The following is a 72,089-nucleotide window of genomic DNA, read 5'->3' on the forward strand; positions in this document are numbered from 1 at the left end:
CCTGATACCTTCTGTGTACCGACCCGGCAGTGTTACCAACTATTCTCTGGATCCTGCTACGCACCCATTGCCTCCGTGCATCTACCGGTTACTGTTCCAGACCTACTACGCCTGGAATTAACGGTTAGTGCCTGTACTTGCACCGCATTGTCTATTTTCTTGTCTGCCTGCCATCACTTAGAACTTTCTCCCTTACGTCAGTAGGCTAATCTGGGGGCCGCGACCTGCGGTTCTTCGGCAGCTAAGCCCACACTACCTTGCGGTGGTTCTTGGTGAAGACCGGAAGGCCGTTAGACTCCGCGCCCTAGGTAAGCCTGTGCTAATACTGACTAAGGCATCAAAATCGTAACAGTTTGCTCTGACACCTTATCTAACTGATGGAAGCGACAGGGAATCCCACTGCGAGAGTACTACTGGATAACTTAGTGGCTCAGGTTGAGGAACAGGGGAAAAATCAAGAACAGTTATTACAGATTCTGCAGACTCTGTCTAACAGGTTGGATACGCTCCAAGCAGCTCAGGTGGCAGCTCCTAATCCTCCACCTGCTCCGGCCCCACAGCCTGCCCCCGCTCCAAGCGGTTCAGCTGTATCTGCTCCCACCACCTCTCAACTCCGCATACCTAACCCACCCAAGTTCAATGGGGATCCTAAGGAATGCCGAGGCTTCTTGAACCAGTGTGCTATTCAATTCGAACTTTTGCCCGGAAACTTTCCCACACAGAAAACTAAAGTCGCTTATATTATTTCCTTATTGTCTAGTCAAGCGCTTGCCTGGGCGTCTCCTCTCTGGGAACATGATGACCCCATTCTCCATAATTGTGCCACTTTCTTGGAAACCTTCAGACGCATCTTTGATGAACCCGGACGAGTCTCCAGTGCAGCTTCTGGACTCCTCCGTCTGCGCCAGGGTACCCTTACTCTGGGCCAGTATGCCCTTCAATTTCGCACTATGGCGGCCGAACTTCGTTGGAACAATGAAGCTTTAGTGGCCACATTTTGGCAAGGCTTGTCCGATCGTATTAAGGACGAGCTAGCAGCCCGAGAGTTACCCACTACCCTGGATGCTTTGATCTCTCTCTGTAACCAGATTGATATACGTTTCCGTGAACGCACTCAGGAGAGAGAGAGTTCCCGTCGATCTACTTTCCGTTTGGCTCCTCGCTTCCAAAGTCCTATTACACCGGAGGAAGAGCCTATGCAGTTGGGAAGAGCACGTTTATCCCAGGAGGAAAGAGAGAGGCGGTTCAAGAATCGTTTATGCCTTTATTGCGGGGAACCCGGTCATGTCCTGAGTCAATGTGGGAAGCGCCCGGGAAACGATCGGACCTAACTGATGACGGAGAGACTAAGTTAGGTATGAACATTCTCTCTCCTATGGATTCTAGTTTTTCTATCCAAGTTATTCTGCAATATACTGATAAACAATTGTCTCTTCCAGCGCTTATTGACTCCGGTGCAGCGGGGAACTTTTTACGAGCTGACATTGTAGAGCGGTTATCATTGCCTAGGCAACCCTTAGATCCACCTATTGCCATTACAGCTATAGATGGCAGTCGTATCATTGGAGGATCCATTAAGAACAGAACTGTCAACATGTCTCTACGCATTGGAGCCTTGCACACTGAGGAAATCTCCTTCTTAGTCATTCCAAAGGCTATCAACCCGTTGATCTTAGGCCTACCTTGGCTCAGACTTCACTCCCCCACTTTAGATTGGCAGAAACCGGAAGTTCTTGCATGGGGTTCAGAGTGTCATTCCCGATGTCTTCCCAGGATTCATAGACCCGCTATGGGCTGTCTTCCAACACCCTCCGGTATTCCTCCTCAATATCATTCGTTTTCTGATGTCTTTTGTGAAAAGGAGGCTTCCAAGTTACCCCCTCATAGACCTTGGGATTGCTCCATTGAATTGTTGCCGGATAAGATACCACCTAGAGGACGGGTATTTCCATTATCTCTACCCGAATCAGAGGCCATGTCCCTATATATTAAGGAGAATTTAAACAGGGGTTTTATCCGGAAATCCTCGTCACCAGCAGGAGCAGGTTTCTTTTTCGTAAAAAAGAAGGACGGCGGATTGCGTCCTTGCATAGACTACCGTGGCCTCAACGCCATAACGAAAAAGAATAGGTACCCCTTACCATTAATCTCTGAACTCTTTGATAGGATCAAGGGAGCTTCAATTTTTTCTAAACTGGATTTGAAAGGGGCCTACAACCTTATCCGTATTAAACAAGGGGATGAATGGAAGACGGCGTTCAATACGCACGATGGGCATTTTGAGTATCTTGTCATGCCATTTGGACTTTGTAACGCTCCTGCGGTTTTTCAAAATTTCATTAACGAAGTTTTTCAGGATTTCCTGTATCAATTTGTTGTCATCTACCTAGACGATATTCTTATTTTTTCACCTGATATTATTACTCATCGCCATCATGTCTCCTTGATTCTTCAACGCCTTCGGTCGCATCATCTGTACTGTAATGTGGACAAGTGTGTCTTTGAAAAAACGCATCTTCCTTTTCTTGGTCAAGTGGTTTCTGGCTCCGGATTACGTATGGACCCTGAGAAATTAAAGGCGATTTCTGATTGGCCCCAACCGGTTGGACTTAAGGCCATCCAGCGTTTTATTGGGTTCTCTAATTGTTACCGCCACTTTATCAAAGGGTTTTCGTCTGTTATTGCACCCATCACTTCCCTGACCAAGAAATCTGCCAACGCTAAGACCTGGCCACCAGAGGCGGTAGAGGCCTTCAAGTATCTTAAAGAAGCCTTCATATCGGCACCTATTCTTCAACAGCCAGATTCTTCCTTCCCCTTTTTTCTCGAAGTTGACGCATCCTCCACTGGAGTAGGAGCTATTTTGTCTCAGAAGAATTCTACTGGAAAGTTTTCTCCCTGTGGCTTCTTTTCTCGTAAATTCTCATGCACCGAAAAAAACTACGGCATTGGAGACAGAGAACTACTTGCTATCAAATTGGCCTTGGAGGCCTGGAGACATCATTTGGAGGGAGCCAGATTTCCTGTTACTATTTTTACGGATCACAAGAACCTGCTTTATCTACAAACTGCATCCTGCCTCAATCCCCGTCAGGCCAGATGGTCTTTATTTTTTTCACGATTCAATATGATCATTACCTTCAGACCAGGGTCCAAGAACAAGAAGGCTGATGCTCTCTCTCGTTCCTTTGATTCTATGGATACCGAAGAAGAGAGTGTTAGGTCTATTCTAGATCCAGAATGTATTTTGGCTACTACTCCTACTCGGGTGATCATTCCTCACGGGAAGACTTTGGTTCCTCCACATCTCCAAACTAAACTCCTTAAATGGGCTCATGCCTCCCATTTTTCTGGTCATGCCGGTATAAAGAAGACCTTGGAATTTATCTCCCGTAGTTATTGGTGGCCGGCTATCCGTTCGGACGTTCGACAGTTTGTGACGGCGTGTTCCACTTGCGCTCAGAATAAAGTTCCTCGTCAAGCTCCATACGGTCTGCTGCAGCCTCTGCCAATTCCGGATCGACCTTGGAGTCATCTCTCCATGGATTTTATCACAGATTTACCCTCCTCCAGAGGGTTCTCAGTAGTGTGGGTGGTCACCGATCGCCTTTCCCGAGCCGCTCATTTTGTGGCATTAAAAGGTCTCCCTTCTGCTCCTATTCTGGCTCAACTCTTCATTAAAGAAATTTTCCGCCTACATGGCTGTCCAGATATTATCGTTTCTGATCGAGGAACTCAGTTCGTGGCAAGATTTTGGAGGGCCTTTTCTCGTCTTTGTGGAATTAAGTTAAATTTCTCTTCTGCATATCATCCGCAAAGTAATGGTCTCACGGAAAGGACGAATCAAGAATTGGAGAAATTCCTCAGATGTTTCATTTCAGCTAAACATGATGATTGGGTTGATTTATTACCTTGGGCAGAATTCGCCCACAATAATAATTCACACGACTCTCCCTCCATTTCTCCCTTTTTTGCTCTTCAGGGATTTCATCCTAAAGTTCCACCCTTCAAAGAGTTAACCGCTTCTGGGGTTCCTGCAGTGGATTCCCTTCTATCGGACTTCTCGTCTAGGTGGGATCTTATCAAACGCAAATTACTTCACACCTCTGCCATCAGTAAAAAAGCATTTGACAAAAGAAGAAGACCGTCTCCACTACTTACTCCTGGGGACAAAGTGTGGTTGTCTACAAAGAATCTTCGCTTGTTGGTTCCTTCTAGGAAATTCGCTCCCCGATTTATCGGTCCCTTCAAGATCATTGAGGTCATTAATCCGGTGGCCTTTAGATTAAAATTACCCCCTACCTTGAGGATTCCCAATGTCTTCCACATTTCCCTTCTCAAACCACTTGTTGTTAACAAATTCTTCTCTTCAAGAAGACCTCCTGCTGCTATTTCTGCACCAGATCAGGAATTTGAGGTGAAGGAGATTCTAGATTCTCGGATTTCCAGAGGTTCCTTGCAGTTCCTGGTTGACTGGAAAGGTTACGGTCCTGAAGAGCGTTCTTGGATTCCTGCACGAGACCTTCATGCTCCGAGTTTGTTGAAGAAATTCCATACCAAGTTCCCTCTAAAGCCTTATAGGTTGTCCGGAGGCCACCCCTGGGGGGGGGGGGGGTACTGTTAGGAACTTACCTTGTTCCCGTTCCGCTGCGCTGTCAGCGGGAGCTGACAGCGGTGTCCATCTCTTCAGCGCTTCTTCTGTTAGCGCTGCCGCACTTCCGGGTTCTCTCTGCTGCTGATCATGTGACTCCTGGGCGGGGAATTCAAACTCCTATATCTTCCCTGCTCTGACACGCTGCCTGTGTCAGAGCAATGTGTTTCCTGTTCCTGGCTACAGTTCCTGTGTCCTGACTCCTGTGAACCTGCTCCCTGTTAACCCCTCTATTCCTCCTACTCCTGTGTACCTACCTGGCTGTGACCTGACTATTATTTGGCTTATCCCTGGCACTACGCAACTGGATACCTTCTGTGTACCGACTCGGCTGTGTTACCAACTATTCTCTGGATCTCCCTCTGGCACCGTATACCTGATACCTTCTGTGTACCGACCCGGCAGTGTTACCAACTATTCTCTGGATCCTGCTACGCACCCATTGCCTCCGTGCATCTACCGGTTACTGTTCCAGACCTACTACGCCTGGAATTAACGGTTAGTGCCTGTACTTGCACTGCATTGTCTATTTTCTTGTCTGCCTGCCATCACTTAGAACTTTCTCCCTTACGTCAGTAGGCTAATCTGGGGGCCGCGACCTGCGGTTCTTCGGCAGCTAAGCCCACACTACCTTGCGGTGGTTCTTGGTGAAGACCGGAAGGCCGTTAGACTCCGCGCCCTAGGTAAGCCTGTGCTAATACTGACTAAGGCATCAAAATCGTAACACTCTGCTTACCCCTCTTGCGGGATTTTCTAGGCAACATAATTGAGTCCTTCTGCAATGGAGTGCAGACAAAGCCCAATTCTTCGAAAGCACAGAAAGAATTGTCAAGTACGTCCACTAACTCTCTAGTATCCTCTAAAAATTCGCTTTCAGAGTCTGAGTCCCAGCCTAGAGTCGGAACAGGACTGTTAATTTTATGAGAAGATGGTGAAATGCCCATGAAGCCGGTAACCAAGGTTTGTTGTTTGTGATTGTTCTTTTTATTTTTCGAAGATATAGGCTGACCAATGGAAGCAACGGACATCGATGATTTGTGAATAAGCAGAGGAGCTGAAACACAGGCCGGAATGGAAACACAAGGACTATGACCAGGAAAATCAACTGTTGATGGAGAGTACTTCTTGCACACAGCGTTAACAAAGTCCATGGTGTTATGGATAATGGGGTTATCGGAATTTAGAAGGGAGAAGGCCCAGGTCTGTGGCTCCCCTCTAAAACTCATGATTATGGAACCCACTTGGTTAAATTGGTTGGTAATCTGGAGAGTCTTGAAACTGTTTCATGGAAATCTGAAGAACTGAAATAAACTGATGTCTCCATCAAAGAAAACTGGAGGAGGATCTGATGACTTGGAAGAGGCATCTGGGCATTCTGGCTCACTAGGAAACTCTGAGGAGTCCTCAACTTGAGCAGCAATCTCTGGAGAATCCCTCACTGGGACAGCAGAGCAGGAGTCCCCGACTGGGACGGCAGAGCAGGAGTCCCCGACTGGGACGGTGAGCTGGGCACATCTAACGGATAGCCCAGACTGAGCACACCACTCGGACTGTACAGCACTGTGAGGAGCCGCAGAGCAGACAGCACTGTGAGGAGCCGCAGAGCAGACAGCACCAAGTGGTTACTCGGGCTGAACCGCATAGAGTGGCAACTCGGGCTGAACCGCATAGAGTGGCAACTCGGGCTGAACCGCATGGACTGGCAACTCGGGCTGAACCGCATGGACTGGCAACTCGGGCTGAACCGCATGGACTGGCAACTCGGGCTGAACCGCATGGACTGGCAACGCGGGCTAAACCGCATGGTACAGGGCCCTCTCTGGAGCAGACTGGAGGGACAGGGCCCTCTCTGGAGCAGACTGGAGGGACAGGGCCCTCTCTGGAGCAGACTGAAGGGACAGGGCCCTCTCTGGAGCAGACTGGAAGGGCAGCCCCCACTCTGGAGCAGACTGGAAGGGCAGCGCCCCCTCTGGAGCAGACTGGAAGGGCAGCGCCCCCTCTGGAGCAGACTGGAAGGGCAGCGCCCCCTCTGGAGCAGACTGTAGCTCAGGAACAACGACAGCAGCTTGTGACTCGGAACTGGAGGCAGCGGCTGAAGACTCGGAACTGGAGGCAGCGGCTGAAGACTCGGAACTGGAGGCAGCGGCTGAAGACTCGGAACTGGAGGCAGCGGCTGAAGACTCGGAACTGGAGGCAGCGGCTGAAGACTCGGAACTGGAGGCAGCGGCTGAAGACTCGGAACTGGAGGCAGCGGCTGAAGACTCGGAACTGGAGGCAGCGGCTGAAGACTCGGAACTGGAGGCAGCGGCTGAAGACTCGGAACTGGAGGCAGCGGCTGAAGACTCGGAACTGGAGGCAGCGGCTGAAGACTCGGAACTGGAGGCAGCGGCTGAAGACTCGGAACTGGAGGCAGCGGCTGAAGACTCAGGTGCAACGGCTGCAGCAGGAGACTCGGGACCGAACACAGAGGCAGCAGGCTCCAAGCTGGAGGCAGATGATGTGACCTCAGAGCTGGAGGCAGATGATGTGACCTCAGAGCTGGAGGCAGATGATGCGACCTCAGAGCTGGAGGCAGATGATGCGACCTCAGAGCTGGAGGCAGATGATGCGACCTCAGAGCTGGATGCAGATGATGCGACCTCAGAGCTGGAGGCAAAAGATGCAACCTCAGAGCTGGAGGCAGATGATGCAACCTCAGAGCTGGAGGCAGATGATGCGACCTCAGAGCTGGAGGCAGATGATGCGACCTCAGAGCTGGAGGCAGATGATGCGACCTCAGAGCTGGAGGCAGATGATGCGACCTCAGAGCTGGAGACAGAGGCTGGCACCGCGGGACAGGAGACAGAGGCTGGCACCTCGGGACAGGAGACAGAGGCTGGCACCTCGGGACAGGAGACAGAGGCTGGCACCTCGGGACAGGAGACAGAGGCTGGCACCTCGGGACAGGAGACAGAGGCTGGCACTGGAGTCTCGGGACAGGAGACAGAGGCTGGCACCTCGGGACAGGAGACAGAGGCTGGCACTGGAGTCTCGGGACAGGAGACAGAGGCTGGCGCTGGCGCCTCAGGACAAGCGACTGGAGCTGGCGCCTCAGGACAGGCGGCTGGAGCTAGCGCCTCAGGACAGGCGGCTGGAGCTGGCGCCTCAGAGCTGGTAACTGGGGTTGGCAGATTGGGTCTCATTCCAGGGAGCAGAATAGGTGAAGTGTAAACAAATCCAGAATGCGGAGAAGTAACAACAGAAGATGGTTTGGTAAGCTGTCGTGGTCTGCGGAGAGGACAGGCTTGTAAGAAGTGTATATTACTTGCACAGTAGAGACACAGTTTGTTGGTTATTCTGCACCGTCGCTCCGCTTCGGTCAGGTGGGGGCGTGGACCACCTGTGAACCGGGCATTTGTTACACTGTAGTTGTTAGTTAAATGCAAATTTGTCATGGTATTTTTAAGAGGTGCTGGCAGCACAGATTCAGCAGCAGACTTGGACAGAGTTGGCTGAAGCAAATCAACAGAATTGGATTTCAGAGAAACAGATTCTGATAGTCTCCTGAGTGGGTCCAAAAGTATAGCAGAAAATTGAGCCAGCTGAGATGGTAACAGAATTATGTCAGTTTGTAGACACTGAAGCAGAGGCTGTTCAGCCATTTGTAGAGCAGACATGTTTGCAGGGAGAAAACAAATGAAATCAATTGCAGTGAGAGTTCCAGGTGAAATCTGAAGCAGGGTTTTTCCACATGACTCCAAGGCTTTCTTTTTGGCTGGTCATTCTGTTAGGGTTCTGTTCACAACCACTTCCTTAATTACAGCCATGGAGCCAGACATGTGATATAAACGTTTTAAACTGTTTATTGCAGAAAAGTATAGTCCAGGTAAGGCAAAAATAAACAGTAACAGTTCAGGCTGAATGGAACAATGGATTTCCAGATCTTGGCAAACAAGCAGTAAATAATAAAGAAATGCAGCAGATGACTTAACTGAAACCAGTTTGCAGCAGTAGTCAGAAACATGCAGGTAAATCAGGAACAGAGAAACACATGAGCAGGCTAGGAACATCAATGACCAGCAAAGGCTTCTGGAACAAGCAGGCATAAATAGGCCACAGACAGGTGTGGCTGATAACTAGCAGTGGTAGTTAACCCCTGATAGTAGGAAAAGGCCGACCAGCAGCACCTCTGGAGGATCACAGGTACTGCAGGGTAATATACACACAGGGAAACAAGGCAAATAATAACACAGGGTAAAATGCACACAAAGATATAAGGCAGATCATAACATGTAGGACTTGATTCAGACGTTGCTGTGTTCGCTCGAGTTTGGCACACCCCTGCTGAAACATGGCTACTGCCCCTTCCCCGCCCAGGTCGCTCCTCGAACTTGGACGCTGTAGTAAGTGTCCTTTGCATGCGCTGGCGCACGGAACAGGGTTGCATTCATGGCGATTTTGCGAACAATAAGTGCAAAATCAGCAGAACGTATGTGCCTTGATGAATCAGGCCCAAAGTCTTAAAAAAGTTATTATTATTTTTTTTTTAATGCCTAGTATTATTATTATGATTATTATTATTATTATTATTTATTTATATAACGTGAAGTGGCAACACTTCATAATTGGGAAAAAACACACGAAAAATTCTTGGTACTAACAAATGGTAGGTGAGCTCTACTTGTAAACTTACAGGGTCTGATTCATTAAGGAACGTAAATGCCGATATTTGTCATATTTTGTGTAAAATTTCACTGCACATCCCCAGAAAAGGACTATATACCAGTGAACGCAAGTACATCCAATTCATCTTTGAAGGCAACAGCCTACGATTTCGTGTGTAGAAAAGGGGAGGGCAGTACTGATGTATAGAACCCGGACTCACCAGATGGCCCTGTCAATGATCTGGAAGCAGGGAGCTTCCCTTCAGCATGATTAAGGGGGGCACGGAGGCACATGCCCTGTACCCTCCTCTCCCAATTCGTTCCCTCTGTCCTGAAGCGCTGCGCATGGCATCATAACATCGTGATGAACAGCAGAGGAGCCGACCGGAACTGACAAGATAAGAAGAATTCAAAGAGAAGCAGGGGGAAGAACCAGTAAGGTGAGGAGCCTGTAAGTAAAGTACTGAGGGAGAAAGAAAGCACGGTGCAAAATCTATAATTGGAAAAAAAATAATGGGGGGTTGACACTGTCAAAGATTTTTTTTTTCGATGAAGACAATTTATTAATATGAAAATATTTACATTGTTTTATCTTACTTTAGTATATCATTAATATTTGATGTGGTATTATTATGTCAAATGGATCCTTGCGTGTGAGCTGATGAGAGGGATATGAACAGGAATGAAGGAGTTAATTCAAAGAACAGATGTTTCTAATCAGAGATGATGAACAAAGACTTGCACGAATTTCTCCAAAGTCTCCATTGCATCCAGGGAACCCAAAAGGATCAAGATACGCCTATATACCTTCTCAGCCAATTGTAATATGACATTTGTAAACTGTAGTACAACCTACTTTTGCTGGTACTAAAAGTAATTGTCTGGTGTGGAAGACCAGAGTTTTCAGAGACTAAAAATGAGAGTGATATTATCACAGCGCAAGCTTTTCTTTTGTAAATAAACAATGATATAATTTTATTCTTAAAATTTATTTTGCTGAAAAAATTTAATTATTACTTTAACAAAATTGGAGGCACGGCTGCGATTTCTCAAACATGATTCAATTTGACAAAGGGACATTTGGATTTCTAGTTTTGAAATGCATGGTCAACGATTTTCTCTTTTATAAAGGAAGGTAAGTTATTGCCAATCCTTTTGAAATAGAAAAAATGTACACCATAGACTGCAAACTGGTTATCTTGTGTTTTTTTTAATGAAATTTGTGTTGCAGAAATGAGAACTTTTAGCTAATTATTTTTGTTTATAGTAACTGTTTTAGAATTAAAAAGTCGGAGTGTTAAAGTTTTCTGTCTGCTACTTTGCTAAACAGTACATCATATGTATTTCTGTTATTGGAATGTAGGCAATATAAAATATTTGCCTGAGTTCAGGGGTAGCTGCTTTGTGAACTGCTTATCTGAGTATGAGTGTGTGTTAATGAGTCTTGAGAAGTTAAGAGAAAAAATTAAGAGTTAATAAATCTACGTAGTCACTGAATACAGTGTTGAGATTAAGGCTATCTCTCAGACGTGTGGCCTAATGGACTTTATGGATAGTGGAACTGCGGGGCCACTATCGATTGGTTGCGTACTGCAGGGTCCAGTTCTTAAAATAAAATTAAAATGAAGATGAATATAAAATATAATGAGCGATTTATGTACTGCGGGGGATAAATCCTCAATGAAGTATGAGAAATAGATTGTCCATAGGTTTAGATAGAAAAAGAAGTTATATGTTTGTAGAACAAACCAAAAAATGTGTTTTTTGAGTGATTTGTTTAAGGCTGTATGAATATGACTAATCATTGTGATAAGCAGTTTCCATGTGCAGGGTCCTTTGATAAAAATATTTTGGATAATATGCAAAAAGAAATTGAGAAATTGAACAATCAGCAAACAAAGTTATTGACATACTGAAGTATTGTTTGACAGAGTGAAAGGGCTAAGAACTGCTTAAAAAAAAAAAGTGTTTTACAGTCACCTGAATCTGATCTAAGTGATTTTGAAACAGTTATGTCTGAAAAGACACAGGATAACAATAAAATAGTTGGAGAATTATCCCAATACAAATAATTTAATAGGGAGTGGCTGCAATACCAGAAGTAACCAATAGATGGCGCAGGGGCTGCTTTAGTATATCAGAAATAGTTAACTATAAATTGAATTTAAAAAAAACCCCATATTTGTTAGGTTGTCAGAAATTTATTATGGGTCTTCGAAATTTCATTGCCTGAGGGACATTGTTCAATTTTGTGATAATTCTAAATGCTGTGCATGAATGACATTTTTGTTCATACTAAAATTACTAATTTAATATCATTGTGTTGCTAATTATGTATTTTCTCCTGTGAGTTGATTAATATAAACTTTTCATGATTAAGCTAAAGAATAGTAAATCTTTTAAGGATTATTATGCATAAGATGTGGCTAAAATATCACATTAGATGGGTATATGTATGTGTATATATGTATATGTGGACATAGCAAAGCATAGATAAATGGCTGTTAAAATTTGGAGCTGAAGTGTTAGCAGAAACTTTGAGAAGCATTCTTCAAATTGCAACCCTAGATTGTAGGTGTAAGAATTTGTGGAAATTAGAGCTGATCATTAATTGTGATATATTACTATTAGTAAGGAAAAGGAAGTTTTGAAATATACATTATTGACTGTTCAATTAAAATCCTTTAGACAAACAGAGAATTAATAGCCCAATAATTTAAAAATATTCAATGTGGGGCGTGGTTTGGACGCCATACTGTGCAGACGGAGATTTCACCAGCTCTCCTCTGTGGGCCCCAAAATCCACCTTACTGGCTCCTATTCGCCTTGAGCGGGACCAGTCAGCATAAGTGGGGGCAGCTTACCCCCCCGGACACGTTGGTGCAACTCCGGGCGCTCTTCTCGCCTGTTTTGGGCCCCTCAGTCACAGTGTCGTTTGCCAGCTGGAGGCTGTGTTCTCCTGGGCAGGCTTCCGGTGGAGTTCCGCCTTGGGATCGCGGCGGTTCTGGGCCCCCAGCAGACTCCGTTGCTGTGCCGAAGGACTGGCTCACTCCCGCGAGCCTGGAGAAGCAAAGGAGGCCTACTTCCGATTTTGATCCCCGGCCTCGAGTGTGAGTGGTGGAGCTCGGCGGGTCACTTCCGGTGGGGGCGTGGCCTATCATTGGGAGACGCAGGAGGAGGAAAGAACTCCAAAACACTAGCCGACCACTGTGGGGGCTATGGTGTAGCAGCGGGCTGACGGCGATGAGCTTACTAAACCACACCGAGTGCTCTCCGGGTGCCACAGCAGGGATCCCACATTGCTACTGTGATCTGGCAATATTACCTGCACTCAATTACTGGGCCATTGCTGCCACCTGCTGGCCAAACACAATATTACAGCTATAAAGTCTGGCAGAATATCTAGCACCACAGGATATTGGCATCCCTGTCACCACACGATTGAAAATAATTCCCTATCTCTCATATTGTACGGGTATCTTCCCGGAATAATAATGGAAATCTTTTGAATTAACATGTAGGAGGCCCATCCAGTGTAACACTCTGTGAAACCAATCGTCAAGCAGCCTTCATCTCTTAATCTCGCTGGCCTCATATACCTGTCAGCCTCCTTGTCAGTCTGCCATGGCTCCTAAAAAGAATAAGCCTATCGTCTTGGCTCCTCCACTTAAATTTCAACCAAAGCCCAAGTCGGCAACAAGTTTACCTTCTACCTCCAGAGTTTCCCCTACAACGGCCCAGGCCGGGGAATTGGAGATGCCCCCTCTGCGCCCTCCTGTCTCTGACCTAGGAACGGATGCTGCACTCGATGCTCCATTGACGGCGCGTGTTCTGCATTCTACCTTACACCAGATGTTAACGGCTCTTCGAGCTGACCTAACTTCTGAAATGAGAGCGGCAATTGGGGGGTTTGAAATCAGAGATTGCTGAAATTGGAGACCGTACAGACACCTTGAGACAATGATGGGGGAAGTGGTTCCCTTAAACAACGACTTTTCCTCCTCACATCAAACATGCAGAATGAGTTTGCTTTTTTGAGAGGTAAAATGGCTGATCAGGAGGACCGCTCCCGCAGAAACAACATCAAGATCAGGGGCATCCCAGAATCTGTTTCCAATGCAGATCTACAAGATTATGCCGTCTCTTTGTTCAAGAAGCTAGTTTCTGTGGCTGACGATAGGGACTTTCTCATTGATCGCATCCATCGTCTTCCTCGATCTGTGTCGGGGAATCTACCGAGAGACACTCTCCTCAGTGTGCATTTCTTTCATATCAAGGAGGCTATACTCCGAGCGGCCCGAGACCCGTCCAATGGGTCAACCCTGGGAGATCTCCTGTTCTTTCAAGACCTGTCACTTACCACCATCAACCAAAGAAGTGTTCTTCATCCAATAACGTCAGCCCTGTGAGCAAATGACATCTCCTATCGTTGGGGTTTCCCGGTCAAGCTTCTGACATGAGGAGTCCTCGTATATCATCTCGTCCCTTGAAGCTGGTACCAAACTCTTGGAGGAATGGCATATATCGCTTCCATCAGGAACCGCTTCTAGCAAGACCCCGCTTCAATCAGATTGGACCCGTGTTACTAATGACTGAGTGTCACTCACCGGACTGTGAGTGCCTCTTCTCCCGTTGTTAGGAACCGTGGCCGCCCGCCATCCTGATGGTCTGCGCATGCGCAGCCTCTATGAACTCTTCAGACCTGTTGCTTTTAGTTAATTGGCTGATCAGGCAACACTCCCTATTTAAAGCACCTGTGGTCAATACCTCGTTGCCTGTTCTTGGAGTCTCATTCCCTGTGAGTCTCTGAAGGTGTTCCTGTGTTTCCTCGTGTCTTCAGCTCCAGCTGATTCCTCGCTACTGCCTTGCCGGTTTCCAGACCGCTTCAACTATCCTGTGTTTCATCGTGTCTTCAGTTCCAGCTGATTCATTGCTACTGCATTACCAGTTTCCAGACCGCTTCAGCTCTCCTGTGTTTCATCGTGCCTTCAGTCCCAGCTGATTCCTCGCTACTGCACTGCCGGTTGCCAGACCGCTTCAACTCTCCTGTGTTCATCGTGTCTTCAGTCCTAGCTGATTCCTGACTACTGCATTGCCGGTTACCAGCCCGCTTCAACTCCTGTGTTTCATCGTGTCTACTATTCCTGCTGACCTCCGCAAGAATCATCATTGCTCCTCTCGGGTGATGTTCTCTGTCTGTGTGCTACACAGAGACGGATTACCGCTACCACTCTCCTGTAGTCTCTACTCGAGTCGGCGTTCAGCCGCTCAGCTATCCCTGTGTTTCTCTCGTGACAGCCTGCTCAACTGAACCGCGGTATGCTTATCTTTTATTGACTTTACCAGTTTATTGCATATCCGCTTGGACTGTGTTCTGCTCATCTACGGAGTCCTCTATCTCACGAAGTTATAGATGCTATTGACTTTGTCTCATATGTCCTGGATCTCAGTAGTGACTTTGTATCTCCAAGCAGCGCTAGTCATTTGCTATTGTATTATATATACCATTGGAATCAAGTTCCTTGTGCTCTCCGTGTTACCTTTGATGCTCCATTCATCTACCCTAGTGCCTATCCTCACCTATATATGCAGTGGTACAACTTGCTGAACGCAGACCACTGACTCCCTGTTTCCTATTGGCACCAGTTACAAGTTTCCTCACTATAAGCAGTGGTACAACTTGCTATACGCAGACCACTGACTTCCCCGTTACCTACTTGCACCTGGAACCTGTCCCATCATTACAAGCAGTGGTACAACTTGCTGTACGCAGACCACTGACTTCACTACCTCCTATCTATCCCTGGACATTCCTCTCACTATAGCAGTGGTACAACTTGCTGTACGCAGACCACTGACTTCCCTCACGTCTTCACGTCCATCAAGATCCTCGTGTTCATATTGTTTAACTGATAACCTGTTACTGCTAGTCATAGACTTTCCTCGAGCATCCCCCCACCATCTGCTGATTCTCCTGTTCCGTTAGTCACCCTGCTACCAGAAGACCACTGTGTGCATACACTACTCTGGTAAGACTACATCTGGTGATATCCTGGGCAAAGACTCCTAGTGCCCGTGACAGTAAGATCAGGCCATGACAGACCCAGGATCGGAACCCTCAGCTAAAGAGATGCTGCAGTATCTGGTTACCCGTATTGAACAACAGGATGGTCACCAACAACAGTTGCTGCAATGTTATCAGACTTTAGCCTCTCAAGGAACTTCTGTGCAAAATACTGCAGCCACTGTTGATACTCCTGTGTCATCACCTATTTCCCCAGTGCCATCCCAGGTGTCTACTGCTTCCACGATACACCTGCCTACTCCTTCAAAATATGATGGAGACCCCAAAACATGTAGGGGTTTTTTGAATCAATGTTCTGTCCATTTTGAGCTTCAACCTCACAATTTCCCTACTCATCGTTCCAGAGTGGCCTATCTCATCTCCTTGTTTTCCGGACAGGCTCTTGCATGGGCTTCCCCTCTATGGGAAAGAAATGATCCATTGCTACAAGATAGTGCTAAATTTATTTCCACATTTCGAAGTGTATTTGATGAACCTGGTCGTGTTATATCTGCTGCATCTAGCATCCTCCGTCTACGCCAAGGATCTCGCACTGTAGCTCAGTACGTCATCCAATTTCGGATACTAGCCTCTGAACTTCAGTGGAACACTGAGGCTTTGATTGCTGCCTTCTGGCAGGGGCTTTCTGATAAAATTAAAGATGCACTGACCTCACAAGAATTACCCTCTTCCTTGGAGGATTTGATTTCTCTTTGCCATCGTGTGGACATGAGATTTCGTGAGAGAGATTCAGAAAAAACAACTTCCCATAAGGCACCTCTTCGCTCAGGACCTCAAGTTCGTCAAGCTCCATCTCCAGTCATACCTATGGAGATAGGTCGCTCCAAATTAACTTCAGAGGAAAGAGACCGAAGAGTAAAAAATAGACTCTGTATCTATTGTGCTGATTCTACTCACATACTCAACTCATGTCCTAAAAAGTCGGGAAATGCCAGACCCTAACTAGTTCTGGAGAGGTGAAGTTAGGGTCTCTGGAGTCCTCTCCAAGTTCCACGAAATTAAAAGGTTGTGCTTTTGATGTTACCATTTCCTTAGCTACCAAATCTTTTGTGTCTCAAGCACTTATTGATTCTGGAGCTGCAGGAAACTTTATTTCTGAATCCCTCGTGAATCAATGGTCCCTACCAGTGGTTTCTTTAAAGGTACCTATTACCGTTACTGCAATCGATGGATCACGTATTATTAATGGTCTCACTACTCAGAGTACGTCTCCAGTAACTCTTCAAATTGGAGCCTTACACCAAGAAAAAATTTCTAATTCTTCCTGTTACTACCAGTCCTATTGTTCTAGGCCTTCCATGGCTTCAACTGCATTCTCCTCAGATTGACTGGAACACTCCTCAAGTTACGTCTTGGGGCCCTGGATGTCATCATCATTGCCTTACTTAAGTTGTTCCACTCAAGATACAGCAATCCTCTATTTCACCGTGTCCACCGGGTCTTCCTCCTCAGTATGCTTCCTTTGCCGATGTATTTGATAAGCTTCAGTCTGAACGTCTTCCTCCTCACCATTCTTGGGACTGTCCGATTGATCTTCAACCTGGCAAGACTCCTCCTAGGGGTCGTGTGTATCCACTTTCTTTACCGGAGACTCAAGCTAAATCTGAGTATATCAAAGAGAATCTCCAGCGAGGATTTATTCGACCTTCTTCCTCTCCCGCTGGAGCAGGATTCTTCTTCGTGAAAAAGAAGGATGGGTCATTACGTCCTTGTATAGATTATCGTGGACTCAACGCCATTACCATCAAAAATCGGTATCCCATTCCATTAATTACTGAGCTTTTTGATCGCATCAAGGGAGCCCGGATCTTTACCAAGTTGGATCTCCGTGGTGCTTATAATTTAATTCGAATCAGGTCCGGTGACGAATGGAAGACAGCTTTCAACACCAGAGATGGGCACTATGAGTATTTAGTTATGCCCTTCGGGTTGTGTAATGCCCCCGCTGTTTTCCAGGATTTCGTTAATGAGATCTTCCAGGACTTGCTATATGTTTGTGTCGTCGTCTATCTGGACGACATATTAATCTTTTCCCAGGACCTGCCTTCTCATCATCAACACGTGGCAGAAGTCCTTTCCAGACTCCGAAAATATTTGTTATTCTGCAAGTTAGAAAAATGTTCATTTGAGTTGCCCCAGATTCCATTTCTGGGATATATTGTCTCCGGAGTCGGTCTTCAGATGGATCCAGACAAGGTGAATGCTGTATTACGTTGGCCTCAGCCAACTACTCTTTGTGCAATTCAGCGTTTTTTAGGTTTTGCTAATTATTACAGACGCTTCATCCAAGATTTTTCCTCGATTGTATCTCCTATTGTGGCCCTAACCCGTAAAGGGGCTAATACGAAACAATGGTCCTCCGAGGCCCTTCAAGCTTTCTAGTTTCTCAAAGAGTCCTTCTCCTCCGCTCCTGTTCTTCGACAGCCTGATGTGACGCTTCCCTTCTTCCTAGAGGTAGACGCCTCTAATGTTGGCTTAGGAGCCATTCTATCCCAAAGATCGGAGCAACAAAAATTCCATCCTTGTGCCTTTTATTCTCGGGGTCTTCTACCTGCAGAGAAAAATTATACCATTGGGGACAAGGAGTTGCTGGCTATAAAAGCAGCATTAGAGGAGTGGAGATATTTGCTGGAGGGAGCTCGCCATCCTGTGACAATTTTTACAGATCATAAAAATTTGTCATATTACAGTCTGCTCAATGTTTGAATCCTTGTCAAGCAAGATGGTCTCTTTTCTTTTCTCGTTTTGAACTTATTATAACCTTCAAACCAGCTGCTAAAAATAAAAAAGCAGACGCCCTATCTCGCGCATTCGTGACGTCCTCAGACGTTGAAGATGGTCCTAACCACTCAATATTAGATCCCAAATGTGTTTCTCTGGCCGCTTCATCCACTAAGGTGCTACCGTTTGGGAGAACCCTCGTGCCTCCATCCCTTAGGAAAAGAATCCCGTTGTGGTCTCATTCTTCACGTTTTTCTGGACATGCTGTTGAACGCAAGACTTTCGAAATTCTTTCTCGTAGTTACTGGTGGCCTTCCATGAGGAAAGATGTCAAAGATTTTGTGGCTGCCTGCGAATTGTGTTCCCAGTTCAAGACCTCCCGCAGAACACCGGCGGGTCTACTTCAACCACTACCCATTCCTTCCAAGCCTTGGACCCATATTAGTATGGACTTTGTTACTGATCTTCCTCCTAGTAAAAAGTGTAATACAATTTGGGTAGTGGTAGATAGATTTTCGAAGATGGCACATTCTGTTCCTTTGACCGGTTTACCTTCTTCATCTACCCTGGCTGATCATTTCATTAAAGAGATTTTCAGTATTCATGGATGTCCTTCAGAGATCGTTTCAGATAGAGGGGTGCAGTTCGTTTCCAGATTCTGGCGAGCCCTTTGTAAGACCTTGGGTATTCGATTATCACTCTCATCCTCCTACCATCCTCAATCAAACGGACAGACCGAGAGGGTCAATCAAGATCTTGAGACTTTCATAAGGATGTTCTCTTCAGCCAACCAAGATAACTGGGTCGATTTGCTTCCATGGGCTGAATTCGCCCATAACAACATGTATCATGAGTCATCTTCTAAAACTCCGTTTTTTGTGGTTTACGGTCACCATCCGTCTTTTCCGGAATTTCCTGCCCTCCTGCCCACCCAAGTTCCTGCTGTAGAGACTGTTTGTCAGACCTTCAAAAATATTTGGTCTCAGGTCAAAACCTGTTTAAAGAAGACATCTGCCAGATATAAGTCCTTTGCAGATAAAAAGAGACGGGCTATTCCACCACTTAAAATTGGAGATTGTGTATGGTGATCAACCAAAAATATTAGTTTGTGAGGTCCCATCTATGAAGTTCGCTCCTCGTTTTATTGGTCCATATAGGATCATTCAAGTGATAAACCCAGTTTGTTTCAAACTTTTACTTCCTAAGAACCTTCGTATTTCCAATGCCTTCCATGTGTCATTGCTCAAACCTCTCATTATCAACCGTTTCTCTGCTCCTCCTTCAGCACCTCGGCCAGTTCAAGCTCTTCAAGAGGAGGACTTTGAAATCACACATATATTGGATGCAAAAAATTTGCGAGGTGTTCTTCGTTTCCTCGTTCATTGGAAGGGCTTTGGCCCTGAAGAGCGTTCATGGATTAGGGCTGAGGATCTCAACGCCCCAGCTCTTCTAAAAAAGTTCTATTCCAAATTTCCGGGCAAACCAGGTTCCATGTGTTCTGTGCCCACCTTTAAAAGGGGGGGTACTGTCACTCACCGGACTGTGAGTGCCTCTTCTCCCGTTGTTTGGAACCGTGGCCGCCCGCCATCCTGACGGTCTGCGCATGCGCAGCCTCTATGAACTCTTCAGACCTGTTGCTTTTAGTTAATTGGCTGATCAGGCAACACTCCCTATTTAAAGCACCTGTGGTCAATACCTCGTTGCCTGTTCTTGGAGTCTCATTCTCTGTGAGTCTCTGAAGGTGTTCCTGTGTTTCCTCGTGTCTTCAGCTCCTCGCTACTGCCTTGCCGGTTTCCAGACCGCTTCAACTATCCTGTGTTTCATCGTGTCTTCAGTTCCAGCTGATTCATCGCTACTGCATTACCAGTTTCCAGACCGCTTCAACTCTCCTCTGTTTCATCGTGTCTTCAGCTCCAGCTGATTCCTCGCTACTGCACTGCCGGTTGCCAGACCGCTTCAACTCTCCTGTGTTCATCGTGTCTTCAGTCCTAGCTGATTCCTGACTACTGCATTGCCGGTTACCAGACCGCTTCAACTCTCCTGTGTTTCATCGTGTCTACTATTCCTGCTGACCTCCGCAAGAATCATCATTGCTCCTCTCGGGTGATGTTCTCTGTCTGTGTGCTACACAGAGACGGATTACCGCTACCACTCTCCTGTGGTCTCTACTCGTGTCGGCGTTCAGCCGCTCAGCTATCCCTGTGTTTCTCTCGTGACAGCCTGCTCAACTGAACCGCGGTATGCTTATCTTTTATTGACTTTACCAGTTTATTGCATATCCGCTTGGACTGTGTTCTGCTCATCTACGGAGTCCTCTATCTCACGAAGTTATAGATGCTATTGACTTTGTCTCATATGTCCTGGATCTCAGTAGTGACTTTGTATCTCCAAGCAGCGCTAGTCATTTGCTATTGTATTATATATACCATTGGAATCAAGTTCTTTGTGCTCTCCGTGTTACCTTTGATGCTCCATTCATCTACCCTAGTGCATATCCTCACCTATATATGCAGTGGTACAACTTGCTGAACGCAGACCACTGACTCCCTGTTTCCTATTGGCACCAGTTACAAGTTTCCTCACTATAAGCAGTGGTACAACTTGCTATATGCAGACCACTGACCTCCCCGTTACCTACTTGCACCTGGAACCTGTCCCATCATTACAAGCAGTGGTACAACTTGCTGTACGCAGACCACTGACTTCACTACCTCCTATCTATCCCTGGACATTCCTCTCACTATAGCAGTGGTACAACTTGCTGTACGCAGACCACTGACTTCCCTCACGTCTTCACGTCCATCAAGATCCTCGTGTTCATATTGTTTAACTCATAACCTGTTACTGCTAGTCATAGACTTTCCACGAGCATCCTCTCACCATCTGCTGATTCTCCTGTTCCGCTAGTCACCCTGCTACCAGAAGACCACTGTGTGCACACACTACTCTGGTAAGACTACATCTGGTGATATCCTGGGCAAAGACTCCTAGTGCCCGTGACACTGAGGCTCTTTGTTTCGGATAATACCGTAAAGTTATACAACTTCTACCTCTGGTTTGATAAGTATAATCATTAGCATTTTTTCCTGTTCCTAATACTTAGTATCTCTTGTTTATACTGTTGCGGTTTGCCTCAAGAATCCTGACGCATAACGCCCGAAATCTATCAGGTTTACTTAAGGTTACGCTGGGCTCATGCGAGAACTGGGATGTCGAGGTGGGTGGGCTTAGCTCCCCCGCCGAGAGATACATCCCTTCTTTGCATTGCTCGTATTATACTGTTGTAAGATATGTCTCTTTTTATATAATATTAGAGGCTTAAGTTTGATATTGTATGGTTGTTATATTGCTGCTTGTGGTTTTTTTGGTTTTTTTTTATTATCCTTTCCTGAATGTTACATGGGTGGGACCATATCCTAGTTCCACCACCTCCCCACATGGTACCTACTTTGCCACATGCTTCCCTCTGTGGCAAATGCTCTGACCCCATCCTACGGGTTAGTTCAATCTCTTTTTTCTTTTTTCCTTTTGTACCCTTCCACCCTGGTTCCCCTTCTCCCAGGATCACTTGCACTACATATTATAAAAAATGAAGCAGGTGCACTTCTGCTATCCTTTCCTTTTCAGGTCCCATAAAGTATGGGTCGGTTTTACTCCTAAAATGTTAAGGGACTTAACTCCCCAAACAAACGCCGATTGGCTCTCACTACATTTCATAAACGTAAGGCGGATGTTATAGCCCTGCAAGAAACTCACTTCTCGTCCAGTGCCCCCCCCCCCCCCAATTTAGAGACCCAAGATATCCTTCTGGATATTTTGCCAATGGTCCATTTAAAAGAAACGGGGTGGCCGTGTTGTTCAGTGCTCGTGTATGCTTTGACCTGCAGCTAAAAATAGAGGATAAATCTGGTCGATTTATAATCCTGGCTGGTTTGCTGGAGGATAAACAGGTGACTTTAGTCTCCCTATACGCCCCCAACTCCCGTCAGATTCCTTTCCTTAAATCACTATGCGAGGAGATCCAGAAAGTACGTAGAGGACATCTGGTCCTGATGGGAGACTTCAATTTGACTCTAGACCCCAAAATTGATAAATCCAGACCACTAAAATCGGTGGGGCCTGACCCAACCCTAGGTCCTTCAACAGCATTTCGCAAACTGTTAGCGGAGTACGATCTCTATGACGTCTGGCGGATCCATTCTCCAAATGTACGGGATTATACTTGCCACTCTAGTGTACACAACACATACTCTAGGATAGACATGGTTCTGACAGACAAATGGACATTACAACACACTAACACAGTTAATATCCTTCCTATCACATGGTCCGACCATGCCCCGATAGAATGGACCTGGAACTTAAATCTCACTAAAATCCCCCCGAGACTGTGGCGGATGCCGACCTATCTACTCACCTCCCTGGAGGCCAAGCTCGGTCTGTCAGAAACACTGTCGCAATATATCCAGGTGAATAACCCAGAAGATACTTCCCTCTCCACCCATTGGTGTGCACTGAAGGCAGTTTTACGTGGTTCAGCTATCCAAATTGGTGCACGCTTGAAAAAACAATACCTTTTTCGTCAGCATACGCTTGAATCTACACTAACTACCCTAGAATCACAAAACCAGTCACGCCCTTCTAAAGCCCTCCAAAAAGAAATAAACAACATCAGGAAACAGCTTAATAGACTTTTTATATACCGCATGAAATCAGCCCTTACTAAATTGCGCCAGAAATTTTACTCTACAGGTAATAGAGCCAGTCGGCTTTTGGCCCGTAAACTCAGAGGGAAGCAAGCTAGGAACCGAATAAAAACCCTTTCGCTAAATATTATGCCAGATTATACAACCTACGGGACGACAAAGACACAGTGCAGCCATCAGAACTGTCTATCTCTACCTTCCTTCACCAACTCAATCTCCCCTCGTTAGATCTTGAAAGTCTGAAGCAAATTAATCTCCTTTTGTCTCAGCGAGAGATTGAAGAGGTTATCAAGTCCCTCCCTAGAGACAAAGCCCCTGGTCCGGATGGCTTCATTAATGCATTCTACTCCACGTTTCGAACTGGCCCCGCTCCTTACCAATCTATATAATAATGTTTTGATGGGGGGCAACTTCCCGGCTGAGATGTTGGAAGCGCAAATAATAACGATCCCCAAACCTGGTAAGGATCACTCCGACTGCAAGAATTACAGACCTATAGCACTACTTAATACTGATCTAAAAATTTATGCTAGGCTGATAGCCGATCATCTGAATCCCATCCTACCTCAGTTAATCCACCCGGACCAGATGGGCTTCATATTGCGTCGTCAGGCAACAGATAATACGCGATGTATTCTAGATGTGGTGGACCTTTTATCCGGGACTGGAGAAGAGTTAGTTATGCTTTCTCTAGATGCAGAGAAAGCGTTTGACAGGCTCCACTGGCTCTATATGAAAGAAGTGTTACTTAAATTTTGATTTCAGGGTAATATCTTACACTCCATATTAGCTCTGTATCAGGGTCCTTCTGCAAGAGTATTTAGCAACGGTTTTCTATCCTCTCCCTTCCCTATCACCAATGGAACAAGACAGGGGTGTCCCCTTTCTCCTCTGATGTTTGTTATGGCCATAGAGCCTTTAGCACATACTATCAGACATGCCCCTCGTTTCCCAGGCATCACCTTTCACTCCCATACGCATAAGTTGTGTTTATTTGCAGATAACTTATTTCTATTTGTCACCAGTCCGGAGACCTCGTTGCCAGCCCTGAAGCGTATCCTAGATGACTACAGTTCAGCCTCAGTATATAAATTAAATATGACTAAATCTGAGGCCCTACCTATCAATATACCGCAATCCTCATTATCGTCTTTGCAAAAGAAATTTTCGTTTGTTTGGGTAAAGGATTCTTTGCCGTATCTGGGCATTTATATTCCCCCTACCCTGTCCACAGTATTTGAAACTAACTTCACTTCAATTTTTTTGCATCTTTCCTCCCTAGCTAAGAATTGGCTTAACTTCGAGGTCTCCTGGCTGGGTCGCATAGCTGTTTTTAAAATGATGTTATTACCCAAACTGATGTATATTTTTCATGCTATTCCCTATATTGTGCCTAGGCGCTTGATGGCCCGCTTCCATATGTTAATTATGTCCTATGTGTGGCGGCAGAATTGCCCTCTCCTCTCCCATAAACGCATGGCCCTATCTAAACAACGTGGGGAACTGATGCTCCCTAACCTATCTAGTTATCAAGAGGCTTGCATATTGAGACACCTACGGGATTGGGTGCTCCCCCCCACCTCTAAGCCATGGGTGGACTTGGAGAGAGCCTTGTGCCCCAACTAGCCGCTGTTGGACCTTCTCTGGACACCCAGGCCGGTCCGACCATCTGTTGTATGCAGGCTACGGTCCCTTTCGGATGCCATGCAGGTGTGGGATAGAGTTATTGGGTTGCATCCAAACCTTGTACTCCCGTCTCGTAATCTCTCTCTCCAGGCAGTGGGACAGCTCATTCCAGATCTAAATCTTGCTGCTTGGAAAGCTAGAGGGATTTCCTCCATGTCAGATTTATTTGCCCAAAGCCTTTTTCTTCCCTTTTCTCAGCTCCAAGCTCGTTATAGCTTGCCATCCTCAGAGACATATAGGTACTTGCAAATCAGTCACTGGGTCAGAACTGTCTCTAGGACCCCCTACTCTCTTATTTCACTCCCAACACCTGTCATTGATAGATTGACGAAGGGTAGCGGGAGAGGCGGAATAACATTCTGGTACCAGTACATTTATTCCCTGATCCCCCCAATTAAAACATCTGCACAAACCCAGTGGGAGACGGATGTGAAGTTAGTGCTTACTGAGCGACAATGGGAAAGAATTTATGTAACTTCCTACCGTATGTCTAAATGCATTAACCATACCGAGATGCAGGTTAAACTCCTCAACCGGCTATACCTTACCCCGGGACGGTTGCACAGGTTCTGGCCAAGCCAATCAAAATTGTGCTGGCATCAATGTGCCCAAACAGCAGGTATCTTCCATGTATTCTGGTTATGTCCAGTGATCCAACCGCTGTGGAGTGAGGTGTTTGCTTTGATTTCTTCAGTCTTGAAGACTCCTGTTGCTCCAGACCCAGCTTTAGCTCTCCTCCACATCTACCTGACTTCTATTCCAAAGCACGATCACTACATATTGGGTCACATTTTGATTGCTGCTAGAGCAGCAATAGCACAAAATTGGAAGTCTCAGGCTCCCCCTACCACTGCTCGTATCATCTCAAAGATACAGTACAGCTTTGAGATGGAAACAACAGACACGCCCTATGCCTCATCTGCATCAGCTCCCATCATGAAGTGGTTTAGGTGGCACGTGTACATTACGGATGGCCCTGGGTCTCCTCAGGATGTTTCTGGTTTCCCAGCAGCTCACTCTCCAGCGGCTCTTATAGAACCCCCCCTGCCAGTTGATCAGCCCGCATCCCCTGTTAGTCCATTTATGGTGGAGGCGCCTCCAGAATGCCAAAATGTAGGCTGAGATGCCTTGCTACATTTTTCTATTTTAAAATGTATACTGTTAATACTGTGTGCCTTATTTTAATTTAATGATCCTTCTCCCCCTCCACGGGGATTCCCTATGTGATCTTCCATATGTCTGTATTTCCTTTCCCCTCCTCTTTTTTTTTCTGTACCCCATATACCTTTGGAAAAACTTAATAAAAATATTGATGCAAAAAAAAAAAATTCAATGTGATTGTGAACCACACATAAAAATGTCTGGTAACTATTTTACATGTCGACAAGAATTATTCCTATCATTGGTTTTTTGTTAGGACACAGAAACACAGACCCATCTCCCACACCTTTCACTCGTAGTGGAAGGTCCCCTTGTGCCCAGCAGAAAGAGAAGGGGGGCCATGGGCTTTGAAAAAAAAAAACACGTGCAGATTTCTGACCAAAAGCAGAGAACTTTAGATGTTGAACTATTAATTTTATTGTCTAATTCTTTTGAGACTTTTATATCACACTGTGATTTTGTATTATCTTATATGTTAATAACTTACTTTTGTTTTTTGTTTTTTACAGTCTTTGTAGACACTATTGTTAGCTGTTAATATTCCTATATCAACATTGCTACATGGTTTCCAGAAATAAACTGCAATTTTGCCAGTTCAGGTTAGAGAAGAGTATAATATCTAGTACTTAGTCAGAAATCATCTCTTTTTATACCGTATCCTGTTTTGCTCAAACATGACAAGTCTCCGCTGCCAGATTCGTAAATTGTAAATGAGATCCTATGGCTTTTCTTTATCTTACCATTTGTTGGTGTAATATCTTTAATACTGTTATGTTCTTAATTAGTGTGCATATGAATGCACAGAGGGTGGATGAGAGTACTGATAAGTATATGAAATTTCTGATGAATTAATACCTATTTATGACTGTATGGAACTTTTGAACTAGAACCTTTACTGCTAGATCTGACATTGAGGATACACACTTACTAGGAATAGGCATAATTTTTTATACAGATGGTAGTTATCATAGATAAAATGAGATTGGAAAGTTATGTATAAGATATGCAAGTAGCACTCACAACAGTGTGTGAGTTGGTGCAAGGCAAAAGTATTAAACATCTATACAGATAGTAGATATGTATTCTGTGCATTGTGGTGGTTTAGAGATTGTCTAACTGTAGTAGGTACTTCGATAGCACATTTTCAACTGTAACCCCCTGTCACTGTGTGTAATGTGGGGTGCAATGGGTACACAGTGCACCTCCTCCTCAAACCCTGGCTAGCTGATGGGCATGGGTGTAAATGATCAGGGGGTCCCTGCACATGCAGGTGTTTCTTTGTAATTAGTGGGACACAGGTAATGTCACTTTGTAATGCAGTGTAAAAGTCACAATAATTTGGGCGCCAGACCATCTCTATGATAAACTGAACTCTTTATTTACACTCCTCTTTCTCCAGCACGATAATCATAATGGTTGCAGCAATAAAGAAAAATATATACATCTCCTTACTCTCTCCAGCACAGTTCTTAATGAGCAATACGAATATGGTTGCAAATATCTTATTACTCCTCCTGAACAGTTCTTAATGTTATCCAGATGTTAAATAACATAAATCATAGGTCTCTTACACTCCATACTCACTGCAGATCACCCTCCTCTGCAAGGGCACTCACATGGATGCTAAAAGGCAGGCAGCTTCTCCTCCATGCAGCTCTGACACACTCTGTGTACCTCTCAACTGCAGCTCATCCCTCCTCTGCGGGGATGATGTCTCCTGTGCTCTGACACATCACTCTGTGTACTCTCAGCCTCAGGATCTGACACTACAGCTACCTTGCCTCTTGTAGCAGCCCTCACTCCAGGGCCTCTTCCATGCGAAGTGTCCCCCTCTCTCTTGGGTTATCTATAGTGGCATGGAGTTCTTCCCCTCATCCAGGGCACACATTCCTTGCCCTGGCTCAGTCACCATGCTCAGACAGCCAGGCAATGCTGGGGGAGCCTGGGAACTTCCACCCCAGGTCCCCAGCTACCATCTGTCCTCTCCTGTGTCTTTCTTCTCTCTCTATCTCTATCCCCCCTTAATGACAGCCTCTCCTTCCTCTCACTCAGTCTCACAGGCTGGGCTGGGTTATCACCATGGTAACCAGTTTATGTAACTTTTTATAAACATCTAGCTTACCCTCTAGGTGACCCCTCCTGTATTCACTGAAGTCTAGGGTTTTACTAGAACACCACTAGGGGGGTGTTACACAACATGTGAAGAAGATGCTAGATGCTATTCAGATGTCATTACAGGTAGTGATTCAGGGAAGAGCGCAGGATTTTTAGGGGGGGTACAGCACCGCCGCAGACGCTTCTTTGACAGCGCCGCGGCTGCTATATAGTACAGTGCCGCTATGTAGCAGAGGGGAGGGGTTTCTGGAGACCCAGAAACCCCCCCTGCATGCGCCCCTCTGATTAAGTGTTAAAATCATACAAGTAATAATGATAAATTGCATTAGGTAATAAAAAGGACAGATGAAGTTACAATAAGTGTAGTAAGAAGTCCATTACTAATTAACATTTCTTCACAGGACTTGAATTTGTTGTTTCAGTTAATTACTGACCAGAAATTAATCAGAATGTAAAAGTTTTGTTATTCACAGGAATTGGCCCTCTGGAAGTTGAAGGGATGTGTACAAGATACCAATGGTACATGGAAAGATGGTAAAGATAGATCAGTGGCCCCAAAGGCTTACCTATCAGCACTGGCAGAAGCAGCCTATGGTGTGACTCATTTAGACAAGTATGGTATGTGTGGACTTGAGGCCTACTGGTATGCACCTGGCTTCTCTTCTCCTGCAGGTAAAAAGGCTGGTTCATGCTTTATTTGCCTGAGGGAAGAATCCAGGTAAAGCCATATCTGTAGAACCATCACATATCCTTCCTGCAGAGACTTATTCCAGGTAATATAAAATTGACTTCATCCAAATGCCAAAAAATGTCATAATCTACAGTATGTACTAATGTTTGTAGTTATGTTTTATAAGTGGGATAGAAGTATAATTCCACTGCAAGTTGCACTGCAGTATTTACAGCAAAGAAATTGGTATATGAATTTGTGTATAGATATGGTATATCACCAATGATTAAGAATGACGGAGGTAGACATTTCAATGTGTAAGTTTTTTTTTAAACTGTATTTTACTAAGAATAAAAAAATAAGTTACTGAAACGATTTAATGGTATATAAAATACACTGAGTAAAGTGATGAAGAATACAGAGATGATTTGATTAGAGGTTTTATCTCTAATATTTTATAGTATCAGAACCACTCCCAGACTTCCATTCAAATTTTTCACCATATGAGATTTTGTACAGAAAGTTTATAGCTATTGTATACATAGATATATTACATGTAGCAATACCATGTATTTTATTAGATAATATATTACAAATGTGGAAGTAAGGCATATAAGTGTATACCATTGAATTAAGGTAGAATATGTTATCTAGGTTAGGTGATTCCAGTTGTTAATGTATTTACACAAAATGATTTAAAGGAAATTGTATCGAAAAAGTATTTAATAGATAGTTGACTATAAAAAGAAAGGAAAGAGGTAATGGAGAGAGTGAACAACAACCAGTATCACAACTTATTAGTGAATCAACTGGTGATTGATCCTAAATTATTTTACTGCACAAACAAGAGGTTATTGTGTAACATTAAAGATGAAGTATGAAACATAAAGTTGTATTTTTTGACAAATAAAACATAATCTAGAGAAGATAATTATATGGATGAGGTAGTAAAAGTAAAGAGAGATTTTGAAAAGATATATAACATGACATTATCTGCAGTAGATACAAGGTTTTCATTGTTAGATTAAAAACAATATATAATAATATTTTTTAAGGTTTTGGTACATGGTTTCAATTGTTGGTGCATTCATTAGGAAGATTTTGTCTCTTTATATTAGGAATATTGTTAGTTATCTATTTTGTATTAAAATGTATACCAGTACTGTTGAAATTATGTAAGAAAACATTGAGTAGAGAAATTAAGAGAGTGAATAATACAGAGGAAGAAATTATAGAACTGTATGAACAAATAAAACCTCATAATCATGTTATTGTGTGATAGTTTAGAGAACTATCAAACTGGGGAAACTGTCAAAGATTTTTTATTTTGGATGAAGACAATTTATGAATATGAAAATATTTACATTGTTTTATCTTATTTTAGTATATCATTAATATTTGATGTGGTATTATTATGTCAAATGGATCCTTGCGTGTGAGCTAATGAGAGGGATATGAACAGTAATGAAGGAGTTAATTCTAAGAACAGATGCTTCTGATCAGAGATGGTGAACAAAGACTTGTACGAACTTCTCCAAAGTTTCCATTGCATCCAGGAGAGCCAAAAGGATCAAGATACGCCTATATACCTTCTCAGTCAATTGTAATATGACATTTGTAAATTGTAGTACAACCTACTTTTGCTGGTACTAAAAGTAATTGTCTGGTGTGGAAGACCAGAGTTTTCAGACTGAAAATGAGAGTGATATTATCACTGCACAAGCTTTTCTTTTGTAAATAAACAATGATATAATTTTAGCCTAAAAATGTCTTTTGCTGAAGAAATTAAATTATTACTTTAACAACACTTAGGTATTTAAAGCAAGAATGCACTTTCTGAAACAGCCATTAAAAATCAATGACAAGTGTACCATAAATCAGGTGAAAATGTCTAGAATCACCCTACTAGTTAAGTTATCATTACCAGTTGTAGACGTGAGCTTCACCTTTAGCAACTCATGTTCCATGGAACCAGATATGTTTGCTGGTACTTAGTTATTCCCAGGACTTAGTCTCGAGTAGTGATAACTTAGGTAGGTGGGCAACACAGAAGACTTGGCAGTGGGATGGAGTCAAGGGCGGATCTATAATACTGTTTTACAGAGGGCGATTTAGGGGGGACGGTTTAGTCCCCACCCCCTTTTTAACAGCTAAGCATGCCTGCGGTTGAACACTGTGTGCAGGTCCGTTCGGCAGAGTCAGGCAGGGAGGGTATGCTGCCCGGCCACTCTGATTAAAACAATCAGAGCAGCCCGGCAGGTCTCTTTGTCTGCCTGTCTCTGCCAAACGTACTTGCACACAGTCTGCAGCCACAGGCAGCAGGCTCTTGCTAGGGGGGCAATTGCCCTGATCGCACCCCGCCCTGGATCCAGCAGATATACTGAGTTGCAATAGGATGTAATACCAGCTCCAAGAAAATAACAGCTTGGCAGTGTAATGTGGAGAATGGATGTAAAGCTAGTTTTGGCCTGTTTGGAGATAGCATTGAAGAGCAACACACAGTGCAAGGGAAAGTGTACAGAAGCAAGGTTGCACTATAAATCAGGAATGAGTATAATATTTGACACAGTAAAGTCCAATGGAGCAGATAGCAGTAGCCAAAATCCTGTGGCTGAGAAGTGGTATCACAGAAAATAATCAGTATTATAATATCAGCAGTGTACATACATAAGGCACCAATCTATGGTCTCAACAGAGATGGAACATTCTTTCTTCAAACATGTATGTGAATAATAATGCACATCAACAATATACGTACATTTGGCATCAAATTATGTCCCAAAAGAAAGTGGAACGCCCCTTCTTCAATACATCGATATTAAGTCAGCTCTTTCTCATGGCTAAAACTTAAAGAGGTATAACATAGTGTAACATGTTTTAACGCCCACTTTCTAATCACAACTAGTTTACTCCAAACACCAAGTGAATACTCAATTTGAGACACCCAAATAGAATGCAGGTCTGTGGATTCTCTGTGACACCTTGACCCCAATGGACATATGCTTACAGTGTTTCCACTTTAAACCAGCCTTCAGACAAAATGCGCACTTTGTTTCTTCCCCCTCTCCTTCATTTAGATGTTGTTACATTCTCCATGATGCATGTGAATAAAGTGAAGACAGGAAGAATCTAGTGCAACACTGTTTTACTTCTTATATGAACATTAAAAACTAGTATACTTTTAAAACAGATTAAAAACAATCCCAAAATGGATAAGTCAGGGACTCATACCAGATGAAGACAGAACACAGGCATGGATCACAACAATGTTCCAGAACTGTCCCCCGTCCAGGTCAGGTCCCGCTATCACCCTATCGGCTATATATTTAGTTGGGTTCACAAGCAGTAAGGTCAGTAAAGGCAGCAATCAGGAGTAGTAAGGTCACAAGCACAGTTTAAAACGGAGTCTTAGACAAAAGTGGAACAGAAACAGGAACATGGAAAAGCAAGTGTGTGAACGCTATAACCAGCAATGAGTGAACCTGACAAGTATTTTAAACAGTAGTAACCAATCAAGGCAAGTGTCAAATGCTTTTAATAGAGCTGGTGTATGTATGTGGGGGGAAATCTGTACATATTGAAAGGACATGCTTTTAATATTTTGACTAGTTGGGAGGAAAAAGGCTTATTAAGCGTAAACTTATTTTAATATTGGGCTGGTTGGGCAGAAGGGAAAACTACTCTTTAAATATGGGTGCGATTAATTTAATATTGGACTGGTTGAGGTAAGTGTATCCTAGTGGTTTGTTATTGCTCTGCTTTCCAGGAGGTGAAAAGTATCTCTCTCTTTTCCAAACAAGACCCAATTTTCCAGGATCTGGCTATACAGCAACTCACCTGAAGACACCATCAGCAGCCCCAGGTAGTCAAAGCTGCAACAACAGGTAGGAGAGCGCAACACAGGGTTGGAGAATGGTCTAGCTCTTGTAAAGGGCAAGGCAGTGGTAGGCAGCATCCAATCACACTAATCTAGACAAACACTTATTCCATTATATGTGTTCAATAATTAGGGATCTGCATTAATTTTCACGGAGAAATAATCACACAGCTAAAAGGATGTTTCTGAATATTTTTTACTCCAATAGTTCCTAGTCTGCGGAGTAATCGTTGAAATAAGACCACCAGAATGTCCTTTAGAACATTTGTTTCTAACATATGCTGGGGAAGGAATTGGCAGCAATTTTTTATCAAACAGTGTTTAGAGGCAATTTCCAAGTGACTGGTAAAGATCTGAGGGGCATGTGGGGAGGCCCGAGCCATAGTTCCACAATTAATTGCTGTATCCACCAGTCCCAGGGTGGAAGGTTGGGGTACCTTGTCATTGGTACTGGGCCTCACAATTTCTGATAGCAGCTATGAGTCTATGTACAGTAAGTGCGGGGCAAGGTCGAGTGCATGCACATCTGTCAGGTTCGAGATCTGGGCATCTCTCTGGTATATTTTCAGCCGTACCAGTTGCATGATAGAACATGTGTTTGCAATTAAGAGCAACTGTAAAAATGCATTTTATGTACAGTAGACATTAATAAGGTCATGATAAATGTTGTGCATGGGGAAAAAAAATGAATAAAAACCTTTTACTTAAAAAAAAAAATGTTTCTTTATTACTAGCAGGTGTTAATGTATTTAATAATATTTTTTTATTCTATGCTTTCTATGGGGACTTTATATTCCTCATATGTATTGTTCGTATTCTTCAGTGTATTGTGTATGCTTCAATACGGCAAGTGCCAAATATGCAGTATACACCTACACCCGTATTCAACAAGAGACGTTTATTCAGGTCCGTTTGTAGTTGAATATGAATGTATGTATGCCTGAATTACGTGCATTTTTTTTAAGAAAAACAAAACGCATATTACGTTAGTTTTGCGTGCCATAATTATTCAGGCCCACTATCTAGAGGAAAACAGAAATTTTGTGCCACATAGTGCATGTTGGTCCACATCTCAGTGGGAAATGTGCATAGTGTGTCTATGTGATCTAGTCACACAGCAATGTTGGTTTGGGGTTCAGTAGGTTGTTTTAGTATAGAAAAAGAATACATGTAAGTTTAGTTTCAACTGTATAAAGGGCCGGTAAGCAGGTAGTATAGCTTAGGGGGATTAAACAGGTCATTCTGGAATTTCATAAGCGTTCCAAAAGATATGACTTTTCAGGCAATGTTTGTAGGCTAGTGGGAAATCTTGTTGTATGAGGAATGAAATTCCAAAGAGCAGGTGCAGCTGCTCTTGGAACCAAATAATGAAAGACAATGATCAGATGGAGTGCAGAGGTGTTGAAATAAGTGAAGAGATATATGTTTTGATAATAGCTTTGTATGTGAGTAGAGGTGTTTTATATTGGATTCGGTAAATGCCACTGTAATGCTTATTCTTCCGGCAGCACCATCCTCGCATATGTGGCTTGCCAAAAATAACAGTGCCAGTTCTTCCGCATTGTCTGGATGAAATCCTAATCACTGAGCTGTAAAAGAGTGTGCTAAAGCAATAGGGAAACATTTGCTCTTTAATTAAACAAGCCAGCTCCATTAACTTCAACTCAGTTGGACAATGTAATGAAATATATTATCTGCTGCTAACAAGTTATGGAGCCAGGACAACAATGAAAGTTAGAAGCTTTAGATAGATTTGAAAATACAAGCAAAGAGAACAGATTCATCTATATTCAGACTGGTTCAAACATGATTGAGCTACATTGTATAGTACTAGAGATGCTCAATTGAAAACAAGGCAAAACGTCATCATTATGTCATTGGATCTTGGATCTCGTGATTTTTACATTTTATAAGTACCGCCCTCCACGGTGATCCAGCTCCATTTCACAGAGGGACACAGAAGGGGTAGCACAGTTCTTGGTAGTCCATAGAGCAGTTGGGCAGTGCCATAGGTAGAATAGAAAGAGGAGGGGGTAGCAATGTTCTTCAAAGTCTACAGTGACATTCAGGAGAGCTCCATTGCTCCATTGCTAATTGCTGAAATAGAATTAATAGGTCTAGCAGGCTTGGTCTTCTAAATCTGCAGTCCCATAATGTACAGTGTTATATAGGTAACACACAAAGAAGAGAGCTCCATTGCTCTATTGCTAATTGTCATTACTAAAATACAAATACTAGGGCTGGCAAGCTTGGTGTAAATCTGCAGTCACATTGTAATGTGTTATATAGGTAACACACAAAGAGAAGAGCTCCATTGCTCCATTGCTAATTGTCATTGCTGAAATACAAATAGTAGGGCTGGCAGGCTTGGTGTAAATCTGCAGTCAAATTGTACAGCGTTGTTACGACTCTGCCTATTCCTTGTATGTAGCAGCAGTACCTCAAATCCACCAGAGGTGCTGCTGTTCTGTTCCTGAACTTTTCACTATGTCTGTAGGAGTTAATCCCCTTGCCTGATGCCTGATTAGAACTGCACCTTTCCCACAGCTGGAAATACCTGCCTCAAGCTGTGCACTGTGCAGTTCATTTTTAATCCCTGGCTGCTGCTGGTTCCTCCCTGTTCCAGTGTTTGTGCTTCCACTATTGATCTCCTGTTGTGACCCTCTGTCTGATTCCTGGACCCTGCTTGTTTGCCTGTTGCCCTGACCACGGCTTAATTACTGGACTATTTCAATTGTGACCCGACCTCTGCCCGGCTATTGGATTCTGCTTAACCTGATCTCTGCTTGATTACTGGACTAAATTTGTCTGCTTCCCTGGACAGCCTCGTGCCTCCTGGACTGGGGTAACTCATAATAATTGTCCCTGCTATTTATCTGTATCAGTCATTATTTGGAACCTGTTGCTCTGTGGACTTTTTCTGCAGTTTGATCTCACCAGTTCATATCTGTGGATTTGAGTTATACCTGTTTATACTGCAACCTGGAAATCTGCATATCCCACGTACAGAATCCTTGTTTATATTGTAGGATTAAGGGAGGCATTTATCTGACAATATGCAAAGAAAACATACAAGCAGAGTAAGACATTGGCGCAGTTATGCACCTAGATTCAGGTTAAACCAAGTAACGACTTATGTGTAGTTTAAAGTTGGTTAACTTACATGATTTAAAAGCTACTTCCTCTCAGCAAACAGACAGGGTGTGTCTGTTAGTTGAAACAGAGCCAGTGATGGGCGTTTTCTCTTAAAGAGAAGGTGGGTGTGTCATCTGTCCATCAAGCTAAGGCTGGGGGAGGAGTATCATGTATAAAAGCTTGTTTGTGCCATTTGTTCACGGAGACCAACGCTGGGAAAGCTGGCTGGTCCTGAGAGAGAGCTGGTCTATGTATAGCTAGCGTTTAGGGTCTCCATGATTGCTGTGCATGTATACGGTGTCAAAACATTTACCATCCTGACAATAAAACTACATAAAAAGGAAGAAGTTGTTCGCGTGTGCTTCTGCAGTAGCGGGCTCTTGCCCCAAGTGGTGTTAGAAGTGGGATACTCTGGGAAGCAAGCTTCCGCTACTCAACCTGCGCAGACGTCAACATGGAGGTAGTACTGAGAACCCTCGTGAATGTGGCCGCTGCGCAGCAACAGCAGCAAGCTCAGATGCTACGAGTTGCCGAGGCACAGGTGGAAAACACAAGGCTCTTAAGAGAAGAGTTAAGACAGGTGAGGCATGACAGAAATGAACAACTTGGTCCTGTTCTCCAGAAAATGTCGCCAGGTGATGACATAGAAGCATATCTGGTGTCCTTTGAGAGACTTGCAAAAAGGGCAAAATGGCCTTCTAAAGATTGGGCTGAGAGGCTGGCGCCATATCTGACTGGTGAAGCTCAGCGAGCTTATATGGATCTAGATGAGGAACGGGCCTCTGATTATCTGTGCCTAAAGTCTGAGATATTGGCTCACATTGGAGTTTCCGGGCCAGGCCGAGCCCAGCGCTATCACCAATGGCGCTATGTTAAAAAAAAAACGGTCAGAGAGCAAGTGGCTGAGCTTTCTAAAATTTTAAATTAATGGCTGCAGCCTGAGGAGAATTTGCCTTCTCGGATTATTGAAGTTCTGGCGATAGATCACTGCATCCGGGGGCTGAACTGCGAATTGCAAAGGTGGGTTCTGCAATCAGACCCACAAACTTATGAAGAGCTTGCCACCGTGGTAGAAAGGTTTTGTGCGCTACAGCAAATGACTAAAGAACCTGCATTTGTGCCAAAGCCGCTGCCACGCCAAAAGCAATTGCTGCAACGGTCGGAAGCCCGGTCTTAAAGGAACCGCCTAAGAATCCACAACATCTGGGCATCGATCTTTGGGAACCGCCAAACCGGAATGCCATCCTGGGAGTCACAGCAGGAGTTCCACAAAAGCATCCACCTGCGGGGAAACATGGACAGTCCAAACTAGCATTGGTCGGTGATGTCGCAGATGAGCCCACCCCGCCTGTCAGTGAGGATACGGACTGGTCCGCAATACCAATTTTGTTTCCTCTGCAGGACTTTGTTCGAGACCAACTTAATGATGCCACTTTGGAACATGCCTTTAAAAGTGTGACTGAGGTAAATGGGGTAGCGAATGCCGCCCAGCCTGCAGAAGGTATACCATATTTTATTGTACAGGGCACCTCTCATTCCAATACCAATAGTACAAGTTCCCTTTGAACGGATAGCTATGGATCTTGTGGGGCCACTGGAAAAATCTGCACGTGGGCACCAATATATACTAGTGGTGCTTGCCAGGTATCCAGTGGCAATTCCCCTATGAAACATAAAGTCCAGCACACGCTTGGGAATACCCAAAGAAATTCTCACAGATCAGGGTACTCCATTCATGTCTAAACTGATGAAGGACATGTATCAGTTGCTAGGGGTTACGGTGCTTCACACCTCTGTATACCATCCACAAACAGATGGCTTGGTGGAACCCTTTAACCGCACATTAAAGCACATGCTCAGGAAAGCAGTGGCTCAAGAGAAAAAAGATTGGGACACTCTTATTCCCTATTTAATGTTTGCCATCCGTGAGGTACCTCAAGCTTCAACAGGGTTTAGTCCCTTTGAGTTATTGTGTGGGAGACAGGTCAGGGGTGTCTTAGATATGTTAAAAGAAGGGTGGGAGCAGCAAGGTCCCAGGGAGCCAAATCTGGTCCAATTTGTGTCCCAAATGTATGAGAGGCTAGGAAAGATAGGGCCCATTGTGCAGCAACGTGTTAAAGAGGCTCAGGAACGACAGAGAAAAAGTTACGATAAAAGTGCTGTTGTTCGATCTTTCAAGCCTGGGGACAAGGTCCTAGTCCTGGTTTCCACCAAGGAAAGCAAACTTTTCGCCCATTGGCAGGGTCCATATGAAGTTCTAGAGGCTGTCGGTCCAGTCAATTACAGAGTCCGCCAGTTAGGTAGGAGAAGGGAGGAGCAAATATATCATGTTAACCTCCTTAAACCTTGGCATGATGAGGAAACCTCTCCTCAGGTAGTGAGTACTGCCATTGAAAAGTCTGAAGTGCCCATAGAGCCAGCTTTGTCCATTCAGCAGAGACAACAGACTGAAGAAATGATTCGCCGGAACAGGGATGTCTTCTCTTCCATTCCTGGGCGCACTACCTTAATCGAACACGACATTGTCACTGCGCCAGGAGTCATTGTAAAGCAGAAGCCGTATCGTATTCCAGAAGCCAGACGGGTGGACGTGAGAAAGGAGGTCGAAAAGATGCTCCAGTTAGATGTGATTGAAGAGTCCACTAGTGAGTGGAATAGTCCCATTGTGCTTGTCCCAAAACCCAATTGGACAATTAGGTTGTGCAATGACTTTAGGCGCCTAAACAGTGTGTCGCAGTTTGATGTCTATCCGATGCCACGTGTGGATGAACTAGTGGAAAATCTTGCTGGTAGCAATTATTTAACAACCCTTGATCTAACAAAGGGTTATTGGCAAGTTCCCCTGACTTCCACGGCCAAGCCAAAGACTGCATTTTCCACCCCTGATGGTCTCTATCAATATAAAGTCCTACCCTTTGGGTTGCATGGGGCACCTTCCACCTTCCAAAGGGCCATGAATAAATTGCTACGACCTCACACAGCTTATGCAGCCGCTTACTTGGATGATATAGTGATTTATACCCCAGACTGGGAATCACATTTAGCCAAAGTTGAGGCGGTCTTAGCTTCATTAAGGTCAGCAGGGTTAACAGCTAACCCAGAGAAATGTGCCATAGCCATGAGAGAAGCCAAATATTTGGGGTACGTTGTTGGTCGAGGGCGTGTAAAACCCCAGCTAGACAAAGTGGAGGCAGTCAAAAATTGGACAAGACCAGAAAAAAAGTCGCAGTTAAGAACCTTTTAGGCTTAGTAGGTTACTACAGGCGGTTTGTAAGCCACTTCGCCACTAGAGCTGCTCCACTTACGGACATGTTAAAAAAAAGTTGTCCAGATAGATTAACTTGGTCTGATTCTGCATAAACCGCCTGAACTGATCTTCGGTTAGCTCTTTGTTCCTCCCCAGTTCTACAAGCACCGGATTTTACCCGGAGGTTTGTCACTCACCGTACTGTGAGTGCCTCTGCCCGGACATTTAGGAACCGTGGCCGTCCTCCATCCTGAGGGTCTGCGCATGCGCAGCCCTTTCCTATACTTCAGTGTATGTCCCTTTAACTCAATTGGCAGATCAGGCAACACTCCCTATATTAAGCACCTGTGGTCAATACCACGTTGCCTGATCTTGGAGTCTCATTCCCTATGAGTCTCTGAAGGTGTTCCTGTATTCCTCGTGTTTTCAGCGCTGCTGATTCCTGTGGTTTCCAAACCACTTCTACCTCTGTGGTTTCCAAACCACTTCTACTACTGTGGTTCCCATACCACTTCTACCATCATCTGTATCATCGTGACTGTTTGCTGATTCCTATCCGCTGCCTCCGTGCACTACAGTCTTCCAAACCACTTCAACGCTATTACATATCATTGTGACTGTTTGCTGATTCCTATCCGCTGCCTCCGTGCACTACAGTCCTCTAATCCACCTCACGCTATTATATTTCACTGTGACTGTTTGCTGGTTCCTATCCGCTGCCTCCGTGCACTACAGCCTCCAGCCTACAACTCGCCTGTGTTCATCATCGTGACTGTTAGCTGATGTCTATCCGCTGCTTCCGTGCACTACAGCCTCCAGCCTACAACTCGCCTGTGTTCATCATCGTGACAAGTTAGCTGATTCCTATCCGCTGCCCTTGTGCACTGCAGTCTCTTCTCAGCTCTCCTGTGTTTCCTCGAGACTGCTGCTCTCATTGCCATTTCGCTACTCTCCGTGATCAACAGCTCCTGGTATACTCTGCTCTCCCGTGTACCATCGCTACTGACACCTATTGGTTGCTACTGGTTACCTCCGTGTACCGCAGAGTCCTGCTGCTGCTGACCGCGCTATCACCCATCTACCGCTGACCCGCTCTCCACGCCTTCACGTGTCCCGCTGGTCTACTCTCCTGTCAGCATTGGATTTATATCTCATCAACTACTCCGCTGCTGGATCATCTTCTCTCTCCTGGGTCCTCCTTGAGTCCAGTTCCACGTGTTACTGATTCCTGTGGATTCGTGTCCCTGTTGGTCTCTTACCTGTGCGCTGCACCTACTAGACCGCTGCCTCATCTATCCTGGGACTTTTCATCCAGCCGGCCTCCCGCTGCTCAGGTATCGCTGCACTCCTATCTGACTGCCTGCTTCTGAACCACGGTATGCATACTTCTCATTGACTGTGCTGGTGTATTGCATATCTTGCTGGACTGTGTTGGTTCTCCTCTGGAGTCTGCTATCCGCTGAGTCTATTGCCATCATTGACTGTGTTAACTTGTGCTGGACTACTTCAAGAGACTTTCTATATTTGCAGACCTGTTCAGTCATTTATATATATTGTGCATGTTACTGTGGATCGTGTATAGGTGCCTGTGTATATCCTGTGTTGCAGTCTCTCCCCGTGCACCTCCTCACATATATATTCAGTGGTACAACTTGCTAGTAGCAGACCACTGATCCCTGCTTCCAGTATCACCTGTTCCAGTATCCTCTCACATAGCAGTGGTACAACTTGCTATCGCAGACCACTGACTCTCCGGATACCTCCACTTGGATTCCATTCCTTCACTCAGACAGCGGTACCACTTGCTATCCGCAGACCGCTGACTCTCATCACCTCCTCGTTTCTGTTGGACATTCCCCCTCACTATAGCAGTGGTACAACTTGCTATCGCAGACCACTGACTACCTTCACGTGTCCTTGTCCTACAGTTCCTCGTGTACTATTACCTCCATATTACCAGTGCTGCTAGTCATAGACTTTCCTGAGCATCTCATCATCTGCTGTTTCCTGTTCCGTGATCACCCAGCTACCAGAGTACCCTATTACCATCTACATTGCTCTGGTAAGCCTACCACCTGGTGATCCCTGGGTAAAGACTTCTAGTGCCCGTGACAGTAAGATCAGGCCATGACAGACCCAGATACGGAACCTACAGCCAAAGAGATGCTGCAGCATCTGGTCAGCCATGTGGAGCAACAGGATGCCCGCCAACAGCTGTTACTTCAGTGTTATCAATCGTTAACCTCCCAAGGAACATCTGGACAGACTGTGACAGCTACTACTGAGGCTCCTGTGCTTTCCTCCGTTTCCCCAGTGCCATCCCAGGTGTCTACAGCTTCTACGCTTCACCTGCCTACTCCGTCAAAGTACGATGGGGACCCCAAAACTTGTAGGGGTTTCCTTAACCAATGTTCAGTCCATTTTGAGCTCCAACCTCAAAATTTTTCTACCCATCGTTCCAGAGTGGCCTATCTTATCTCTTTGTTTTCTGGACAAGCCCTGGCTTGGGCCTCCCCTCTGTGGGAAAGAAACGACCCAATATTGCAAGATAGTGCCAAATTCATTTCTACATTCTGAAGTGTGTTCGATGAACCAGGTCGTGTGACCTCCGCTGCTTCCAGCATCCTCCGTCTGCGACAAGGATCTCATACAGTAGGACAGTACGTCATTCAATTTAGGATCTTAGCCTCTGAACTTCAGTGGAACACTGAAGCCCTAGTTGCCGCCTTCTGGCAGGGGCTCTCCGATAAAATTAAAGATGCACTGACTACCCAGGAGCTTCCTTCGTCACTTGAAGATCTGATCTCTCTTTGCCATCGTGTTGATATGAGATTTCGTGAAAGAGAGGCTGAGAAAACAACTTCTGCTAAAGCACCTCTTCGTTCTAACCCTCAATTTCGTCCAGTTTCACCCTCTGTGATTCCCATGGAGATAGGACGTTCCAAATTATCTTCAGAGGAGAGGAAACGAAGAGTAAAGAATAGACTCTGTATCTATTGTGCAGATTCCACTCATATTCTCAGCTCTTGCCCTAAGAGATCGGGAAATGCCAGGCCCTAACTAGTTCTGGAGAGGTGAAGTTAGGGTCCCTGGAGTCCTCTCCATCTTCCATGAAATCTAAAGTCTGCGCCTTTGATGTTACAATTTCCTGTGCTACCAAAACCTTTGAGTCACAGGCATTGATTGATTCCGGAGCAGCAGGAAATTTTATTTCCAAATCATTAGTAAATCAATGGTCCCTACCAGTGATTACCTTAAAAACACCCATTACTGTGACGGCTATAGATGGATCACGTCTCATCAACGGTCTCATCACCCAGAGTACGTCTCCAGTAACCCTTCTGATTGGTGCCCTGCATCATGAAGAAATATCGTTTTTAATCCTCCCTGTTACGACTAGTCCAATTGTCTTAGGCCTTCCATGGCTTCAGTGTCACTCTCCCCAGATTGACTGGCGCACCCCTCAAGTCACGTCTTGGGGGTCTGAATGTCATCATCGTTGCCTTTCCCAAGTCATTCCTCTCAAAGTACAGCAATCTTCCATCTCATCTACCTCACCGGGACTCCCTCCTCAATATGCTTCATTTACTGATGTTTTTGATAAAGCTCAGTCTGAACGTCTTCCTCCTCATCGTTCTTGGGATTGTCCGATCGATCTTCTACCTGGCAAGACTCCCCCCAGGGGCCGGGTCTATCCACTCTCGTTACCTGAAACTCAAGCTACATCTGAGTATATACAGGAGAACCTCCAGCGTGGGTTTATTCGACCTTCCACCTCTCCCGCTGGAGCTGGGTTCTTCTTCGTTAAAAAGAAGGATGGATCTTTACGCCCTTGCATAGATTTGCGTGGACTCAATGCCATTACTATCAAGAATCGGTATCCCATTCCGCTGATCACTGAGCTATTCGATCGCATCAAGGGAGCCCGTATCTTTACTAAGTTGGATCTTCGTGGTGCCTACAATTTAATCAGAATCCGTTCCGGTGACGAATGGAAGACAGCGTTTAACACCAGAGACGGGCATTACGAATATCTGGTAATGCCTTTCGGGCTGTGTAATGCCCCCGCTGTTTTTCAAGGTTTCATCAATGAGATCTTCCGGGACTTATTATATGTATGTGTCGTCGTCTACCTGGACGACATATTGATCTTTTCACAGGACCTGCCTTCTCACCACCAACATGTGGCAGAAGTCCTTTCCAGGCTACGGAAAAATTCATTGTTTTGTAAATTAGAAAAATGTTCATTCGAATTACCCCAGATTCCATTCTTGGGGTATATAGTTTCCGGAGTTGGCCTGAAGATGGATCCAGACAAGGTGAATGCTGTACTACATTGGTCCCAGCCAACTACTCTTCGTGCTATCCAGCGTTTTTTAGGTTTTGCCAATTACTATAGACGCTTCATTCAAGACTTTTCTTCCATTGCATCTCCTATTGTGGCCCTGACTAGGAAGGGGGCTAATCCTAAGCAATGGTCACCTGAGGCTCTTCAAGCCTTTCAAACACTAAAAGAGTCCTTCTCTTCGGCTCCAATCCTTCGACAGCCTGATGTGACACTCCCCTTCTTCCTGGAAGTAGATGCCTCTAATGTGGGCTTAGGAGCTATTCTCTCTCAACGCTCGGAACAGCAAAAATTCCATCCTTGTGCCTTCTATTCTCGGGGCCTCCTGCCCGCGGAGAAGAATTATACTATCGGGGACAAGGAGTTACTAGCTATCAAAGCTGCATTAGAGGAATGGAGATACTTATTGGAGGGAGCTCGCCATCCGGTGACGATCTTCATGGATCATAAGAACTTGTCATATCTCCAGTCTGCCCAATGCTTGAACCCTCGTCAAGCAAGATGGTCTCTTTTCTTTTCCCGTTTTGAATTAATAATAACCTTCAAACCAGCTGCCAAGAACAAAAAAGCTGACGCTTTATCTAGAGCTTTTGTTACGTCCTCTGATATAGAAGAGGTTTCCAACCATACCATTCTAGACCCCAAATGTATCTCACTGGCTGCTTCATCCACCAAAACGCTACCATTTGGGAAGACCCTCGTGCCTTCTACTCTAAGGAGGAAAATCCTTTCGTGGTTCCATGCCTCTCGTTTTTCTGGACACGCCGGTGAACACAAGACCTTTGAGATCCTCTCTCGAAGTTACTGGTGGCCCTCAATGAGGAGAGACGTCAAAGAGTTCATTGCTTCCTGTGAGCTATGTTCCCAGTTCAAATCCTCCCGCAGAACTCCAGCAGGGTTGCTGCGACCACTACCCGTTCCGTCCAAACCGTGGACCCATATTAGTATGGATTTCGTTACTGACTTACCACCTAGTAAGAATCATAACACTATTTGGGTGGTGGTGGACAGATTTTCGAAGATGGCTCATTTCATTCCTCTATCTGGTTTACCTTCCTCGTCTACTCTGGCTGAACATTTCATTAAAGAGATCTTCCGTATCCATGGATGTCCTTCTGAGATTGTGTCGGATAGAGGAGTACAATTCGTTTCCAGATTCTGGCGAGCCCTTTGTAAAACCTTGGGCATACGATTAGCACTCTCATCTTCTTACCATCCGCAATCTAACGGACAAACTGAACGTGTCAATCAAGATCTTGAGACTTTTATAAGGATGTTCTCTTCAGCCAATCAAGACAACTGGGTAGAGTTGCTTCCTTGGGCCGAATTCGCCCATAACAACATGTATCATGAGTCATCATCCAAAACTCCATTTTTTGTGGTCTACGGTCACCATCCGTCTTTTCCGGAATTTCCTGCCCTCCCACCCACCCAAGTTCCTGCGGTGGAGACTGCTTGTCAGACCTTTAAAAATATCTGGTCTCAGGTCAAAACCTGTTTAAAGAAGACATCTATCAAATATAAATCTTTCGCAGATAAGAAGAGGCGGGCTATTCCACCACTAAAAATTGGAGATCGTGTCTGGTTATCTACTAAAAACATTCGTTTGAAGGTTCCATCTATGAAATTCGCCCCTCGTTTTATTGGTCCATATAGGATCATTCAAGTAATCAATCCAGTATGTGTGAAACTTCTTCTTCCTAAGAATCTTCGGATTTCTAATGCCTTCCATGTGTCTTTACTCAAACCTCTTATTATCAACCGTTTCTCAAATCCTCCCTCAGCTCCGCAGCCAGTTCAAGTTCATCAGGAGGAGGATTTTGAGATTACTGAGGTACTAGACGCAAAAATTTCGCGAGGAGTCCTCCGTTTCCTCGTTCATTGGAAGGGCTTTGGTCCTGAGGAGCGCTCTTGGATCAAAGCTGAAAATCTTAATGCTCCTGCCCTTTTGAAGAAGTTCTACTCCAAAAATCCGGACAAGCCCGGTTCCAGGTGTTCTGTGCCCACCTTTAAAAGGGGGGGTACTGTCACTCACCGTACTGTGAGTGCCTCTGCCCGGACATTTAGGAACCGTGGCCGTCCTCCATCCTGAGGGTCTGCGCATGCGCAGCCCTTTCCTATACTTCAGTGTATGTCCCTTTAACTCAATTGGCAGATCAGGCAACACTCCCTATATTAAGCACCTGTGGTCAATACCACGTTGCCTGATCTTGGAGTCTCATTCCCTATGAGTCTCTGAAGGTGTTCCTGTATTCCTCGTGTTTTCAGCGCTGCTGATTCCTGTGGTTTCCAAACCACTTCTACCTCTGTGGTTTCCAAACCACTTCTACTACTGTGGTTCCCATACCACTTCTACCATCATCTGTATCATCGTGACTGTTTGCTGATTCCTATCCGCTGCCTCCGTGCACTACAGTCTTCCAAACCACTTCAACGCTATTACATATCATTGTGACTGTTTGCTGATTCCTATCCGCTGCCTCCGTGCACTACAGTCCTCTAATCCACCTCACGCTATTATATTTCACTGTGACTGTTTGCTGGTTCCTATCCGCTGCCTCCGTGCACTACAGCCTCCAGCCTACAACTCGCCTGTGTTCATCATTGTGACTGTTAGCTGATGTCTATCCGCTGCTTCCGTGCACTACAGCCTCCAGCCTACAACTCGCCTGTGTTCATCATCGTGACAAGTTAGCTGATTCCTATCCGCTGCCCTTGTGCACTGCAGTCTCTTCTCAGCTCTCCTGTGTTTCCTCGAGACTGCTGCTCTCATTGCCATTTCGCTACTCTCCGTGATCAACAGCTCCTGGTCTACTCTGCTCTCCCGTGTACCATCGCTACTGACACCTATTGGTTGCTACTGGTTACCTCCGTGTACCGCAGAGTCCTGCTGCTGCTGACCGCGCTATCACCCATCTACCGCTGACCCGCTCTCCACGCCTTCACGTGTCCCGCTGGTCTACTTTCCTGTCAGCATTGGATTTATATCTCATCAACTACTCCGCTGCTGGATCATCTTCTCTCTCCTGGGTCCTCCTTGAGTCCAGTTCCACGTGTTACTGATTCCTGTGGATTCGTGTCCCTGTTGGTCTCTTACCTGTGCGCTGCACCTACTAGACCGCTGCCTCATCTATCCTGGGACTTTTCATCCAGCCGGCCTCCCGCCGCTCAGGTATCGCTGCACTCCTATCTGACTGCCTGCTTCTGAACCACGGTATGCATACTTCTCATTGACTGTGCTGGTGTATTGCATATCTTGCTGGACTGTGTTGGTTCTCCTCTGGAGTCTGCTATCCGCTGAGTCTATTGCCATCATTGACTGTGTTAACTTGTGCTGGACTACTTCAAGAGACTTTCTATATTTGCAGACCTGTTCAGTCATTTATATATATTGTGCATGTTACTGTGGATCGTGTATAGGTGCCTGTGTATATCCTGTGTTGCAGTCTCTCCCCGTGCACCTCCTCACATATATATTCAGTGGTACAACTTGCTAGTAGCAGACCACTGATCCCTGCTTCCAGTATCACCTGTTCCAGTATCCTCTCACATAGCAGTGGTACAACTTGCTATCGCAGACCACTGACTCTCCGGATACCTCCACTTGGATTCCATTCCTTCACTCAGACAGCGGTACCACTTGCTATCCGCAGACCGCTGACTCTCATCACCTCCTTGTTTCTGTTGGACATTCCCCCTCACTATAGCAGTGGTACAACTTGCTATCGCAGACCACTGACTACCTTCACGTGTCCTTGTCCTACAGTTCCTCGTGTACTATTACCTCCATATTACCAGTGCTGCTAGTCATAGACTTTCCTGAGCATCTCATCATCTGCTGTTTCCTGTTCCGTGATCACCCAGCTACCAGAGTACCCTATTACCATCTACATTGCTCTGGTAAGCCTACCACCTGGTGATCCCTGGGTAAAGACTTCTAGTGCCCGTGACAAGGTTCTTCCTCCAAACTGATGCTTCTGGTGTTGGCTTAGGTGCAGTCTTGTCACAGGAGAAGAATGGAGTAGAAAATCCTGTCCTGTACCTAAGTTGTAAGTTGCTTCCAAGGAAACAAAAATATGCCACTGTGGAGAAAGAATGTCTCGCCATAAAATGGGCTACAGAAGCTCTGCGCTATTATCTCCTAGGCAGAGAGTTCACCTTAATAACAGACCATGCACCATTGAGATGGATGCAGAGCAACCAGGAGGTAAATGCCAAGGTAACCCGCTGGTTCTTGGCACTACAACCTTTCAAGATCTCAGTAGAACATAGACCTGGGATTTCTGCACAAAAATGCAGATGCAGTGTCACGAAAATATGCGCTCCTCGCGAAGTCCGCGTCCACCTACTTGGAGACGCTAGGGGGAGGGATATGTGACAAAGGGAGGCATTTATCTGACAATATGCAAAGAAAACAAACAAGCAGAGTAAGACATTGGCGCAGTTATGCACCTAGATTCAGGTTAAACCAAGTAAAGACTTATGTGTAGTTTAAAGTTGGTTAACTTACATGATTTAAAAGCTGCTTCCTCTCAGCAAACAGACAGTGTGTGTCTGTTAGTTGAAACAGAGCCAGTGATAGGCGTTTTCTCTTAAAGAGAAGGTGGGTGTGTCACCTGTCCATCAAGCTAAAGCTGGGGGAGGAGTATCATGTATAAAAGCTTGTTTGTGCCATTGTTCACGGAGACCAATGCTGGGAAAGCTGGCTGATCCTGAGAGATAGCTGGTCTATGTATAGCTAGCGTTTAGGATCTCCATGATTGCTGTACAAGTATACGGTGTCAAAACATTTACCATCCTGACAATAAAACTACATAAAAAGGAAGAAGTTGTTCGTGTGTGCTTCTGCAGTAGTGGGCTCTTGCCACAAAATATATTGCCTGAATAAAGACATTTGCTTTATTATACTTCTGTTGCTGCTTCCTGAATGCACTAGGAATCATAACAGGTATTATACAGGTAACAAACAAAGAGAAGAGCTCCATTGCTAATTGTCATTGCTGAAAAACAAATACTAGGGCTGGCAAGCTTGGTCTTCTGAATTTGCAGTCAAATTGTACCGTGTTATATAGGTTACACACAAAGAGAAGAGCTCCATTGCTAATTGTTATTGCTGAAATAGAAATAATAGGGCTGGCAGTCTTGCTCTAAATCTGCAATCACATTGCACTGTGTTATCAAAATGAATTCACAGCAGTACACAGAAGACCAAGGCTTTATTGAGACAGACACAAATATAGGGAAGGGTGCATAAATTAAGGCAACAAACAGTGATGGGGGAATGGATTGGAGGGGGTAAGGGAAGGGGAGACACAAGCCCAAGATTTTATTGAATAAACAGACACATAGGGGGAGAAGGAGAAGAGGGAGACAGAAAATAAATCATCATCCTCAGGACTGTCAATGGTGTTATAGTCTCTTAGTATTATTATTATTACCATTTATTTATATAGCGCCACTAATTCAGCAGCGATGTACAGAGAACTCACTCACATCAGTACCTGCCCCATTGGGCTTACAGTCTAAATTCCCAAACACACAGACATACAGACTAGGGTCAATTTGTTAGCAGCCAATTTACCTACCAGTCTGTTTTTTTGGGAGTATGGGAGGAAACCGGAGCACCCGAGGAAACCCACGCAAACATGGGGAGAATGTACAAACTCCACACAAAAAAGACCATGGTCGGGAATTGAACTCATGACCCCAGTTCTGTAAGGTAGACGTGCTAACCACTTAGCCACCGTGCTGCCCACACAGTAGGCTGTGGGTCAGCCTGTGACAGCCCTGGATGGTCATCTCTCTTTTCAAGATGAGGCGATTCCTGGCAAGCCAAATAGGGTCCTTAAAGCAGTTCGTAAGGCGCCAGGGTCCCAGGAAATAATACATAAAATACCAAATGATATGAAAAGCAAGTTCTGGACACACTGTCCTTAAGTTCATGTTCCAAGGCACCCAACAGTGCCTGTGCAGTGGGGCAGTCCCAAAAAATACACTGTGCTGTTTCCTCTCTGGTGATGCACGAAGGGGCAGTGGACATATCGGCACAGGTTCCAGGAGTGCATGAATGTCCTGAGAGGCATACCCCCCTGGATAGCCATCCATGCAATGTCTTTGTGTCTATTAGTCAGCCTCTTAGAGGCCACATTCTCCCACACATGTTTTGTTGTTGCAGAAGGGAGCCCTGAAACAGACTCCATAATGTCTTTAGCGCTGATGAGCTTGTGGACAGTTTTTGGCTTCCACAAGTCTGGTTCAAGTTCCTCCAGATGGTGCTCCCTCACAAATTGTCCAACATCCAGGTAAAACCAAGGTGTAGTCCAGTTGCAAGGGAAGGAGCTGTCCCACTTGTCCCAACCAAGGATCCTCCAAAGAGGCAGGAGGAAAAAGCGACACATGGACTTTCCAGCAGAGCAAATGTTCTTTTCAATAAGAGTTCCTTGGATGCAGTTGCAGATAAAGAAGGCTTGCAGCTTGGTGGGTATAACCAGGATCCCTTTCCCACCTTTAAAGGTCTCCTTGTACATGACTGCCCGCTTCACTCCATGTATTAGCTGTAGAATTCCCACAGTTATCCAAGGAACGGCTGAAGCAATCAAATGAGCCATAACTGATTTCATGATCCAAGGACAATTCCAGTTTGCACCACTTTTCTTTACTGACACTGCTGTGTGGCAATGTTTCCTAGATGTGCTAGGAACTGCCGTGTGTTTGAGTCATTCCTCTGTCGCTTAGCATTCAGCCAGGTCACTGCAGTATTTGTCCAAAAGTGTATGAAAATAATATTGTGACCTGTGAGGTGGTCAAAATTGACTGCAAATGACTGGAAATTAGTGTTATTGAGGTTAACAATAATGTAGGAACAAAAAAAGAGCAAAATTATGTGATTTTAGCAAAACCAAAACCAAAACCAGAGCACGGGGGTCAGTGAACATCTCTATATAGTACTGTTATTTGTTTTCCATGTGAATGGTGAAATCAAACACAGTTATTTGGATGGAAGAAAATGGAGTTACCATAGACAGTATATAACCTCAGATAGTATAGGTGAAAGTTAAAAATATGGCAAAGAAATGTTTAAAAAAGAAACAGCAGTAGCAGAGCTGCTGGATTTGATGCACATGAACAGATATAGACAGATGAGCCTTGAGAACCCAGAATACCACAGGTATTTTTTAATATTATATGATTAGTCAAGAGATACCATAGTGAGAGAGAAGGTTTCTAGATCGTTTGCATTTATGGTGTGTGGTACAGTGGTTACTGCCTGACAGAGGGCCTGATTCATTAAGGAACTTAGGCAAGAAATTGAGTTTTCTTACTTAGGTTTTCTGGACAAAACCATGTTGCAAAGCAAGGGTTGTAAATTAGTTTATTTTTTCCACAAAAGTTAAATACTGGCTCTTTGACACAGATATGCCAGTTACATTGGGCATAGTAATCATAGCAATATGTTATCTCCAAAAATAATTACCCAGTAAGGCTACAGAGACATCTCCATATGAACAGTGGAACAGAATGAAGTCTAAACTTCAGCGTATTATAATATTTGGAACAAAGCATGTATACATTTTCCACAAACTCTCAATTAGGATAAGAAGAGAAAAGTAACATTGAAATTATATTAGATAATTCAGTCATTTCAGAAAGAAAGAGAGTGGTACAACCTTTACTTTCCCTTAGAAATCCCACACCATGTAAGCAGAGCATGAGAAGCACAGACTGTATTCATAAAAGCAGATTTAACCTAAAGCTGTTGATGATGAGATGAAATCTTTAGATCAGGTCAAGACCTGGAAATTCATCAAGTCACTGCCAAACAAGCAAGTATGCAATTGTATGGTAATGCATTTTCTAGTTTTCTGCAGTTTTTGGTGGTAATGCATATGGAGTCTCTTCTTCAGGACAGGATGTTACCAACCCCAACTAAGACACAATAATAATTGACATATTTGAAGTGGAAATATTTATTAGTGGGTATCATAGGAAAAGCAGGGAAAATGTTAATAAATATTACATTACAATATATAAACATAATGGGTCTGGATAATCAAGGAACGTAAATGCCGATTTTGTGCGTATCATCCACAAATTTCATCTGAGCATTCCCAGAACCGGACCATATGCAACTAAATGCAGCACAGTTTAATTCATCTTCATATAACGAGGATACTTGCTACAACCTATGATTTCTGGGAGAGAACCGGGTGGGTAAAAGGAGTTCGCCCATAGTCAATGTATAGTAATGGTGTGCCAAACTGGAACACACACACAATTGATATCCTCTTAAATAAGTTCAAATTAAGTTTACTAAGGGAAGCAAGACCTTGGTCCCTTTTATTTGTCCGAGTATATATTCCTTTTTACACGGACTATAACCGCAGAAAGAGTATGAGTGAGAAGGGAACACTGTTCCTTACTTTACAGTCAATCAAGCATGCTACTAGGTTTTTCACCTGGCCACCTAGCTAGGTAGACAAACCCCCAAAATGCAGCATCCACAATGTAGACATTGCTGCAAGTAATGTGATACATCATGGAACACTGCGCCACCTTCTTGCTCAGAAACTACACCCAGTGCAGGGCTGGCAAATTATAGCCCGGAGCTTGAATTTTTGTTTTTTTGCTCATATTTATGCTTGCCCCGACCTTTAGATTGCATTTAGACCTTGCTCAAAGTTTTCCTGCCTTGATAATTGGACTGTATTTTGGATTTTGCTTGAACTCAGCCTGCCCTGACTTTGACTTTAGACTTGACTTCTGTTGTACATACTTTTTGGACTTTTGCCGGACATTGGTGCCTTGATCTCCTTGTGTCATTCTGTGTCAGGTCCCAATCTCCACGATACTTGTCAACCTAAGCCTGCAGCACCTGCACCAAAGTATTGGGGAGCAACTCATGCTCAAAAAGAACGGTGGCTGCTATAGGTGAAGACCTCGGCAAGTAGGTTCTGTGGTCTTACAGTTAGCAAACCGGTATACTAACAACAAGGAAGACAAATATATCGCAAAATTAAGTAAAGTTCTCAACAAACACTTTGATAGTGAGAGCCTGGGATATATGATGATCTACCTGGAAATCCAGATTCAGAGAGAGACAGATAGGAGCTTTCCCAGAGTGCTCAAATCAGCACAATCTCCATTCAGTTTGGGGTGACCAAAACCAAAGATGCATAAACACAACTGGATGCAGTCTATCTGAAGCTGGAAGAGGGAGAGGTACAGGCAATCACAGGGGAACATTGTTGTACATGGCAACAACTACATGTCCAGATACCATAACCACAATGGGAATTCAATTAGTAATGAAACTGGAATACAGTCAAGAGAGTAATACAATATCTTTGTTAGGAATACCCATTGGCTGATAAGAGCCTCCAATACTCAGTTGCCCCATGACTTCACCCTAAGTAGTAGGGGTTTATCAGCTTAGGGTATTTTTGGGTGTGGACAGAATGCAGCAGAAGACCAGGAGTAAGCAAGATAAAGACAGGGACAAGTGTCCAAAGACAAGACTAACAGACTGAGTACAAAGGCCGGCAGTAAATTGAGACATAGTACTGGCTATGGTCAGGCTTGGCATAGATCCAAAACATGGTCGTGAAACAAGATGAGGTCTGGTCTGGTGTCAGACTAAGGACACTCCAGGAAAGAAGCTAAGGTCAAAAGGCAGGCGACAGTCAAAAAGAGGGTCAGTAAATGGTATGGGAAAACACAGGGAATCCATAAAATATTCAGCAGGATTTGCAGGAAAACACACACACTGGGTCAGACAGAGCTATCACCAGCACAGGTGGAATGGAATGAGAGTTATATAAAGGTTGAACAATCAATATGAATCAAGCACTCACATAGATTACATTAGCCTGCTTTTGTGCTAAATATAAAGGCTAAGCAGCTGCTGCTGCTTAACAGATAGCTAACACAAGAAAATAGGTGAGCAGAGCTCACATTGCCTAATGTTAACCCTTCCCTTGAGGGGGGTCAAGGGACCCCAATATTGAAGTTTTTGTGGGTAAAATAAGACAGTGAGGATGCAAATTGGGCTTGTGACTCCATTAATCACAAGTCAGTATTTATTTAAAGAATAGCTCATTCTCCTCATCCAGCAAAAGCCAAATGTTAGTTGCATTATCAACAGATGCAGAATATGTTTCAATAGCTTATCTAGCCAAGGAGAGATTTTGTTGTACCGATTGTTTTCAGTGTTACGATTCAATGCAGGAATACAGCTAAGGAGCCATGAATATGGTGAAAACACACAATATTTTATTTGCTGAAAAGTACAAACCAGATGGTAAAAAATGAGGAAAATGCAGAAGTAAATTCCAGGTACACGGCTGATGCAGGTAAGCAGGTGATATGCAGAGATGCCAGGCAGCATGTAACCCAGAAGCACAGCAGAATGGAAGCAAACAACTGCAAGTAACAACAATAACCAGCAATGTATGCTGAGAGTGACAGGTATAAGTCGGGACACACCCAGGTGCAATGAATAATTAATGAAGAGGTTAACCCCTAGTACAACAAGCAGGCAAAATAGCAGCACCTCTGGTGAATAGAGGTACTGCCACAATATATAACAAATAATAAGGTCCAATAGTCCTGGAGGCAGGAGCTGCCAATACAAAGCAGCAAGCTGGAGGAGGATGGAGGATTCCAGATGCGCAAATCACCAAAAGTGATTGAAAGTCTGAGAGTCATAGTCCACAATGGGGGGCCCCAGATGCAAGTCCTCGTCCAAGAGCGGAAAGGCAAAGGAGACCAGGGCAGATGGAAGTTCAAGCACCGCAGACCCTGCTCTCTTCTTTCGCCTTTTCTTCCTGCGAGAACCACCTGGAACAGCAGGCTGAACCAATTGGGTGGAGCACAATGGTATCTCCTGGCCAGGTGAGATGGGTGGCACTGCTTAAAATACAGAGGCCCCGCAAGGTGGTACAGCGGGAGGTGTTACAAACTTGCCGATTACTGCCTCAGCAAAGGACTGTAAGTCCGATAAGATGAGATGATCCATCTCAATAAATGGTTTTGCCCATTTCAAAGCCTCCCCTCTAAAATGCGATATTAAGAACAGTACCTGTCTCTTAGAGTTATTAACGAGGCTCGGTACGAAGGGAATATGTGAAGCAGCAAACCTCAGAAGGGCACTAAGTTGGGAAAGGTGCCCCTCAAATAAATGGTAACGACTCGGACTTGTCACCCTCAGCAAAGAATGACTCGGACTTGGCAGACGACTTTACAGGAGGCCAGGACTGGGCGGCAGGCTTGGCAGCAGGCCCGGACTGGGCGGCAGGCTTGGAAGCAGGCCCGGACTGGGCGGCAGGCTTGGCAGCAGGCCGTACTGGGCGGCAGGCTTGGACGGAACAGCACTGTGAGAAGCCTCAGGGCAGACACTGTGAGAAGACTCGGAGCAGACAGCACTGTGAGAACCCTCGGAGCAGACAGCACTATAAGAAGCCTCGGAGCAGACAGCACTGTGAGAAGCCTCAGAGCAGACAGCACTGTGAGAAGCCTCAGAGCAGACAGCACTGTGAGAAGCCTCGGAGCAGACAACACCAAGTGGAAACTCGGGCTGAATCGCATGGAGTGGCAACTCGGGCTGAACCGCATGGAGTGGCAACTCGGGCTGAACCGCATGGAGTGGCTACTTGGGCTGAACCGCATGGAGTGGCAACACGGGCTGAACTGCATGGAGTGGCAACTTGGGCTGAACCGCATTGAATGGCAACTCAAGCTGAACCTTAGGCAAAGTTTCAGCAGAGGACTGGAGGGATAAGGCCCTCTCTGGAGCAAACTCTAGCTCAGGAGCAGAGCCAGCACCGGGAGACTCGGGGGGCAGAGGCAGCGGCTGGAGACTCGGGGCAGAGGCAGTAGCTGGAGAGTTGGGACCGGATACCGTGGCATGGCTGGAGACTCGGGACCGGACACCATGTCTGGAGACTCAGGACTGGACACCGTGGCAGGAGACACAGGACCGGACACCGTGGCAGGAGACACAGGACCGGACACTGTGGCAGAAGACTCAGAGCTAGAAGCAGAGGGTGGCACCTCGGACCAGGAGGCAGAGGTTGGTACCTCGGAGCAGGAGGTAGAGGCTGGGACCTCGCAGCAGGCGGCTGGAGCTGGCGCCTCAGGACAGGCGGCTGGAGCTGGCGCCTCAGGACAGGCGGCTGGAGCTGGCGCCTCAGGACAGGTGGCTGGAGATGGCGCCTCAGGACAGGCGGCTGGAGATGGCGCCTCAGGACAAACTGCTGGAACCGACGCCTCAGTACAGACAGCTGGCGCTAATGCCTCAGAGCTGGTAACTTGGGTTGGCAGATTGGGCCTCATCCCAGGGAACTGAACAGGTGAAGTATAAACAAATCCAGAATGCGGAGAGCAAACAACAGAAGATGGTTCAGTAGGCTGTCGTGGTCTGCGGAGAGGACAGACTTGTAAAAAGTGTACATTACTGGCAAAGTAGAGACACAATTTGTTGGTTATTCTGCGCTGCCGCTCCTCTTCGATCAGATGGGGGAGTGGACCACCTATGAGCCGGGAATTTGTTACACCATAGTTCTTCGTAAACTGCCAATTTGTAGAAGCACAATTAAGAGGTGCTGTTTGCACAGATTCCGCAGCAGAGAAGGTAGGTAGAGACAAATCAACAGTTTCTAAATTGGGAAAGATAGGATCTAATAGTTTCCTGAGTGTGTCCATAAGTAAAGCAGAGAATTTAGAAAGCTGAGAGCCTAGCAAGATTATGTCCATTTGTAAAGTCTGTAGCTGTGGCAATTCAAAAGTTGGTAAAACAGACATGTTGCAAAAAACAAATGGAAATTAATTGCAGTAAAAAGGTCCCGGAATGAAATCTTTCACACGACTCCTAAGCTGTTTTTTGGGCTGGTTATACTGTTACAATTCAGTGCAGGAATACAGCTAAGGAGCCACGAATACGGTGAAAACACACAATGTTTTATTTGCTGAAAAGTACAAACTAGATGTTGAATAATGAGCTTTGCAGGGAAATGCAGAAGTACATATCAGGTACATGACTGATACAGGTAAGCAGGTGATATGGAGAGATCCCAGGCAGCAGGTAACCCAGAAGCACAGCAGAATGGAAGCAAACAACTGCAAGTAACAGCAATAACCAGCAATGTATGTTGGGAGTGACAGGTATAAATAGGGACACACCCAGGTGCAAGGAATAATTAACGAAGAGGTTAACCCCTAGTACAACAAGCAGGCACAATAGCAGCACCTCTGGTGAATAGAGGTACTGCCACAATATATAACAAATAATAAGGTCCAATAGTCCTGGAGGCAGGAGCTGCCACTACAAAGCAGCAAGCTGGAGGAGGATGGAGGATTCCAGATGCGCAAATCATCAAAAGTGATTGAAAGTCTCAAAGTCATAGTCCACAATGGGGGGCCCCAGATGCAAGTCCTCGTCCAAGGGCGGAAAGGCAAAGGAGACCAGGGCAGATGGAAGTTCAAGCACCGCAGACCCTGCTCTCTTCTTTCGCCTTTTCTTCCTGCGAGAACCACCTGATCCAAAACATGGTCGTGGAACAAGATGAGGTCTGGTCTGGTGTCAGACTAAGGACACTCCAGGAAAGAAGCTAAGGTCAAAAGGCAGGCGACAGTCAAAAAGAGGGTCAGTAAATGGTGTGGGAAAACACAGGGAATCCATAAAATATTCAGCAGGATTTGCAGGAAAACACACACACACTGGGTCAGACAGAGCTATCACCAGCACAGGTGGAATGGAATGAGAGTTATATAAAGGTTGAACAACCAATATTAATCAAGCACTCACATAGATTACATTAGCCTGCTTTTGTGCTGAATATAAAGGCAAAGCAGCTGCTGCTGCTTAACAAATAGCTAACACAAGAAAATAGGTGAGTAGAGCTCACATTGCCTAATGTTAACCCTTCCCTTGAGGGGGGTCAAGGGACCCCAATATTGAGGTTTTTGTGGGTAAAATAAGACAGTGAGGATGCAAATTGGGCTTGTGACTCCATTAATCACAAGTCAGTATTTATTTAAAGAATAGCTCATTCTCCTCATCCAGCAAAAGCCAAATGTTAGTTGCATTATCAACAGATGCAGAATATGTTTCAATAGCTTATCTAGCCAAGGAGAGATTTCGTTTTTACCAATTGTTTTCAGTGTTACGATTCAATGCAGGAATACAGCTAAGGAGCCATGAATATGATGAAATCACACAATATTTTATTTGCTGAAAAGTACAAACCAGATGGTAAAAAATGAGCCTTGCAGGGAAATGCAGAAGTAAATTCCAGGTATACGGCTGATGCAGGTAAGCAGGTGATATGCAGAGATGCCAGGCAGCATGTAACCCAGAAGCACAGCAGAATGGAAGCAAACAACTGCAAGTAACAACAATAACCAGCAATGTATGCTGAGAGTGACAGGTATAAGTCGGGACACACCCAGGTGCAATGAATAATTAATGAAGAGGTTAACCCCTAGTACAACAAGCAGGCAAAATAGCAGCACCTCTGGTGAATAGTGGTAGTGCCACAATATATAACAAATAATAAGGTCCAATAGTCCTGGAGGCAGGAGCTGCCAATACAAAGCGGCAAGCTGCAGGCAGATCGTTACATTCATCGAGCCAAAAGAGCAACCAACAGTGACCTTATGACTACAATTAAGAATGTATTAAGCTTGCTAGAACCAAGCAGATTGATGTTAGACATCGCTAAATATATGACCTTATGCAATGTCATTTGATTGTGTTTATATTCTGTGAGACTGACAAGATTATAGCTGATACTTTTACAAAGCCACTAACAAGACAGAAGCTTTAAGAAGGGACTTCCTTGGTAAGTAGTATATGCTTGTTGGAACTACTGTCACGTATGTATTTTGTTTAAGTTGTTAATAAGGAAAAAATATACAAAAGATACTGGAAACTGACAGTTGGTGCTGAGATGTGTGTTGCTGCAGTGTAAGGGGAACCTTGTACGATTTCCCCTTAAAAAAATAAACAATCTTCTTTAATTTCAACACTCCTGAACAATATCCTGAATGATCTGCTCATAACACCCATCCACATTGGTGTGAGCTTCAGATATGTCTTATTTGCGCACATTTCTTTTCCAGCAGCAGACCAGAAGACTAATCTATACTTATTCTCATATACCACTGGAGGCTTCACCTTTAGGTTATCCCAAACTATGCCCCAAAAAAACAAAAGTATCATGAAGTGTTTTTCAGCAACAGTTTCAATGCTAAAGGTTGCCCACCTTTACAAAAACATGAACATGATCTGATTATGTAAGATATATAGGGGGAATTTAATATAATGTGATGTGCCTCAAAAAACATCATCACCACAATGTTCGGCTGCACACATTTCCAGTTACTACGATATTCCAACATTACAAATTTTCCTGGACCCCTCTATGGAATGCAAATAAATATCTGCGTAGAGTGCTCCCATGACCGTTCCAGAGGCACTCCTCGGCCTATTGCAGAGAATTAAATCGGCTCTATAGTTTGCACTGTCCTTATAAATCCTTAAATTTATATTCTTGGTTTTCCCTTAAAAAAGTAAAAATAGTTTTTATTTAGTAAAAACGTACAATATTGAACACTTCAGTAGAAAACATGTAAGCATGTTTATTATTTTTCAAATTAAGCTATGACAATAAAATGCAATTGGAAATTTCTGTCCAGAACGCTTTAGTACTGTGTACTTTTTGGCAGCTGAGCAATAATGTACTGAGATTTTGTTCTATCTGTCTTTTGCTAGGATGATGCAGAAATGTACTGAAATGGATGGGAATGTTACAATGGCTTCTAAGGAAAGAAAAGAATAGACAAGTATATTGTGTTATTGCAGATGCTTTGGAGCTTTTTTTAAAATATATCTACACTTATTATCTAACTCAAACGGGGCCAGATACACATACAACAAACTCAGGGCTTATTTATGAGAAGTAAAACTTAATTAACTTAAAAAGTTCATAAATATGAACTAGTAGAACAAAGGGGTTATTATAGATTTATGTTATGCACATTGTAAACTTGCATTTAAACTTGGTTGTAGTCTGTAATGGCAATATCGCATAATGCTGCATCCTGGGAGTTAGATCATTCAAAATGTATTAATGAGACTGCAACAGCAATTATTAAAGAGAAGAGCAAAATATTCCAATTTACAAATGGCTCTGTATTATTTTTTTTGTTTCTGGAAAGAGTTTTATTTACTGCTTAACTAGTTTCTCATCGATCAAACACATAAGCTGGCCACACACTCTTTAGTGTCTCCATGATACTGGGCCATTGCCTCTAAAATTTCTGCAATGATTTCACATTGTATAGTGTTGTGAAAGTCACAGAGTAGTAGTAGCAAGAGCACCAGATGCCAGAGGTTCTGGTGAAACTGCTAAGTTTCCAGAAGGCTATATGGACTCAGAGCTGCTTGTATGTTTTTCTCTCTTTGCCAATGCAGAAGCATCAGCCTTCTATAGTTTTTTTAGCATTTATAGGAGGTTTTCTAAGTCAGGAGTACTTTGCAATGACTTCACAGCACAGCGCTGTCACAAGAATTCAGAACTCGACTCCCGGATTGTTTAAATCTTTAGACGCTTTCTGTATACCAGCCAGCAAAGCCTAGCAGAGTATTCACATAGCCTGTGCTGGGACTCAGCAAGGTGGGAAGTCCGTGCAAACTTTCTTACCAGTTGGTGGGGCATCAATTCAGGAGAGCAAATAAAGCAGAAGTGATACTGTGCATTATTTGAAGTCAAGGGCATTCTTAGGAAAGGGTTAAGTTAATAAATAAAGAAGGTTGTTATAAATGAGCCTCCGAAACCTGTTCAGCCCCAGGCACCAATTTAGATTGTGTACAGCCAGCCTCGGACTGGCCCGCCGGACAGCCGGTCAATCCACCGGTAGGCCCAGCGGGGTTGAAGCTCCGCCCCCTCCGTTGTTAGGGCGGAGCTTGATGTTGAACTTTGTTTAGATGGCGGCGGCGGTCACATCTCCTGTAACCACACTACCGCGCAGATGCAGAGAGCCCAGGCGCGGTAGTGTGTTTTTCAGCAGTTTGAGCAGGGGAGGAGGACGTCCTGATATCAACATACTGATCCAAGGTCAGTTTGGTCATCATAGGTTCATGCAACACTGGACGCAATAGACCACGCCCCCTCTGACGCTGCAGAGTTTCCCCGGGTTATCTGAAGCCCAGCCAGTTTGATCGTGGCTGGGATACAGAAGCTGGATACTGCCGTTTGATCGAGGAAACATATGGACTGAAAGATACCTTTTTAACATACAAAATGTGAGTGTTTTTAACCCCATGTTTTAACTTAATAAATAGAGAACGTAAAACACCATGAGATCTTTCTCTGTTCTCTCCCTGGTCTCCCATATGTGCACTCTGGTGAGGAGAAGAAACAGGTTTAGAGGGGAGTAAAAGTACATCGTGGTGGTGCTTTTTGAAGCAAGAGGACACATTATTCAAATACTGTATGGAATAGAAAAGGTCACATTGATGTAAGTTTACCATCTGGGACATCGGTATAGGTGGAACTAGAAGACCAACATCCTTTAATGACTTTGGGACCGTTTTCCCCTTGACTTATTCATTGACCCAATCCTTGTGTTTCTTTACCCTTCCCCCATTTGCGCCCGTCCTTTGATATTTATATTCTCTTTCATACAACACTGGCAGCATACCAGCATATATGGAATAAATGTGACAGGCTTTGGATGGGCTGTATTCTGTTCATTTTTTTGTTTTTTAAAATTTCCCTTCTCAACAAGCATTCATTGGTGAAGTACGCAACCGTAGTAGCACTGATGCTGTGTGTATGGTCTTTGACGAGTGGCATATTCTGTAAGAGTCCTTAAAAAATAATTATAACAAAGAGTCATTTTAATAATCAGACTGTGTATACAAGATCTGGCAAATGAAGGGTGCTTTTCATGTAGTCTAGTATTCCAATTGCATCCAGTTGAAAATATAATCATTCAGGGTTGTATAATATGTTGGTCTATATTGTATGTTAGTGTAGAAAGGCACATGCATAGGAGAACATAATTATATTTATATATTTTTCCTTTTGCCTATTGTGCATTCTTTTTGATGGTTGTCCTGTTTAGAATTTAGGGGTGATATAGTGAAAGTATTATAGGCATATATCAACCGTATTTAAAATGAAATTAGATGGATTTCACTGAGATTAGTTGAGAATTACAATCACTTGTTTTTTTATGAATTGACTTTTATTCCAGGACATGTCACAGCAACAACAGGTTGGTAACCATTGTACTAAAAAATTAATTGTGCAGTTTATGTCTTCTAATTGATGATGTTATTATTTGGTTTGTGTAGCCCTTGTAATGGCTTTTAATAAGCTCAATACATGATGGGCAATAACAACATATGAGGCGAGGGTTGGAGGTAACCAAATGATGCACTTATCATAAGTAACTGTCTTGGTGCATTAGGAGACGACAGGAGCTGGTACTGGAGTTTCTTCCAAACCACAAGTGTTTTATTAATGGGTCCCATGTAGTTCCCTACCAGTAGAATGGGCAGGGTCTAATGCAAAAGGTGCACATTTAAAATAGTGCTATAAGTTGTCCTCCATAGCCTGACCACACCCCCTTTACTGGCCACACCCACTCCTAAAGTTGGCCACACCCCAATATAGTGGGCCCCTATCACTGAATTCCCCCGGTGGGCCCTTCATGCCCCAGTCCGACACTGTGTACAGCAGTTCTAGCCAACCTGTGACTCTCCAGGTGTTGTGAAACTACAAGCCCCAGCATGCTTTGCCAGTAGATAGCCAGTCGATAACTGACAGGGTATGTTGGGACATGCAGTTTCACAACACCTGGAGAGCCACATGTTGGCCAAGGCTGGTGTAGAGGGAAAATTGGCACTGTGCACAACCATCTTCCTGCTTAAAGCAGCAATAGAATGGTGTCCTCATGCAATGCACAAACTTACATAAACGATTGTTATAGTAGTTTGCCATTAAGGTAGATTCCACTATTTATAAAACTCACACAGAATTATGTGAACTTAAGCCATGTGTTCAAGCCGTGGGAAATCCCCATGTTATAAATAGGACTAGTGCCGGCAAGAGCTCACTTTGCGGCGGAGCTAGTTTGGCGGCGTCTAGCAGGGTTTTTTTATTTTACAAAGAATCCATGGATGTATTAAGGTATTAGGGGAGGGGATCAGGTGCTTTTTGTTTTGACAACTAAGATATATTTTTGTTAAAGGTGCATGCATGAGTATGTTGTAGTTTCTGAATCCGGTTGTTGACTCTTGTATATCCATTCATTAGCATTTTAATCTAGTTATTTATTATAAGTTATTTTTCAGATATCGATATCTGATATAAGTTTTTTAATAATTATTTTATTGGTGAAATAAAAAATCTTTTTAATATATAGCAGCACACGATTTCCGTCATATTTCTGAAGATTCTTTCTAGCTTTTGGCGCACCTTTCTTTTTGTTTCTGGTTTGTCATTATGGCAGGGAGACCCCATGCTGTGGGTTTCCCTGCTATAGTGCCACCAGCCCAGGCTGGCAAAGCCTAGTGCTTGTAAAAGTAAAATCAGTGGAGCCTAACACTTTTTGTCCCATGACTGCTAGTAACAGCCTAGGATGGCAGCACTAGGGTTGGTTAAGCTGTTTATGGGGGGGCTGCACATTTTTTTTTCTTGTATATTTAGTTCCTGGTTCTCCCCCTGTATTGCATTGCAGTTTTAAATCTACTGCTTTATTGAATGTGTCGATCTAATGACATTCTGAATGTCTATCTTTTAACTGTGTTGACTTTAAAGCGGTCAACCTTATGGTGTAGACATTGTGAATGTTGACATGTTCACTGTTGACATTGCATACCCAACCCCTAATATTAAAATATATATAGTGACACTGACACCCGACAGATGACAGACAAAACGGCTTCTTTCTTAAATAGAGGTGTTTTATTGTACACATAACCAATAATCCACAGCACACTCTTGTCAGGATGACACCAGGCGACCCCAGCTCTGGCTAGAAATAGACCTCCTTTCTAGTCACCAACAAGCTCGGCATTGATAGCACCACCCACAACACAAAACCACCTATTTATGCTCCCTTCCTAGTACCAGCTAACAACTAAACAAGAAATCAATCTCACCAATGTTGTCTACCTGTTCCCTGTGTGCAGAGGAGTGTAAGGGATTAACTCTGTATGCTACATGAGCCTGCACTCCTCCCACAGCCCTTACTTCATGGACAGAAGACACTCCCACCTTGCCATTAAAAAGGATCACTCTGCAGTTGTTCTGTTTGATTACGTTCACTGTGGACACACCCTGTCAGCTTGCTGTTAGCTGTGGGAAAAAAATCCTTCTAAACCACTACAAAATATATAAGTTAAATCACATTCTATACTATTATTTTGTCAAACATATGTCCTCCACCTATTTATCATTAAACTAGGTGCACTATTATGCGAATATATAATTTTGTCTGCAGCTTTGCCTTGCAGACTGTCAGCTGAACATCTAACTCCTCTCTTAGACCCTTTGTCACAGTACACACACGTTTATATATATATATATATATATATATATATATATATATACACACACACACACACACATACATCAGAATAAAGATCAATGTGATAATCAGCTCTGCCTCTAATAAGAAACCAATACAATAATCCTTTTACCAAAACCTTAGAGACCATTTCAGTAAAACACAATAAAGCACAATATAAGGTCGCTTATACCCATTCAAGTTGGATTGTCTTTTACACAAGAAGAGAATTACATATTGCTGAGAGAATTACTGAAAGCTTCACAGAGGACACAGGCTGCTCACAATATATTGTTATATTAACAATGCCACTCATATCTTCAAGAATATGAGTCTAGTGCCAATTCTTTGCTCTGAGTGTAGAAAGCTAAGAGCTGGGACAAAGGTTAAAACTAATAGAAAAATTCATACAGTATTCATGAGTCAGCAAGGACCCGATAACCTGAGTAAACCACAAAGCTAAATTGCAAGTGCTTTTCATACCCAACTGTTCTTTATTCTGCACTACTACAGATTTCTTTTTAAATTAGCGTTGCATTTATATCTTGCACTATTTAAAGAACATTATTCAGTCATATTTACAGTCTAAAATAAAGAAGCAGAAAGAAAAATAGTTCATAGTCTATAAATTAAAATAAGAAAAAAAATATCTTATGTTAGAAATCTATCAGGACATTTCCTTTAATATTAATTTGAACATTTGCTCACAGATTGTTTTTAATAAAGAAATGTATGATTCCAATGATTCCATGGCCTTGTCAATGAAGTGCCCAACATAACCAATATAATAATTATATATATTATTATATTCGTTATATTTATTATATATATTATTATTATTATTATACATATATATTAATATATATAGTTATATTATATATATATTAATATTATATATATATATATATATATATATATAAATATCTAATATATAAAATCCTAACGGCGTGTGTTAGTGTGTGTGTGTGTGTGTGTGTGTGGAAAAAACTATTTTCTCAGAAAGGGCTCATCTAATTGACCTGAAATTTGGTATACTGACATCATTTGACAAAAAAATTATAATAGTGAAGTCAGTTAACTTCCATCATCCCCCTTCCCCCCGTGGGAAGGGTAGTAAAGGCTAAATTTATGAGTTGAGGGCTCAAACTCATTTTCGTGAGGAAATTTTACCTCATGAACACACATGCGTAGTATACTTAACACAGTGAAGAAACCTGATGAAAGTAGCATATCCATGGACGTCATTACTGTGCTACCCGCTTTCCTAACAACTTGGCAAACACCTACTATTACTACTTACGCCTTCCTAACAAGTCAGCAAAAATTACTACTCACACTGTACTAATAAGTCCGCGAAATATAAACCACAATCCAACTTCTATAGCCCTCACTATCAAACAATAGCAAACAAATTCATTATCTTATTTTTATATTTTTATTCTTATTTAAATGGGGAGATCAAAAAAATACGCAAATGAAGAAGAGAGGCGAAGGGCGAAAACTGCCCAAATACGCAAATCAAGACAGAGTCAGAGTGAAAATGTGCGAGAGCAGGAAAGAGAGGCAAATAGAATTGCAATAAGAGAGTTAAGAGAGAGTCAGAATGACCAGATGCGAGAGCAGGATAGAGAGGCAAATAGAATTGCAATGAGACAGTTAAGAGAGAGTCAGAATGACCAGATGCGAGAGCAGGAAAGGCAGGCAAGTAGAGTTGGAATGACACAATTAAGAGAGAGTAAGAGTGACGAGATGCGAGAGCAGGAAAGGCAGTCAAAAAGACATGGAAGGAGACGATTAGCTGACGCTAAAAAGAAAAAGTTAATGACAGATGCATTACCTTTAAAAGCTAACAAACATGAAAACGCAGTAGACCAGCACTACTGTGGAAACATGAATGTAAGATGCGAGTTTTGTAACTCAAAGAATTTTTTGGCCGAAAGGCCACAAGATTAAAAATGTACTCAATGCTGGCAGAAAGAAAAAGTTAGATTACAACAGCAGGATTTTCCTGACATTCTAAAAAAATTGATAAGTATAGCAAACTATTTATGGAAAACATAAGAAATTATAACAATTCTTTTGCTTTTGCATCAATGGGTTGATGCTATAACTACACCAAAGGAAATGGACCTTATTGCTTTCGCATTCAAGGTCAGATTTATCATAGAACTGGAACTTTACATCCAGAAGATGGGCAACGAAAGTTTGCTCAACTTTACATACTTGATACTGACGATGCTTCAAAGGAGAGAGCAGATATGCCAGAAAATAAAGATTGCAATGAGCGTATTATGGAAAAAATTGAGAAATTACTAAGAGAAATTAATAAGTTGGTGGAGGCGTACAGAATGTTACATGAGGTTGAAAAAGATGCTAAAAGGGAAGCAATGAGGAATAATACGGAGATGCCTAATAATATGATGGCAATTAAACAAGACCGAAAAAAAGTTCCTCGACGTTACAACGTAGCAAGAACAAGGGAAGTAGCTGTGGTATTTGAAAATACGGATGGGGAACCTCCATTTAATAGAGATATTTTGGTTCATTTAAGACCAAAACCAGGAGTTCCTCCTTTGAAAAGACTGAGCATTCTTAATCCAAATCTTGATGCTATGGTGTATCCACTATTCTTTCCGCGTGCGGAACCAAACTGGAGCACTGAAATTAAATTGATTGGAGCGAATAAGAATGATCGCTTGACTATGATGATGTTTTACAGCTATAAGCTGTCTGTAAGAGATGAGTTCAATCCTCTACTCAATGGTGGAAAATTGACTCAGCAATATATTGTTGACGCTTATGTCAAAGTTGAAGCAAATAGATTAAATTGGATCAAAACCCATCAAAAAGATTTGCGAGTAGAACAGTACAGTGGCTTGATGGACCACATTAATGAAAGAGCTGAAGAGAGAGGGATTCCTCCAGGGAAAATGGTAATTTTACCATCTTATTTTGAGGGAAGCCCGAGAAATATGCAACAAAGATACCAGGATGCAATGGCTATTGTGACTAAATTTGGGAAACCAGATATATTCATAACTATGACATGCAATCCAAAATGGCAAGAAATTGTAGAAAACCTGGAGCCTTGGCAACAGGTAGAACATAGACCTGATATGGTAGCGAGGGTTTTTCATTTAAAACTTAAAAGTTTATTTGAAGATTTGAATAAAGGACTATTTGGAATGCAAGTGGCAAGAGTTCACTCTATTGAATTTCAAAAGCGTGGACTTCCACATGCACATATTTTATTGATTATGGATTCAGAGTCAAAATTAAAGACAGAGGAAGATATTGATAAGATGGTGTCGGCTGAGATACCTGATAAAGAAAAATTTCCACGACTGTATGAAATCGTCACCAAAAATATGATTCATACGCCATGTGGCTTGAGAAACCCCCAGTCCCCATGCATGGACAACAGAAAATGCATGAAGAATTTTCCAAAAGATTTTTGTAATGCAACTGTAGGAAATCTAAACGGTTATTCAAAATATATGAGAAGAAAAGGGGTTGAGCATGAGGTGAATGGAAAAATATTTGACAATTCATGGGTTGTACCTTACAACGCATATTTGTTACTGAAATATAATTGCCACATCAATGTTGAGGTGTGTGCATCAATACAAAGTGTGAAGTATTTGTTTAAATACGTATAGAAAGGACATGATTGTGCCAATGTTGAAATTAAAGTAGATAAACATGATGAGCCTGCGAAGCATGTAGATTCGAGATATGTGAGTGCTCCCGAAGCAATATGGAGAATATTTGCATTTCCAATGCACATGCAGACACATGTCATCATACAATTGGCGTTGCATATGCCTGGACAACAGAGCATATTCTTCGACACAGAAAATATGGAAGACTTTGTACAGAGATTGAATAAGAATTCAACTCTGATGGCTTGGTTCAAGCTGAATGAAACCAATGAAAATGATCGCCAATCGAGAAATTCCTGAGCCTTTTGTTTTTGAAAAGGGAGTTTGGAAAAAGAGACAGAGAGGAGGACACAAGGTGATTGGAAGAATGTACTCGGTGGGGTTAAAAGAAGGGGAGAGATATTATTTGAGATTAAATTTGTTACACGTCAAGGGAGCTACAAGCTTCCAAGATTTGAGAACTGTTGGTGAAGTGGAATATTTGACTTTTCGTGAAGCGGCAAAAGCAAGAGGATTTTTGCTTGATGATGCGGTGTGGAAATCGACTATGGAAGATGCAGTTGTGTGTAGTATGCCTCAGCAACTACGAGATTTATTTGCATACATTTGCGTGTTTGGCTCTCCGACTGATCCACGCAAATTGTATGAAGAATTTAAACAAGATATGATGGAAGATTACTGTCACAGACTTCATTCGCAAGACCCTACTTGCAATGAATGTGAGGGCTATGCCCTTAGAGATATTAATGATGTGTTAGCTTCCCATCGAATGAGTTGCGCACATTACGGACTTCCGAGTCCTCCAGTTTATTTGCCAGAGATTGATCAAGAAATTGATCAAGAAAAAGAAAGGCAGCAAGCAGAAGAAATGAGCCTTACGTTGAATGAAGAGCAGAGAAATGCATATGACAAAATAACAAAAGCAATTTCAAATAAACCTCTAAGTGAGAATTTGTTCTTTATTGATGGCCCTGGAGGAAGTGGAAAAACGTACCTTTATGCTAATTTGATCCATTTTATGAATGGGATAGGAGAGAAAGTGATTACTGCTGCCTCGGCAGGCATTGCAGCTAATCTTTTAAATGGAGGAAGGACAGTCCATTCCTTATATGGACTTCCAATTCCAATTAATGAAACATCTGTATCCAGAATTAAGCCGACATCCGATCAAGCTAAGAGCCTTCAGCTCGCAAAATTATTTATAATTGATGAGTGCACAATGGTTTCTAACCATGCACTCAATACAATAGATCGTCTTTTGAGAGAAGTGATGAAGAATAATATACCCTTTGGGGGGTAAGTGATTTTACTGGGAAGTGACTTCAGACAATGCTTGCCGGTTCTACCGCATGCAATGAGAGCTGCCATTGTGCAAGGAAGCATTAAGTTTTCGAGGACATGGAGGCAATTTAAAAGACTTGAATTGAAGATTAATCAGCGATCGGAAGATCCTGAATACAGTGATTGGTTGTTGAAGTTGGGAGATGGAGCTTTTACAAATGAAGATGAATTTAACGAAGAAACGATTGAGATACCACACGACATGGTATGCGATGATATTGTTAAGGAGATATTTGGCGAGAACATTTCGATCGACATGGTTAAATCTATGTCGAATCGAGCAATTTTGTGTCCCTTAAATGATGACGTTGATAAACTTAATGAAAAGGTGGTGGAGATAATGGAAGGTGAATTTATGATTTATTTGAGTGATGATGCAGTACAAGCAGACGATGACACTGAGAAAGAAAATTTCCCAGTTGAGTTTTTGAATACCTTGACTCCTTCCGGAATGCCAAGGCACAGATTAAATTTGAAAGTTGGAAGCATTGTTATGCTATTGAGAAATCTGAATGTTAAGAGAGGACTGTGCAATGGCACTCGATTAGTAGTGACAGCACTGAAAACGAATGTGATACAAGCAGAAGTTTTGACTGGCTCTGCTAAAGGAGAAAAGGTGATGATACCTCGGATTGACTTATGTCCATCCGAAACAGGACTGTCATTTAAGCTAAGACGGCGGCAGTTCCCTTAGAAGGCGGCATTTGCTATGACCATTAACAAGTCACAGGGTGAAACACTTGACCGTGTGGGTATTTATTTACCGCAGCCTGTGTTTGGTCATGGAAAATTGTATGTCGCATTTTCACGAGTACGGAGAAGCAGTGATGGGAAGGTGCAGGTTATGAATACTGCCCTTCAAGGAATACTGATTGAGCACAGCGATAAGGTGTTTAGCAGAAACATTGTGTAGCGAGACTTTTTAGAACAGTAAGACAATGGAGATGAAGGATGTGGCGATGAAGATGAAAGATGAGGTGATGGAGAAAAATGATGAGGTGGTGACATGTGGACAAAACCACGTTAAAAAAGGGCGCTTGCGTCGGGAAGTAACGCTCTTCCCCTGAGGAGGCCTGGGCTAGGCCCAAATGCATGACAAGAACCTTTTTAACACCTTAAGTAGCTTGATTTGACTAGAATACATGAGTATCATGCACGGGTTAACTTGTATATATATATATATGAGGTTAGTAAGTCCAGTTGAATAAGGTAAAATAGAGAGAGGAGAATATGCCAGGATCAAAATATTAATGAGTACAAACATAGATTGAGGAGCATATACATTTATTTTAGCAAATAATTAGTTATTCAATTTAATTTAGTAAGAATATGTAGTTTCTAATGTTACTTTAGTATAAAGAAATGAATTTAAAAAATAACCAGGTCAAGATTTAGTTTACTAGTATTCTCCAGAGGAATGAAACAAAATCCATCTATGTCTTGTTACTGTTATTGATTAGGACATTCCAATTAAGAGCACTGAAAATGGTGGTGAATGACTTATGTATACAATTCATGAGACCAAGTTATCTTCCTTCACTAATACTTAAATGCAATTATATATAGTTTTCTTGCAGCCAAGGAAGGGAGTGTTTTTTTTTTATCAATTTTGCTAATTTATTTTGTCTTTTTCCCTTTCATCATTTACTAGCTCTATGGATTGAGCAACTAGCTTTATTTCAGTTTAATACAATCCTGTAGATCAGTGGTTCCCAACAGTTATGTTTTCAACACTGTCAGCACAGATGAAAATATTGTTAATACATAAAATAGAATCCTGCACAGATACAGTAGGTGCATGTTTGAAAACCATTAACATTTAATTACAGTCAATTTACAGTTACATACAATTTATAATGGCATATATTCAACAGTTTTAAGATTTTTTTTTTCCTTGTTAGCCGTAATACATCCAGTCTGGCATTGTGCTACAAAAATGTGTCATGGCACACTGGTTGGGAATCACTGCTCTAGATTGTAAGCAGAGACTTATACTTAAGTAATACTTTAGTTTGTTATCATGAAACCACATACAATTATATGATTTTACATCGGTCTATGAAAAATGTTGGTTCTGTATAAATAAATTAACTTTACTCCAAAATATAGGCATTTTGCTGTCTTTACTCTTACAGCCATGATCAACATGCCATCAGATTTTCTACTGAAAATGTTCACACTTCAAAATGGGTTTCAATCTGTCTGTTAAGATTGTTTCCTGTTTCTGAATTTGCATGTGAAAAGATTTAAACTAGGTACACACGCATAGATATGATCATCTAATTGGTCACTTATGTTTGCATATGTAGTCAAGAAAACACCAATTCAGATCCAAAAAATGTTAACTCTGCCCTACCAATATCCATCTATTGCCTTATCTGTCTGTGCATGTATGTCCAAAATCAGAATTCACCAATGCTTTTGCCTAGCAAACAAGTAATATCAATTATCATCTTCCCATAATTATAATTAGAGATGTTCACTGACCCCGGTGTTTTGGTTTTGGTTTTCGCTTTGGATCTGGATTAAGTTTGTGTTTTGGTTTTAGTTTTGGTTTTGGCAAAACCGACGTTGCATGCTTTGGTTTTGTATCTGTATTTTTTCAAAAAATTGCTAAAATATGCTAAAATCACATAATTTTGCTCTTTTTTTGTTCCCACTTTATTATTAACCTCAATAACACTAAGTTCCAGTCATTTGCAGTTAATTTTGACCACCTCACAGGGCACAATATTATTTTCATACACTTTCGGACAAAGACTGCAGCGACCTGGTTGGATGCTAAGCAACATAGTAACGACACAAACACACGGCAGTTCATAGCACATCTAGGAAACATTGCCAAACAGTAGTGGCAGAAAAGAAAAGTGGTGCAAGATGGAATTGTCCTTGGGCCCTCCCACCCACCCTTATGTAAGATATTGAAAAGGACATGTACAGTTTAACAAAGCAAGCACTCCAGCGACAAGCAGTGCCACTTTTGTGGCTGAAGTGCTTGGTTTGCTTGGGTCCCCACAAAACATGCTACCAATAGCTTAGCTGCCTTAAGCCTAAGTGTTGTCAATGAACTCTACATTATTAATCCATGTCTGCTCGTGCTGCATCTTTAAGCACCTTCTCCTCTGTGGACACCTCCCTTTCATCCCTCAAGAACTGCCAAACTTATGTAGACACAGGAATGGATATTACAACTGGAGTGCCATTAGATCTGCTTCAGACAGACTGTGACATGGAACATGTGGGCAGCATGGAATCTGTTGGAATACGCTGCATTGAACAGAGATTTAAACTAATATATAGGCGCAGCTGAGGAGACCGTACTTAAGTTAAAACGTGACCCACTGGATGAGATCCCGGATTTAAGAGAGCTTGTACACGACAGATACACTGCGCTTCAAAAGAAGACAGAGGAAGCCCTGAGGCAGGTCAATAAATATATCCAGTTTAAAGAACAGCTAAGAGACCTG

Source organism: Mixophyes fleayi, chromosome 2 (genome assembly GCF_038048845.1).
Source record: "Mixophyes fleayi isolate aMixFle1 chromosome 2, aMixFle1.hap1, whole genome shotgun sequence".
Taxonomy (NCBI): Eukaryota; Metazoa; Chordata; class Amphibia; order Anura; family Limnodynastidae; genus Mixophyes; species Mixophyes fleayi.